This window comes from Symphalangus syndactylus, chromosome 2 (assembly GCF_028878055.3).
Source record: "Symphalangus syndactylus isolate Jambi chromosome 2, NHGRI_mSymSyn1-v2.1_pri, whole genome shotgun sequence".
NCBI lineage: Eukaryota > Metazoa > Chordata > Mammalia > Primates > Hylobatidae > Symphalangus > Symphalangus syndactylus.
In genome coordinates this window covers 88,267,691-88,339,779 of record NC_072424.2, presented here as the reverse complement: position 1 = coordinate 88,339,779, position 72,089 = coordinate 88,267,691, and the positions used below count along the sequence as shown (strand labels likewise).

Below are 72,089 nucleotides of genomic sequence, written 5' to 3'. Positions count from 1 at the left end.
TTTGTTGGTTTCAGAGACCTGCAGCAAAATTTGTAACTGACCAGTTTGCTGGACCATCTTGAACAGTGGGTTTACAGGGGTCCCAGGCTTGCATTCTATCCTAGGGTACCCATCTTTATGACAGAACAATACAGAAAGACACACAAAGCACATCAGATTTGCTACAGCATAAGATTACCCTCACAAATCCTTTTTCTCATTAATCGAAACTTTACAGAAGATAAACAGAGATTTTTACCATTCATTCAATCAGTTTGCACAGCAAGAGAGAGAGGCCAGAAGTCTGACTGATAAGAAATTCTTACCCTTTTGCCAGCATGCCAGGCTTCTGGGTTCCCTTTCCCTGAGTGGCCCTAGTGACCTGGCTTGCTGCACCATAGCCCTGGGGGCCAACCCTCAACACAAAGGAAAATTACCTTTTTCCATTCTGGCTGGAGCAAAATACGTGTGACAAAACACAGACATCAGTCACTTTGCTTAGCACCCAATATCAAACTGGCAAGGCTCAAACTTGCCCCCGGTTGGCCCCATAATTGTTAATCCAACCTCCAACCAGGAGTTTCAATTTGTGGTCTCTGGGCAAGATGGTAGCCCTGGGTAATAGAAAAGATAAGAAAGAGAAAGGAGAGAAAAGGAGTAAAGTGTTGTCTGCAGTAGGGTAGGGAAGGTGAAGAGCTCAGAGAGGCCAGAGAAAAACTCACCCATCCCATCAATGCTGAATCAAAAGTTCAGGTGGCTGCTTGTCAGTCACGAAGGGATCTTTTCCAGCAGTTTCACCAGCTCTCAAGTTTCCCCCTTTAGGGAGGAAAAAGTCCCCCATGTCCCATGATCCTGTACATAACTAATTCTGTCACCCACAGCCATCAGCAAAGAGTACAAGGCAGACTTATCCAAAGAAACAGCAGTTAACATCCTGTAGTGCCAAACCTGTTCTTAGCTGGGAGGGACTTTACCAAGACAGGCCTCCAACCCCCTAAATTTTAGGAAGGACTCTAATCTTCCTAAGTTGGGCCGTGAACCCAGGTTTGGTCAAGCATCCTTGCCTTTTCTTAAGAGGGGTCTTTAACCCTCTCTGTCTTAGGAGAGACTCTAACTCCCCCTAAGTTGGACCCCTAACCCAATCCCATCCTTTACCTGGGTACTCCACCATGTACCCAAAGTCAGCCAGACAGTGCTAGTCTATTTCCTTTGGGTCGAGGGTCTCCTCAGTATAGTGTCTTCATGGCTCTCCAGAAAGATGTTACTGGAAAGGGATCCTGATCCAGACCCCAAGAGGGGGTTATTGGATCTTGTGCAAGAAAGAATTCAGGGTGAGTCTATAAAGTGAAAATAAGTACATAAAGAAAGTAAAGGAATAAAAGAATGGCTACTCCATTGGCAGAGCAGCCCCAAGGACTGCCGGTTACACTTTTTAATGGTTATTTCTTAATTATACACTAACCAAGGGGTGGATTATTCCTGCCTTCCCCTTTTTAGACCATATAGGGTAACTTCCTGACACCGTCATAGCATTTGCAAACTGTCATGGCGCTGGTGGGAGTGTAGCAGTGAGGATAACCAGAGGTCACGCTCATGGCCATCTTGGTTTTGGTGGGTTTTAGCTGGCTTCTTTATTCAATCTGTTTTATCAGCAAGGTCTTTATGACCTGTATCTTGTGCCAACCTCCTATCTCATCCTGTAAATTAGAATGCCTAACCAGCTGGGAATGCAGCTCAGCAGGTCTCAGCCTTATTTTGCCCAGCTCCTATTCAACATGGAGTTGCTCTGGTTCAAACACCTCTGAAAATTTTGTTTATTTTTTGTAGAGATGAGGTCTCACTATGCTGCCCAGGCTGCTCTCAAACTCCTGGGCTCAAGTGATCCTCCTGCCTTGGTCTCCCAAAGTGCTGAGATTACAGGTGTGAGCCACCATGCCCAGCTAATTAAACTGTTTATTTGCTGCAATACCTCATGTTCTTAGTGCATTAGCTTTTCTGGACAGTGGGCAAGACGAACCCATTAGGTTGTTACAGTTTGGGTGGTATTTTCTGGGATCTGGACCTGGAGAATCTGCTCAATCAGAAGAGGGAGCCAGCCATGGTGGCATGACCACCTGTAGTTCCAGCTACTTAGAAGACTGAGGTAGGAGGATCACTTGAGCCCACGAGTTTGAGTCCAGCTTGGGCAACATAGTGAGACTCTGTCTCTAATTTTACGAAAAGAGTGAGAGAGGAAATAGGGGAGGAAGAGCCAGGGATAAGAAATGCAGGGGACTGCCAGGTGTGGTGGCTCACGCCTGTAATCCCAGCACTTTGGGAGGCTGAGGTGGGCAGATCACGAGGTCAGGAGTTCGAGACCAGCCTGGCCAGCATGATTAAATCCCATCTCTACTAAAGACACACAAAATATTAGCTGGGTGTGGTGGCGTGTGCCTGTAATCCCAGCTACTTGGGAGGCTGAGGCAGGAGAATTGCTTGAACCCAGGAGGCAGAGGTTGCAGTGAGCCAAGATTGCGCCATTGTACTGCAGCCTGGGTGACAGGGTGAGACCCCATCTCAAAATAAAAAAAAAAAAAAAGAAAAGAAAAAAAGAAATGCAGGGGACATCAACATTCAAAGGCAGTGGGGGAGCCAAGGTAATTTTTCGACAGAGAATCCAGTGTTAGACTAAATTCCATCTAGATTCACAGGCCCCGGAAAGCAGGACTTTGAGAGATGGAGAGGAGGTAATTTGGAACCAGGAGCCTTCAGATGGGTAGAACACAGTGAGTGCTAGGTACGGGTGACGGTGGCAATTAGAAACCAGCCCCAGCCTGGTGCATCGTGGGACAGAGGTGGTGGGGTGTCTGGAATTGGAGAGAAGTGTGGGAAGTGAAGTGAGAGGGTACTGAGACAAACTTGACTCTGGAATTTCCCCAGGCAGGCTCTGACTGGGCTCTCCTGAGGAAGGACTTCGGCTTGGTAGCTGGAGCAGGCTGCCTGGGCCGAAGGGAGGACAGGGTGGGGCAGAGCCTATGAGAGTGGCTGCAAGACTCATTGCAAGAACTCAGTGAGCTGCCGTCCTCCCCTTCCCCCACCACACAAACTCCCTTCCTGCTTTGTTGATGATTTCTTAGCTCTGGACACTTCCAGTGCATTTATAGCTAAGCTTATAATCGGATGCATACTTGTCATTTTATAAGTATAGCTCTGGGTCACTCTTTGCCCATCAATTAACTCAATTATGGTGTTTGCTGTCTGTCCTCTTTCTACTTTCTGGATACCTTGTATGGACCTAGATGTGGTTCCAGGGACACTTTGAATAGAAAGGCCAGGCTGAGATGAGAGTTGGGCCTCTTGGACCACAGGACATCAGAACATTTACTCACATGCCAGGTACTCTAAGTCACCCAACTGAACAACGACTCCTTCTAGATTTAGAAGAATGCACATACATAGTTTCCTCTCAGGCCCCTGCTTTCTCCCCTCCCTCTCTTCCCACCTCCCTTCCACTCACTGGCAGAAATATATCCACCCCGTATTGTGTTACGATGACTTTATTGTATTTCTAAAGGGCAAGCGTGTTGTTGATAGGCTCCCTTTTAGGAAGCCGAAAGGCTTGCCTGAGTGGTGGGTGGGGTTAGAGCCAGGCCCCCAGTCTTCTTCCATTCATGTGTGGAGAAACTGCTTTTAGGAAATTGCTTACATTTTGTTTTATTATTCCCTATGCTTGGACTATGTCCATTCATTCATTTATTCAACATGTATTTATTGAGCACCTACTATATGTCAAAATGCTTGCACTCATGGAGCTTGTATTTGACAGTAATGATATCAGAATGCATATATTATATATGTATTATATATGTATTATACATGAATGTATTACATATATATATATAATTAGGTTGAAGAAAAACAAAACAAGGTAGCATATTAAGGGGCTAGAAAGTGATGAGGACTGATGTTTTAGGAGGAGCAGAGAATGGTGACCTGACTGAAGTGAGGAAATGAGCCATGTGGCTCTCCAGGACCAGAAGTTTCAGGCAGAGGAATAGCACGTGTAAAATCCAGAGACTAGGGAGGTGAGTGTTTACTGTGTTTGCTGTCTTTGAGGATGAGCAAGGATGCCAGTGTGGCTGGGGTGGAGCAGGAGTTGAGAAAGAGTGGTAGGGAGGTGGGTCAGAGAAGCAGCCAGAGCCGTGGCCGGACTTTGCGTTTTGTTCTGAGCATGATAGGAAGCAGCTGAGCAAGGGAGGGACTCGATCTGGATTCTATTTCTAATGAGCACTTTCCTGCTATGTGGGGTGAGGGAGGAAGCAAGGAGAGCAGCTGGGAGAGACAGAGTATAACAGAATCAGGGTCTATTATAAAGGAAGAGCAACCAGAATTTTCTAATGGAAAAGGATATGGAGTGTGAAAGCAAAAGAGGAGTAGTAAAAGACACCAAGGGTTTTGGCCTGAGCAACTCAGGGACAGGGGTGTCATTTACTGAGATGGGAAGTGCTGGAGAGGAACAGGAGTGAGGATGGCCACAGTGAAATGTGGCTTTGGGATGTATGTTGGAGATGTGGAGAAGGTGGAGGTGTTAACAAGTTTAGAGTGCTGGGATGAGGTCACGATGGACATGTAAATCTGGGGATTATCAATGTGTGTTTTGAAAGCCATTAAGATTGTCTGTAAAGAACCAGATGGTAAGTGTTTTAGGCATTGTCCCAGCCACTCAACTCTGCCATTATAAAATGAAAGCAGCCATAGATAATATGTGAATGAATGATCATGACCATGTTCCAATAAAACTTTATTTTAGAAAGCAGATAGTGGGTCAGATTTGGCCCATAGGCTATAGTTTGCCAAATCTTAGACAAGGTGGTATGACGTAGGTAGACTGTAAAAACAAAAGAGAAGAACTCAGAGCCTTGGGGCACCCAACACTTAGAAATTGGGAAGAGGAGAGGGATCTAAGAGAATGAGATATAGCAAGCAGCAAGGGAACAGGCAAATTAAGAGACTGGAGTGGCATGGGAGATGGAAGATGTTTCAAGAAGGACAAACCAATATTATGGTGCCAATATACGTTGTGCAATACATTGAAATGGACAAAAAAATTGAGTGTTCTGTCTAGTATATCCTTCAGGGTTATATTTATTTTTCATTGCTTTTGAGCTATTTTACAACTTTTTAAGTTGTAGAAAACTGACAATAATGCAAATGATTCTTGTCTATGAAAACAGATTATGTCTGGTTCAATGCAGTTAATTGCACTGGTGGAATTGGTATAAACCAGTTTTGCATCTATAATCACGTGATGCTTAACCACAAGGATGTGTTCTAAGAAATGCAGTATTGTTAGGCAATTTTGTGCAAACATCATACAGTGTGCTTACACAAACCTAGATGGTATAGCCCACTACACACCAGGCTGTAGGGTAGAGCCTATTGCTTCGAGGCTACAAACCTGAACAGCATGTTACTGAACTGAATACTGTAGGCAATTGGAACACAGCGGTGGATATTTCTGCATCTAAACACATCTAAATATTAAAAAGGCGCAGTAGAAATACAGTAAAAAAGATTTGAAATGCTACATGTATGTAGTGCACTTACTATGAATGGAACTTACAGGACTGGAAGTTGCCCTAGGGGAGCCAGTGAGTAAGAGATAGTAAATGTGAAGGCTTAGGACATTATTGTACCTGATGGTAGATTTTATAAACACTGTACACCTAGGCTACACTAAATATATTTAACATGTTTTTCTTTCTTCAATAATAAATTAACCTTAGATTACTGTAACTTTTTATTCTATGAACTTTTAAATTTTAACAATCTTGTTGACTCTTTTCTAATAATATTTAGCTTAATACACAAACACATTGTACAGCTGTACAAAAATATTTTTTCTTTATATCCTTATTCTATAAACTTTTTTAATTTAAATTTTTTTTTGTTTTTTACTTTTTAAATTTTTGGTTAAAATGAAGACAGAAACACATACATTAGCCTAGGCCACACAGGGTAAGGATTATCAATATCACTGCCTTCCACCTCTACTCCTTGTCCCACTGGAAGGTCTTCAAGGGCAATAATATCCATGGGGCTGTCATCTCCTATGACAACAATGCCATCTTCTGGAGCACCTCCTGAAGGACTTGTCTTAGGCTGTTTTACAGCTAACTTTTTTTTTTCTTTTGAGACGCAGTTTCACTTTTGTTGCCCAGCCTGGAGTGCAATGCGTGATCTTGGCTCACCGCAACCTCTGCCTCCCGGGTTCAAGCGATTCTCCTGCCTCAGCCTCCCGAGTAGCTGGGATTACAGGCATGTGCCACCACACCTGGCTAATTTTGTATTTTTGTAGAGACGGGGTTTCTCCATGTTGGACAGGTTGGTCTCAAACTCCCAACCTCAGGTGATCTGCCTGCCTCAGCCTCCCAAAGTATTGGGATTACAGGTGTGAGCCACCAAGCCTGGCCTACAGCTAACTTTTTTTATAAGTACGATGAGTACACTCTAAAATAATGATGAAGGTACAGTATAGTAAATACGTAAACTAGTAATACAGTTGCTTATGATCATTATCAAGTTCTATGCACTGTACATAATTGTATGTGCTATGCGTTTATACAACTGGCAGTACGGTAGATTTGTTTACACCAGCATCACCACAAATACATTGTGTAATGCATTGCGCTATGATTTTAGGACAGCTATGATGTTTCAAGGCAACAGGAATTTTTCAGCTCCATTATACCCTATGGGAATACCAACATATATGGGGTCCATTGTTGACCAAAATGATGTTTTGCAATGCGTGACTGTATTTGTAAATTTAGAATAGCATTCCTTATTGCTTTTGTATGTGAGATTCATTAACTTCTTTAAACTGGTTGTAACAAATTACCGGTTCCCTCATTAGTGAGTAAAATAAAATCATTTACATGTGTTCATTTTATATTTGTATGTGAGCCATGATTTCACTTTTTGAAATAATTATTATTTGACAGTGGAGATTGAGTAAAATAAATATTAAGAATTAACAATTAAAATTGGCAACATACAGATCATGGTGACTTTGATAAGAACTATTTTGGAGTAGGAAGGGTGAAAGACTGATTGGAGCAAATTGTATAAAGCTATAATAATAAAGACACATGGGCACAGGGGTAAATAAATAGACCAATGGAACAGAGTTAGAGATCCCAGAATAAACCCACACATAAATAGAAACTTTATGGATGGCAGAGGTGGTAATGCAGGAAAAGGATGGAGTACTCAGTAAATGGGGCTGGTACAATTTGTCATCTATATGAGAAAAAAACAACTGGATCTCTACCTCAAACAAATCAGTCTGTTCCAGTGGATTTAAAATGATATGGTTTGGATCTGTGTCCTCGCCCAAATCTCACGTCGAATTGTAATCCCCAATGTTGGAGGTGAGGGCTGTTGGGAGATGACTGATCGTGGAGGAGGATTTCTCATGAATAGTTTAGCACCAACCTCTTGGTGCTGTTCTCCATGATAGTGAGTGAGTTACTGTGAGATCTGGGCGTGTAAAAGTGTGTAGCACCTCTTTACCTCTCTTGCTTCACTCTGGCCATGTGACGTGCCTGCTCCCCCTTTGCCCTCTGCCATGATTATAAGTTTCCTGAGGCCTCCCCAGAAACTGAGCAGATGCCAGCACCATGCTTCCTGTACAGCCTACAGAACGGTGAGCCAACTAAAATTCTTTTCTTTGTAAATTACCCCATCTCAGGTATTTCTTTAAAGCAACGTGAAAAGGGACTAATACAGACTTTTAGAAGAAAATAGAAGGGAATATTTTTGTGGCCTCATGGTAATGAAAAAATTTTAAAATAAGACACAAAATCACAAACCTTAAAGGAAAACATTTATGAATTTGACACCATTAAAATTTTAAAAACTTTTGATTGTCAAAAGACACATTAAATAGATTGAAAATACAATTACTCATAACACTTAACTGACAAAAGATAGGTATCCAGATTCTGCAAAGAACACTTACAAATCAATATAAATAAAAATAACTTAATAGGTGCAAAAATATGAATAAACAATTATCAAAAGAGAAAACTCAAATGATCAATGAACATATGAAAAGCTGTAAAACCTCACTACTAATTAGGGAAATACAAATTAAAACCCCAATATAATACTATTTTACATCTCTTTAATGGACTAATCTTTAAGAGTCTGATGATCCAAGTATTGGCAAAGATGTGGGGACAGTAGAACTTTTATACTCTTTTGATTGGAAAGTAAATTGGTATACTCACTTTAGAAAGCAAGTTGGCAATATTTAATATTTTAAGTTTTTCTAAGGAGTTTTCCAGGAGTTGTTGTGTTATAGGGTATGCATATAACAAAGCAACTCCTGGAGATATACCTTAGAAAAACTCACAAATATGTACAGAGGGACAGTTTATAGCAATGTTGCTGTAGTAAAATTTTGGCTATAACCTGCCTGTCCATCAATAAGAAAATGGTTAAGTAAATTGTGGTTTATTAGGACAATGGAATGCTATGTAGCAATGAAAAAGAATGGATTAGAGCTGCATGTATCAATATGGATGAATTTCACAAACAGATGTTCAAGGGAAAGAGCAAGTTGCACAATACATGTTTATACCTAGTTTTCAGTGTACAGATCTTGCACATTTTTGTCAGATTTATCCCTAAGTATATATACATATGTATATATGTATATATATGTATATATACACATATATGTATATATATACATATATGTGTATATATACATAAATGTATATATACGTATATGTGTATATATACGTATATGTGTATATATACGTATATGTATATATACATATATACATATACGTATATATACACATATACGTATATATACATATATACATATATGTGTATATATACATGTATATGCATATATACGTATATATACATATATACATATATGTGTATATATATACATATATATGTATATATATGTATATACATGTATATATATACATAGATGTGTATATATATACATATATATGTATATATATGTATATACATGTATATATATACATAGATGTGTATATATATATATTTTTTTGAGATGGAGTCTTGCTCTGTCCCCCAGGCTGGAGTGCAGTGGCGCAATCTCGGCTCACTGCAAGCTCCGCCTCCTGGGTTCACACCATTCTCCTGCCTCAGCCTCCCAAGCAGCTGGGACTATAGGCGCCCGCCACCACGTCCGGCTAATTTTTTGTATTTTTAGTAGAGACGGGGTTTCACCATGTTAGCCAGGATGGTCTTGATCTCCTGACCTCATGATCCGCCTGCCTCGGCCTCCCAAAGTGTTGGGATTACAGGCTTGAGCCACTGCGCCCGGCCCCTAAGTATATTTTTAGTGTTACTGAAAATGGTCTTTTAGTCTGGGCCTGGTGGCTCATGCCTGTAATCCCAGCATGGCTTTGGGAGGCTGAGATAGGACGATTGCTTGAGCCTAGGAGTTCAAGATCAGCCTAGGCAACATAGTGAGACCTCCACTCTACAAAAGAAATAAAAATATCCAGGCACAGTGGATCATGCCTGTAATCCTATCATTTAGGGAGGCAAAGGTAGGGGTATAGCTTAAGCCCAGGAGTTTGGGACCTGCCTGGGCAATATAGCGAGACCATGTTCTCTACAAAAGGGGGGAAAAAAGGAAAATGAAATAAAAATTTAAAAAATTAGCTGGGCATGGTGGTGCATGCCTGAAGTCACAAATAGGAGGCTGAGGTGGGAGGATCACCTGAGCCTGGGAGGTTGAGGCTGCAGTGGGCTATGATCATTCCACTGCAATCCAGCCTGGACAACACAGTAAGACCCTATATCAAAAAAAAAAAGAAGAAAACAGTATTTAAAAAATTCCAATTTCTAATTGTTCCTTACTAGTATATAGAAATACATTAGACTGTTGTATATTAATCTTATATCCTGTAACTTTGCTAAAGTCACTTATTCTAGAAGTTATTAAAAATAGATTCCATCAGATTTTCTCTATATTTGACCATGTCATCTGTGAATAAGTACAGTTTTATTTCTTCCTTTTCAATCTGAATGCTTTTTTTGCCACCTAATGCTCTGGTTAGAACTGCCCATACAAAGCTGAATAGAAGCAGTGAGAACAGACATCTTTGTCTAGTTCCCAATCTTAGGGAGAAAACATACAGTCTTTCACATGAAGTATACTGTTAGCTATGGGTTGTTTTTTGGAGATGCCCTTTATGAGATGGATATAATTCCCTTCTGTTCTTAGTTTGTTCAGTGTTTTTATTATGAAAAGGTGTTGGCTTCTCCCAGATGTGTTTTTTGCATTGACTGGGATAGTCATGTTTTTTCATATGGTCTGTTAGTATGGTAAATTATGTTGCTTGATTTTCAGATGTTAAATCACTCTTGCATTCTTGTGATAAATCTCATGTGTTCATGATGCACTGTCCTTTTAAATATAAAGAGACATCCAATTTGCTAAAGTTTTGTTGAGAATTATTGCATCTGTGTTCATATAGGCATATTGGTGTATAGTTTTCTTGCCTTGTAAGGTCTTTACCTGGTTTTGATATCAGAGTAATACTGAACCATTCAGTGATTTGGGAGGTATTCACTCCTCTTCAACTTCCTTCAACAGTTTGTGCAGAATCAATATTATTTCTACCTTAAATGTCTGACTCTGGGGCTTTCTTTCTTTTCTTTTTCTTTTTTCTTTTTTTTTGAGGCAGGGTCTTTCTCTGTCACCCAGGCTGGAGTGCAGTGGCCCAATCACGGCTCACTGCAGCCTCAACCTTCCAGGCTCAAGTAATCCTCCCACCTCAGCCTCCCAAGTAGCTAGGATAACAGGCATGCACCATGATGCCTGGCCAAATGTTTTCCATTTTTTATAGAGATGAGGTTTCACCATGTTGCCCAGGCTGGTCTCAAACTCCTTGGCTCAGGCGATCCTCCTGCCTCAGCCTCCTAAAGTGTTAGGACTACAGGTATGAGCCACTGCACGTGGCCAACCCTGGGGTTTTCTTTGTGGAAACATGTGTTAGTCTGTTTGCATTGCTATAAAGGAATACCTGAGACTGCATAATTTATAAAGAAAGGAGGTTTATTTGGCTGTATATGAAGCATAGTGCCAGCATCTGCTTCTGTTGAGGGCCTCAGGAAGATTCCAGTTATGGCAGAAGATGAAGCGGTGCCTGAGTCACATGGTGAGAGAAGGAACAAGAGAGAAGGAGGAGGAAGTTCCAGACTCTTTCAAACAACCAGATCTTGTGTGAACTCATAACTGAGAATTCACTCATTACTGGGGAGAATGGCACCAAGACATTCATAAAGGATCCATAATCCAAACCCCTCCCACCAGGCCCCACCTCCAACATTGGGGACTACATTTCAACACGAGATTTGGAGAGGACAAACATCCAAACTATATCAGAAGGTTTTTAATTGCATATTCAATTTCTTTAATAGATGTAGGCCTATTTCAGTTATCTATTTCTTCTTGAGTGTTGTTAGATTGTATTTTTCAAGTAATTTGTCCATTTTATCCATATTGTGACATTTCAATCTGGTGTAATAAGAATAGTGTTCATATCAAAGTTCAGTTTCTCCACATCTTTTCCAGGTAACTCTCCCTTTGGTGCTTTGAAGCAATATGGCGTCTTGACTGGCTGCCATGGCCCCCACCTTTCCTCCTAGGCTCAGCCCTTGACATAGCCACTCCTCACTACCCTCTCATCTTCCCCCCACCTTGTATCCCTCCAGCATTCTTCACCTGAAGAACTTAGGCTTTCTTGTCTCTTTAGTTAGCAGGAAACTATCTAATTTTAAAACCCTCTCCAAGTTGTTTATTACTTAAGGGATTAGTCCTTCCAAGAGTATTTATGTTTCAAAAGAGAATGTCTAGATAGGATTGTGCGTAACAAAAATAAGTCAATTTTTAATGGTGTTATTGTAGGCTCTGTGACAAGTCGGGGAGGGAAGCACTTTGGGAAATGGACTCTCCTCTCTTTCAAATACTATTCAAATACAAGTTTGCTCCTGTTACTCTTCTGATTTAAGACTGTCTACAGGGAGTTCCCTTTGTCCTTTGGTCAAAGTAAAATGTTTGACACAGCCTTGCAAGATCCTGCCGCCTCTCAGAGCCATCAGACTCACTCTTGATGCTCTGCTCTGGTGGAGCTCTGTCCTGGCCCTCAAACTGTTGGATTTCTCTGAGAAAGCGATATGTGTGCTCAGATTTTAAGGATGAGGTGGCGAAGTTCAAAGAGAGGGCATTTGCTATGGAACTGAGGCTACCAAAGTGAGGAAGAGAACACATCCCTGTTCTCTAGGAGCTCAAGGTTTAGTGGCCTTATAGAGTAGAATAGCACACTGACAGTGGGGCCAGGGACTGCCAGGCTGACTAGAGAAGGCAACTCTCACCGTGGATATAGTCAGAAACTGGCTTTTCTGCTTCAGCGCTGTGGACCAGCCATTGACCTTTCTTCCCTAAAGTTCATTCACCTGATACCTTCCAGAAGGAAGGTCACCCCCTGCCTGAGTTGGCTATGGGACAAACCCCTGCCCACTCCAAAGTGTGGCTTGGAATGACGTGGTCTGCTTATTGAAAATCAGATTTCGGGAGGCCAAGGCGGTCGGATCACGAGGTCAGGAGATTGAGACCATCCTGGCTAACATGGTGAAAACCCGTCTCTACTAAAAATACAAAATATTAGCTGGGCATGGTGGCGGGCACCTCCCAGCTACTTGGGAGGCTGAGGCAGGAGAATGATGTGAACCCGGGAGGTGGAGCTTGCAGTGAGCCGAGATTGCACCACTGCACTCCAGCCTGGGCATCAAAAAAAAAAAAAAAAAAAAAATCAGATTCCTGTTCCCAAGGCATCCTGAATCATCAGGGATGGAGTCTAGAAATAAATGTACATTTATTTATTTTTTATTTTTGTATAGACGAGGTGTTGCTGTATGTTGCCCAGGCTGGTCTCAAACTCCTTGGCTCCAGCAATCCTCCCGCCTTGGCCTCCCAAAGCACTGGGATAACAGGCCTGAGCCACCGCACCGGCCTAATTGTACCTTTTTTTTTTTTTGAGACGGAGTTTCACTTTTGTTGCTCAGGCTGGAGTGCAATGGCACGACCTTGGCTCACTGCAACCTCCACCTCCAGGGTTCAAGCGATTCTTCTGCCTCAGCCTCCCGAGTAGCTGGGATTACAGGCATGTGCCACCACGCCTGGCTTATTTTGTATTTTTAGTAGAGACGGGGTTTCTCCATGTTGGTGAGGCTAGTCTTGAACTCCCGGCCTCAGGTGATCCGCCCGCCTCGGCCTCCCAAAGTGCTGGGATTACAGGCGTGAGCCAGTACTGCCGGCCTTAAATGTACCTTTTAAACCAAGTTCTGCAGCAGATTCTCAGGCATGAAAGTTTGAGAGCCATGTTTGTGAGGGGCGTCATGCTGAAGGCCATATATTCTTGCGGCCCCCGGATGGAGCCTGGCCCTTGCATTTCCTCCCTGGGCTCTCTCTCAGTGACAACTTTTCCCAGGCGTCGGGGCTGCCCTCGAGCTTGGCGACCCCGCGGACACGTTGCCAAGAGCCAGGCTGGGCGGCGGGGCGGGCGGGAGAGCGGCGGGGCTGGGGGCGCGGGCACCATGCGACCGCGGGCTCCGGGACCACAGCGCGCCGGGGAGGAGGCTGAGGCGGCGGGAAAAAGCCGAAGATACTTGGGGGGACGGAGGGGCCAAGCGACGGAGGGAGGAACAGAATACAGCCTCGCGCTGATCCCAAGCACTGGGACGCGCGGGGAGCGCAGGAGGCTGGGTGGGGAGGTTCGGGGCGGGGCGGGGCGGGGCGCGCTACCCGCAGCCCCAAGAGCTCGGCTAACTCGGCGCCCAGTGCACGGCCGCACCATGGGGTCCCGCCACTTCGAGCGGATTTATGACCACGTGGGGCACTTCGGCAGGTATGGGGGTGGGGTGCGCCACGCGGGAGGCAGCGCCGAGGAGTCTGTTTCTTTCAGTTGCCGCGGGGTTCTCGCGCGGCGCTCGCGATCCGAAAACATCTCTACTCCCTCCTTCCCCCGCGCAGTCCGGACACAGGAGTCCAGACGCCAGCCCCGAGCTGGGCTTGTGCCCTAGGACTCTGGCAGCGGGACCTGGCATGGTGAGCAGAGGCGCTGGGCTCCCTCGGGGCGCGCCTGTTGCCGGGCAGGTGGGACCTGGCGCGTGCTCTCCGCGGCAGCAGATGCTGGAGGCACCCCCCCGCCGTGAGGGGCCAGATCGCACGCGTAGCGGGTGCCTGTGCCTGGGCGCCCGTTTCTCTAATCCGCCGCCACTTCCCTAGACGGCTGCTGCCGCGTTCTGCCCGGCGCCGCCGTAGGGCCTCCCTCTGTGCCTGGCGGGTATTCCCCAGGGACAACGTTAGTCAGAGTTGGTTGCCGTTTATTAAAACCTAATATGTGCCAGGTACACTGTAGCTGGCGCTTACACATAGTTCTTCATTTGATGTTCACCGGGACCCTGTAAAGGAAGTGTTCAAATCCTTATTTTAGTGATTGGGAAACTGAAGCTGGCGGGGTCAAGGACTCATAGCCAACTCATGGTGGAACCACGTTTAACCTCTGTACACCCTCTTTTCATTTGTTAAATTGATTTAAAAATTTTTAAATTATTCATTCGTTCGTTCATTCATGGACAGAGCTCCTCTATCTGATTCAGTGTTTTGAGAGGAGAGGTAGCCAGGCGAGGGGCCATGCAGCGTGATGGCCGGAGATTTGGAGCTGCGTCTCAATCCTGGCCTGCTACTTACCTCTGATGTGATTCTGGAGATACTTTGTGTCTCAGTTTCCTATCCAGAAAATGGGAATCAGGCTTAGCGAAGATATGATGTGGTGCTGTTCTTCAAGGCGGAAGGTTGCATGCGTTTTGGTTTTGATTCCCAGTGTCTGCAAAAAGGAGCTGTTAGGACAGAGGAAAGGGGCAGGAAGCCCCAGCTGTTCCCTGCTTCCTTCTGCTTGCATCATTGAACTCTGCCTTGTGCCTGGCTCGGTCATAAGCCGTTGGTACATGTTACTTCCTTTAATCTTCACTACAGTCTTATAAGGTTGGTAGTATCACCCTCTTTTCACAGATGAGAAAACCAAGGTTTCTGCCTAAGCACAAATCTAATACTAGCAGGGCAGAATTGGATGCCATTGGATGCCCATCACCTCCACAGCCCACACTCTCAACCATGATGCACTCCTGAGCACGGTTAGGTGACGGCTCCTCGGCTGGGCCAAGCTCTTTATGTATGATCTCATTTCATCCTTCTGGAATCAGAATAGCACAGAGGTTAAAAGATCAGTTTTAAGGCTGGATGTCTAAGTTCCCATTCTGGCGCTACCACACATTAACTATATGGTCTTGAGCATTTTATTTACCACTTTCTTATCCGTAAAATGGGGCTAATAATAGCAGTACAAATGTTTTCAAATCGGAGTAGTGAAAATGTGTATATGAGGACTCTGCGTGCAGTTTCTGATCCTCACAGTAACTCAATGAGGTAGGTGGTACTAACACCTTAGTTCCCCTGTGTTTTTTAGGGATTAGCTGAGGTAATTATATTAGTTGGTGTTTGACTAAGGTGCCCTATCAAACAGATTCCTCAAATGGAAGTTTATACCTCTCCAGTAACTGCCCACAGCAGGATCTGTGCCACGAGGCCATTCAGGGACCCTAGCAGGTGGGGCAGCTCTGCCATCCACTGCATGGGGCTCCCTGTCTGTGCCTGGAGCAGCTGCTCACCCATGGTGACAGCTCACTATGGTGAAGAGGGGGCAAATGGGTTTGAGGAGACAGCTCTTAGCTGGCCACCATAATGTATGCAAAAGTCTTATTATTCAGTAAGTTCTCAATAAGTCATGGCTATTATCGTTACCTGAGTTCCCATATTGGTGGTCCGGGTTGACTCGTGAAAGCAGCTTACAGGAGGGAAAAGGGTAACAAAACACTGCTTATGTAGCAGAAGATGAAAACAGTGTGACTGTAACACAGTACCCCATTTTTCTCAGATATTTGTTCTAATTGGTCTCTATTCTTTATAAACAGAAAGGAAAGTTATTGTGATGATTATTTAGTCCTCTGTTTAAGGGAGCCTAGTGAAAGTGTTAAGTAGAGCAGTGGTCCCCAACCTTTTTAGCACCAGGGACTGGTTTTGTGGAAAACATTTTTTCCACAGACCTGGTCCCCAACCTTTTTAGCACCAGGGACTGGTTTCGTGGAAGATATTTTTTCCACAGACCTGTGGTGGGGTTGGGGGGATGGTTTCAGGATGAAACTGTTTCACCTCAGATCATCAGGCATTAGATTCTCACAAGGAGCATTCAACCTAAGTCCCTTGCATGTGCAGTTCACAATGGGGTTCACGTTCCTATGAGAATCTAATGCCACCGCTGATCTGACAGGAGGTGGAGCTTAGGAGGTAATGCTCGCTGGCCGCTGCTCGCCTCCTACTGTGTGGCCCAGTTTCTAACAGGCCATGGACCAGTACTGGTCAATGGCCCGGGGCTTGGGGACCCCTGAAGTAGAGAACCCTGATCACCTCTCATTTCTCATTGGTCATTTCTAGAATAAGGAAGCACTATTCTAGTGCTGTATTTATTTCCCCTTTAAAAGGGGAAATCAGACCACGTGTGGTGGTTCATGCCTGTAATCCCAGCACTTTGGGAGGCCAAGGCAGGCGGATCACGAGGTCAGGAGCTCGAGACCAGCCTGGCCAAGATGATGAAACCCCGTCTCTACTATAAATACAAAAATTAGCCATGCACAGTGGCGGGCGCTTGTAATCCCAGCTACTTGGGAGGCTGAGGCAGGAGAATCGCTTGAACCTAGGGGGTGGAGGTTGCAGTGAGCCAAGATCGCGCCACTGCACTCCAGCCTGGGTGGCAGAGTGAGACTTCGTCTCAAAAAAAAAAAAAAAAAAGCTGGGCACGGTGGCTCACGCCTGTAATTCCAGCACTCTGGGAGGCTGAGGTGGGCAGATCATGAGGTCAGGAGATCGAGACCATCCTGGCTAACGCAGTGAAACCCCGTCCCTACTAAAAATACAAAAAAATTAGCCGGGCGTGGTGGCGGGCACTTGTAGTCCAACTACTTGGGAGGCTGAGGCAGAAGAATGGCATGAACACGGGAGGCGGAGCTTGCAGTGAGCAGAGATTGTGCCACTGCACTCCAACCCAGGCGACAGAGCGAGACTCCATCTCAAAAAAAAAAAAGGGGGGGGGGGCGGGGGGGAAAACAGGATACCTGAAAAGGACTAAAATACCATTCCAGGATTTCTCCTGAAACCATATCGTAGTTCCATAAACTTCAAGCTTAAGCTCCACATGGAAAGAAATTGAGGAGACTGAGATTTAGGCACCTGTGTTGGGAGGATCTGAACCTGGATCCCTGAGTTAGTTGTCCTGGGATAAGAGGAGAGACAGTTTAAAAGTTTAGAGTTGGAATGTGGAGCCTGTGGCCATCCTCTATCATCGATGGATAGAGGTAGGGTTTTGTTTTTTGTTTTTGTTTTTTTCAATATATAGAGTTTTTCTGGCTCTTTTTTGACTTCAGCATATGAACATCATAACATCTACTACATAACCCTATGTGGTAGGGTACAGTGTGCCGTACAGTGCTTTCCGGGTGTTAACTCATTTCATTCCCACAAAGCCCATTGTTTAGATGAGGAAACTGAGGCACAGAAAGGCTAAGGATCTTGCTCATGGTCCCTGGTCATAAGTAACAGGGCCAAGATCAAACCTTGGCACTCTGGCTCCAGAGTCCATGCTCTTAGCTACGATGGGCTCCAACAGTTACGCTTTTATACGGAATGATATAATCTAGGACTGAAAGCAATTTTCTTCATCCGTCACCCAGATTGCATGGGTCCATTGCCTGGGGCTTCTGGCCGCCCTTGCTTTTCCTCTCCTCTGGATTTTCTGCCGATTGTGTTTGTGTGATTATTTTTCCATTAGTGTGTCACATCTATAAGCCTGTTGTCCTGGTGGACCCCTAGGTTGGGTACATGCATGACACCCCTGAGGGCCAAGAATCTTTGTAAAAGAGAGAGTGATGTGTTAGAATGCTAGACGCCTAAGGAAATGGGGTTTGGTTTTTTTCAAGAGGTTATTCTTGCAAAAGGGAAAGGGAAATTTGAATTGAAGAAGTGCTTAGGACCTTTCTAGCACATGGAAATCATGTTTATGAGAACTAGCATGGCTTGACTGGGGGCTACTTAGTGGTTTATTATTTTGGGGTTATAAAATATGAGAGTGAGAGAGGCAGGAGGTAAGCTTACAGTCATCTCCACGAGTGTTTTTGTAGGTCATGCTGCAGAGTTTGGGTATCAGAAGATTACTTTGCAGTGCAGAGGGTGGATTGGAGGGGCAGTGAGTAGGACATGGGGCCCAGTGAAGACCTAGATAAGAGCCCAGGTGAGACAGAAAGAAGGTCTGGACAGTGGGAGTGTGGGCAGGGAGAACCAGACAGTTTTAGCAGGTGGAGTTGATGGGACCTCTTGGCCCTAAGGCATGAAGGAGAAGTGAATGGGACCACATACCCCTCCTAGCCCACCCCATGTCCCATGCCCTGGATTTCTAGTTTGTGTTGGTGATGGTAGCCTAAACTCAGTAAGTTACCCTCCAGGTGGGGCAGGCCTAGATATCGAGCTCAGTTTGAGATTGGTTTACCTTGAGTTCCTTGTGGGAATTCCAGGTGGAGACATCCAGGGGGAAGTTGGGTAGATAATCTGTTGCTCAGGGAAAATGCCCCCTTGTCAGTATGGATCAGGTGGACACCCAGGGCTGCAGTCCAGCTGGCCAGTGCCTTGTGGACAGATTAGGCATGCCTTGGCACCTGTTCCAGTTGTGCCTCAGCAGGGGCGTTGCTGAATACTTTTCCCTCTCCCTGGGCCCTGTAGATAGAAAACTTTTAAATTGATATATTACATATATGCAGAAAAGTGTCCACCATAATCTACAACCTGATGAATTGTCATACAGTGAACACACCTGTGTTACCCCCACCCAAATCATCTCCTCTTATGCCTTCTCCCAAGCCCTGCTCCATCCCTGTCCCCCAAGCTCACTACTGTCCTTACATCAACCATACTAAATGTTACATAAGTGGGGTAAAAAGCACATGCCTTTGGCTTCTTTTGTTCCACACTGTGTTTGTGAGATCCACCCATATTGTGTGTCACAGTAGTTAGTCGATTTTCATAGCTACATAGTATTTAATGGCACGAATATTTCACGGTTCATTCATTTACTGTTAACAGACGTTTAGACTGTCTCTAGGTTGGGCTTATTATGAGCTGCCTTTCTTGCATTTGTCTTTCAGGGTAGGGTTATGTGTCGCTTAACGATAGAGATACTTCTGAGAAGTTCATCGTTAGATGATTTTGTTGCTCTGCAAACATCACAGACTATATTTACACAAACCTAGATGGTACAGCCTGCTACACACTTAGGCTCTATGGTATAGCCCCCTGCTCCTAGACTACAAACCTGCACAGCATGTTATTGTACTGAGTACTGTAGGCAATTGTAACACAATGGGAAGTATTTGTGTACCTAAACATGGAAAGGGTATAGTAAAAATACGGTATTAATATTATAATCTTATGGGACCACTGTTGTATATGTGGTTCATCACTGACTGAAACGTCGTTTTGTGGTATGTGGCTCTACTTGTGTATGCATTTCGCTGGGTAGATGCCTAGGAGATGCTGTCACAGGCGGTACATGTGGTCAGCTGCCAGAGAGTTTTGCAAAGTGGTTATAACAAATGTCACCCTCACAAGCTGTTTATTGGTTTTTGGTTGCTCCACAACAATTGTCCAATAGTTTGAATGTCAAACCTTGTATCAGTACATAGTTTAACCAGAAAACTAGATATCCTGGGGCAATGTTTTCATCCATATCGGCGTCTCCTAGGAAGCTTCTTAAGCTTATAGAGGCCTTGACCCCACCTTAGACCTCCTGAATCACAATTACTAAGAGGGGGGCAGAAAGACAAATCCTAGCTTCAGAGGCCTGCCAGGGTGGGTGTTGTGTTGGTGTGTGTGTGTGTGTGTGTGCACAAGAGAAAAAGAGACAAAGAAAGAAGGAGAGAGGAAGAGAGAGAGAATAGTTCTGGTGATGACTGTGGGGGTCACTGGCTGAGGAAGAAAAAAACTGAGGCCAGGAAGGTAGAAACAAACTGAAGAAGCTGGTAGGATCTGAAGACTGGACGTCTGAATGGTGCTGGAAATGGGTTCAGTGGGAAGGACGGGGGAAGTAAGAGGGTGGGGGGTCATGCTCAGAACGTGAGCTTTTCAGTGGTGGAGCTGTTCCAGGTAGAGACTAGTTAGGGAACAAACCCAAATGCCTCAGGTAAACTTTAGGCAAGTTAAACATGCCTGCTGTTTGCAGGGCTGTGTTGTCATTTGCTGAGTTGAAATTTCAGGGATGGGAGTCAAAGAATTATAAATATGTGCACCATACGTACATGATTTATGTTCTATTTCCAGTCATATTCATATGGGATTGTTATTGTAGGATGATCCTTAGGCTCTCAACAAAATTTAGTTTCGAGAGGACCTGATTGTGATGCCCCTTATTGCCACGGTGTCTAGCAGGTAGATGCTGGTCCACCGCAAGCCACACTAATGATCTGGATGGGGTGATTCTCAGAAGAGGAATGCTCCTTTAGTTAAAAACTACATGCTACCCTCTCCCTCTGGGATCTCCTAGGAGTGTCTATACTTTTATCATACTTTCACCATAATTTCTTTAACCAGTCTCCTGCCAATGGACATTTCAGTTTTCTATGTTTTGCAGTTACAGACAGTGCTGAAAATAAAATTTATAAATTAACTTTGGGAGAGTTGATATCTTTGTAATGTTGACTACTGGTTACGTTTAGGGAAGTCAAGTTTTATTATTGACAAGAGCAGACAGTAACACCCATTAGTGTAATGTCTTTTAGCAAAGCAGAGACACCTAAGTGCTTGATTTTACAAAAAATTAGTACATATGAACTGTTTTCTTAAGCAAGATTCGTTTTCCATTTTATTTACATCAGCGATTCACTAAGCAAAGCTTTTTTTGTCTGCACAGTTCAGCTAGCTCACAAACTCTGATGTATGTTGAGATGATTAAATGAGATAATGAGTGTGAACATGCTTTAAAGTATGATCCAATATAAGGTGTTAGTATTTACTTATTTATTTTTGAGACAGGATCTCTCTCTGTTGCCCAGGCTAGAGTGCAGTGGTGCAATCTTGGCTCACTGCAACGTATGCTTCCAGGTTCCAGCTATTCTCCTGCCTCAGCCTCCTGAGTAGCTGGGACTACAGTTGCCCGCCACCATGCCTGGCTAATTTTTGTATTTATAGTAGAGATGGGGTTTCACCATGTTGGCCAGGCTGGTCTTGAACTCCTGATCTCAAGTGATCCACCCGCCTCAGCATCCCAAAGTGCTGGGATTATAGGCGTGAGCCACTGCACCTGGCCTAAGATGTTAGTATTATAGAGTATGCACAGTGACCAAGACAATGCTGAATCAGCTGCTATGTACAGCACAGCCAGGAGTGAACAGAGTAGAGTGGAGAGGGGAGAATTGACTTCTGCTGTGTAAGATGAGGCCCATCTACAATCTGTGCAATAGAAGCAGACTGGATGGCACTGTAGGGTCAAAGAGTCTCTTAAGAGAGCCATTCTTATTGACTGGAAGATGCTTCTTGAGAAAATGCCAGGGAAGGAAGAAACACCTCCTGAATGGACAAGCCTGCTTCCCAAGGGCGGGTGACCCACCAGCCATGCCAGGTGCTCACCCCCATGAGGCCACAGGCAATATAGCAACCCCAAGGCTCTGTGGTGACATGGCAGCCAGTGCAGGGGCTGGGGACGAGGGATTCTGACCTGCAGGTGTGAGGGTCAGTACCACTCATCTTCACGCCAAGATGTTAGCCTGTGTGGTCTTTTCAGCAAGAGCAACACAGTTCCTGCCCAACCCCTCTGTCTAGGATGGACTGAGGCTGATTTCTTTTTTTCTTTTTCTTCTTTCTTTTTTTTTTTTTGAGACAGAGCCTCGCTCACTTACCCAGGCTAGAGTGCAGTGGTGCGATCTTGGCTCACTGAAACCTCTGCCTCCCAGATTCAAGCAATTCTCCTGTCTCAGCCTCCTGAGTAGCTGGGACTACAGGCATGTGCCACTATGCCTGGCTAATTTTTGGTATTTTTAGTAGAGACAGGGTTTCAGCATGTTGGCCAGGCTTGTCCCAAACTCCCAACCTCAGGTGATCCACCTGCCTTGGCCTCCCAAAGTGTTGGGATTACAGGCATGAGCCACTGTGCCTGGCCTGATTTCTGATCATTTTACTACCGGCAGGGACATATTAATATTTTCTGGAAAAAACAGAGCTAGCTCCCATTAGCCCGTCAAGCACTGGGGCTCCAAGCTCTTCTCTTGGCTGCTCATCCCAAAGAGACCCTAAGAATAGGAATTAGTGTGTTCTCTCTCATCTTGGAGCTAGAAGAACACTACTTACTTCCCGCCTGCATTTTGCTTTGTATTTTTCTTTCGTGGACTAGCTAGCTACAGGGGCCAGTGCCATAGATAGGGTTCAGTTTTGAAACTGTGGCCAACATTACCAGCCTGGGGTGTCCTGATAGCCACAAGACTTGAAATTCATTCCATTTAACCTATTATTTATCTACATGAGTTTCTATGAGAAGTGAGGAATGGTGGCTACATGCCAGCCTGGCAGTTATCTGTGAGGACTTGGAGAGGTCACTAGGTTGCGATAGTCTCCAAAGTGGGGTGTGTTCACCAGTGGTGGGTAGAGATGATCCCTTGGAGTGCCATCAAGAAGTACCCATTTTATATATGAATGTGTGCATAGAAGTCAATATGTGCAAATGGAAGTTTATATTTAATATACATAATATGTTAATTTAGCATTATATGAATATATGTATGTATATATGTTCACTTCATATGTCTACATGCACTTCTGTGCACACATACGCTTTTTAAAATTTAAATGATGGGGGACCCAGGCTAAATTTTTGGATACACTGGCCTATTGAACATCTCTCTTTAGCAGGGTACTGAGCATGAGTCAATTTCAGCACTGTTCATATTCAGTCCAAGGTATTCTCCAGCATTCTATAGCCACTGCACTACACACTGTGCTGGGTGCTACAGGAGATACTAAAGTGACTGAACCACAGTTTCTGCTCTGATGAGACTTTAACTCAACCTTTTGTAGGACTTCTGTTGTTGGTTTGGTAGAGAAATAGAAAACATTCACCTGGTGTTCTTTAAAAAAAATCAACATAAATAACAGAATGGTACTTCAGCTGCATATTGTGTTCATAGAAGAGACGGAAGAGAAGGAAAAATGGGGACTAGAAAATGCATAAATGAGTGAGAATGGGAAAGGCGGAAGCAAGTAAAAAGACAGGACTGAGAGAAGCTGGCAGTGAAGGATAAAGAGACTGAAAATCGGCATTTAGGTTGGAGGGAAAAAAAACGTGGAGAGAGAGGAGTATGAGAGGAACACGCTAGACCAGCAGGTCTCAAAATGTGAGAATTCTTGTAGGTCTTTGAAGCCTGCAAGGGCAAAACTTTTTCCTAGCAATACTATTAGCTGTCTTTTAAAAACTCTCATTCTCTCATGAATGTACAGTAGAGTTTTCCAGAGGCTAGATGATGTGCAATAACGCATCAGATTGAATGCAGACACAGACATGAGAAACCAGCTGTCTTCCATTAATGCAGGTATTAACTGTGGAACAGTGCCACTCTTCTTACTAATTTTGTTTCATTTTGTTTGGAACACTATAGTTATATGTTATTTAATGTTAATATGTGATGAGTTTGTTATATTTAATTGGATTACTAAGCATTTTAAAATTTCTCCATTTCCAGCCCTTTTTTTTTTGCCTTAGGAATTGCATTTATTTTTATTTTTGTTATTTTATTTTATTTTAGATTCAAGGGTACATGTGTGGGTTTGTTAAATGGGTATATTGTGTAAAGGTGTGGTCTAGGCTTCTAGTGAACCCATCATCCAAATAGTGAACATTGCACCCCATAGGTAATTTTTCAACCCTCACCCCTGTTCCCTCTCTTTCTTCATTTGTAGTCCCCAGGATCTATTATTTCCATCTTTATGTCTATATGTACCTATGGTTTAGCTCCCACTTATAAGTGAGAACATGTGGTATTTAGTTTTCTGTTTCTGAGTTATTTCACTTAGGATAATCGTTTCCAGCTCCATCCATGTCACTGCAAAGGACATGATTTCATTCTTTTTTATGGCTGCATAGTATTCCATGTTGCATATATATGCCATATTTTCTTTACCTAGTTTACTGTCGATGGACTTTTAGGTTGATGCTTTGACCTTGCAATTGTGAATAGTGCTGTGATAAACAGACAAGTGCAGGTGACTTTTTGATCTAATGATTTCTTCAAGAAAAGAGAACATGAGGACATGTGGTATTTAGTTTTCTGTTTCTGAGTTATTTCACTTAGGATAATCATATCCAGCTCCACTCATGTTACTGCAAAGGATATGATTTCATTCTTTTTTATGGCTGCATAGTATTCCATGGTGTGTATATATACCACATTTTCTTTATCCTGTTAACCATTGATGGACACTTGGGTTGATTCTTTGGCTTTGCAATTGTGAACAGTGCTGTGATAGACAAGTGCAGGTGTCTTTTTGATATAATGATTTCTTTTCCTTTGGGTAAATACCCAGTAGTGGGATTGCTGGATCAAATGGTAGTTCTATGTTTAGTTCTTTGAGAAATCTTGATAATGTTTTCCATACAGGTTGTACTAATTTATATTCCTGCTAACAGTGTATAAGTGTTCCCTTTTCTCCACAGCCTCACCAATATCTGTTATTTTTGACTTTTTAATAATAGCTATCATGAATGGTGTGAGATGGTATCTCATTGTGGTTTTAATTTGCATTTCTCTGATGATTAGTGATATTGAGCATTTTTTCCTGTTTGTTGGCTGTTTGTATGTCTTCTTTTGGAAAATGTCTGTTTATGTCCTTTGCCTACTTTTTAATGGTTTTTTTTTGTAATGATTTGTTTGAGTTCCTTATGGATTCTGGATATTAGCTCTTTGTTGGATGCATAGTTTGGTTTGCAAATATTTTTCCCATTCTGTAGGTTATGTACTCTATCGATTGTTTCTTTTGCTGTGCAGAAGCTTTTTAGTTGAATTAATTCCCGTTTGTCTATTTTTGGTTTTGTTGCATTTGCCTTTGGAGACTTGGTCATAAATTCTTTGCCTAGGCTAATGTCCAGAAGAGTTTTTCCTAGGTTTTCTTCTAGGACTTTTAGAGTGTCAGGTCTTACATTTAGGCCTTTAATTTATCCTTAATTTTTGTGTATGGTGAGAGATAGGGATCCAGTTTCATTCTTCTGCATTTAGCTAGCCAGTTTTTCCCAGCACCATTTATTGAATAGAGAGTCCTTTTCCCATTGCTTATTTTTGTTGATTTTGTTGACAGTCAGTTGGTTGTAGGTGTGTGGCTCTATTTCTGGATTCTCTATTTTGTTCCATCGGACTGTGTGTCTGTTTGTGTACCAGTTCCATGCTGGTTTGGTTACTATAGCCTTGTAATATAGTTTGAAGTCAGGTAATGTGATGCCTCTGGCCTTGCTCTTTTTGCTTAGGATTGCTTTGGCTATTTTGGCTCTTTTGTGGTTCCATGTGAATTTTAGAATAGTTTTTTCTAATTCTGTGAAAAATCATGCTGATTCTATAGGAATTGCATTGAATTTGTAGATTGCCTTGGGCAGTATGGTCATTTAAATGATACTGATTCTTCTAATCCATAAGCATGGGATGTTTTTCCATTTTTTGTGTCACTTCTGATTTCTTTCGTTAGTGTTTTGTAGTTCTCCTTATAGAGGTCTTTCACCTCTTTGGTTAAGTGTATTCCTAGGTATTTTGTGTGTTTGTGTGGCTGTAATAAGTGGGATTGACTTTTTGATTTAGTTTGCAGCTTGAGTGCTGTATAGAAGTGCAACTGATTTTTGTACATTAATTTTGTTTCTTGAAATTTTACTGAAGTTGTTTATCAAGTCTAGGAGTCTTTTGGAGGAATCTTTAGGATTTTTCTAGGTATAAGATCATGTTATCAGGGAACCGAGATAATTTCACTCTTTTTTTCTGTTTGGATACCTTTTGTTTCTTTCTCTTACCTAATTGCTATGTTTAGGACTCCTAGTACTATGCTATTTAGGAGCTGTGAGAGTGAAATCCTTGTCTTGTTCTAGTTCTTAAGAGGAATGCATTTTACTTTTCCCCATTCAGTATGATGTTGGCTATGGGTTTGTTATACATGGCTCTTATTATTTTGAGGTATGTTCCTTTGATGCCTAACTTGTTGAGTTTTTTTTTTTTTATCGTGAAGGGATGTTGGATTTTATCAAATGCTTTCTCTGCGTCTATTGAGATGACCTTATGTCTTTTGTTTTTAATTTTGTTTATGTAGTGAATCACATTAATTGACTTGCATATGTTGAACCTTCTTGGCATCCCTAAAATAAAACCAACCTGATTGTGATGGATCATCTTTTTCAAGTGCTGTTGGATTCAGTTTGCTAGTATGTTGTTGAGGATTTTTGTATTTAGGTTCATCAGAGATATTGGCCTGTAGTTTTCTTTTTGATGTGTTCTTATGAGATTTTGGTATCATTATGATACTGGTTTCATAGAATTATTTATGGAGGAATTCCTCTTCCTTAATTTTCTGGAGTGGTTTCAGTAAGATTGGTTCCAGCTCTTCTTTGCACATCTGATAAAATTCAACTGTGAGTCCATCTGGTCCCGGGCTCCTCTTTTGTTGTAGTTGTTATATTTTTTTGTTACTGATTCAATTTCATTACTCGTTACTGGTCTGCTCAGAATTTCTATTTCTCTTGAGGGGTTGTATGCTTCCAGGAATTTATTCATGTACTCTGGGTTTTCTAGTGTGTGCACTTAGAGATGTTCATAGTAGTCTCTGATGATCCTTTGTGTTTCTGTGATATCAGTTGTAATGTTACTTTTATCATTTCTGATTGTGCTTGTCTGAATCTTCTCTTTTTCTTTGTTAATCTAGCTAGCCATCTAACAATTTTGTTTAGCTTTTCAGAGAACCAACTTTGTGTTTTGTTGATCCTTTGTATGAATTTTTTGGTTTCAATTTAATTGAGATCAAATCTGCTCTGATCTTTGTTATTATTCTTTTCTTCTGCTAGCTTTGTGTTTGGTTTGTTCTTGATTTTCTAGTTCCTTGAGGTGTTAGAGAGGTGTTAGAGAGGTTGTTAATTTGAGATCTGTCTTTTTGATTTAAGCAATTAATGCATAAGCTTTCCTCTTAGCACTGCTTTTGCTGTATCCCAGAGGTTTTGGTATGTTGTGTCTGTTTTCATTCATTTCAAAATATTTTTTGATTTCTGCCTTGATTTTATGGTTTACCCAAAAGTCGTTCAAGAGCAAGTTGTTTAGTTTCCATGTACTTCTCTGGTTTTGAGAGTTCCTCTTGGTATTGATTTCTAATTTTATTCCACTGTGGTCCAGGAAGATCCTAATATGATTTTGACTTTTTTTTTTTTTTTTGCATTTATTGAGACTTGCTTTATGGGCAAGCATATGGTGAATTTTAGATAATGTTTTATGCACAGATGAGAAAAATGTATATTCTGTGGTTGTTGGATGGAATGTTCTGTAGGTGTCTCTTAGTCCATTTGGTCAAGTTTGTATAATCAAATCAACAGATCAAGCTCAATGATCCGTCATCATTGACAGCTTATTGCTGTCTGTATGGTATTGAAGGTCCCTCATTCTTTTATATGACTATCTCTTTTTGTAAGTCTAGTAGTATTTGTTTTATAAATCTAGGTGCTCTGATGCTGGGTGCATATATATTTAGGATAGTTAAATCATTTCGTTGAATTAGACCCTGTATCATTAGATAATGCTATTCTTTGTCTTTTTTTTTTTTAACCGATGTTACTTTAGAGACTCTTTTATCTGATATAAGAAGAGCAACTCTTGCTCTTTTTTGTTTTCCATTTTCATGACATATCTTTTTACACCCCTTTACTTTAGGCTATAGGCATCTGAATGTCTACCTCTATAGCAAGATCAGGGAAATTTTCCTGAATTATTCTCCTAAATATAACTGCTTACTTTTTCTTCTCTTTCAGGATTACACATAAGTCATACATTTGGTCCTTTTACATAATTGCATATTTATCAAATACTTTATTTATTAAAAAATTCTTTTTTCTTTATTTTTTTACTTGTTTAAATAGAAAGATTGGCCTTCAAGCTCTGAAATTATCTTTTCTGCTTGGTCTAGACTTTTACTATAGTTAAAACTTAATATATCTACTTTGTCTTTCATGTCCTAAGTTTTTGGGGGTTGATTTTCAACTTTCTTTTGCATCTCAGTGAGCTTTCTTACAATCCATATTTTGAATTCTTTATCTGTCATTTCAGAATTTTCATTTTAGTTAGGATCCATTGCTAGAGAGCTAGTGTGATCCTTTGAAGGTGTCAAAACACTTTGTCTTTTTGTATAGCCAGAGTTTTTATGCTGATTCCTTCTCATCTGAAGGAGCTTGCTATAGTTTGGTTCTGTGTCCCACCCAAATCTCATCTTTTAACTCCCATAATTCCCATGTGTTGTGGGAGGGACGTGGTGGGAGATGACTGAAACATGGGGGCAGGTATTTCCCGTGCTGTTTTCATGATAGTAAATGGGTCTCACAAGATCTGATGGTTTTAAAAATGGGAGTTTCCCTGCACAAGCTCTCTCTTTGCCTGCTGCCATCCACGTAAGATGTGACTTGCTCCTCCTTGCCTTCTGCCATGATTGTGAGGCCTCCCCAGCCTCATGGAACTGTAAGTCCAATAAACCTCTTTCTTTTGTAAATTGCCCAGTCTTGGTATGTCTTTATCAGCAGCGTGAAAATGGACAAATACAGAGCTGTTGCTTCCTATTTTTGAATTTGCCAACATTTGAATGAGACTTTTAAGGTTTGTATTCTTTTTTCCGTTGAGGGTGTGGCTGTAGTATATATTGTGTATAATTGTTTGGCTTTGTTTCTGGGTGCTTTCAGGGGGCCAAGGGTCTCTATGGGTTCCTTGGTTATGGATATCATTTGTGTGGTGGCTTTCCCAGATGCTGCTTTTTGTAGTGATGTGTAGAGTGTATGAGCTGACACACTATCTTCTGTAGGGCTAGGAGTGTGGAGGTCTCAGGAAGCTTATCTCATACACTAGCACTGTGCTCTTCTGACAGCAGGTTTTTTGTTTGATGATGCAGTTCAGTCTCTATCTAGTCCAGTAAGTGACGCTTAAGGGTAAGAAGAGCTAGCTCACCCTCAGGTCATCTGATGGTGAGTGGAAGCCCCTTCCTTGATGGGGGTGCTGATGTCTCAGGGGTAGGGGCCAGCACGGGGCTGTACCAGCTCCTCATTCTGGGTAGGCAGGAACATGATCCACTACCTATTATGCCCCTTTTGCAGCACATAACCCTCAGTTCATATAAACACTGTCCTTTGGCTCCTGGCCACTCCTGAGGTCTGTGAGAATGCTTCGATTGTGGCTACCACCAAAATGGCCTCAGGTCAGAGCCTCTTTCCCCAGTCCAGAACAGTCAGCTCTGTGGCTTGTCTGTCCTCTGTTGCAGGGACATTGCTACTTTGTGTAGGGAGTAGGAGATGGGCCCTGCTTTTTCTGAAAGCCCAGGCAGTACCACCTCACTTTCAGTGGGGATGCAGCCACTGTGAAAAGTGCTAGAAAACCTTTCTTCAATTGCACGAGTGCCATCTCCCAGCAGGGAAAGCCTCTGCTGCATCTGCAACAGTGAATGGGTGGAGTGGGAAATAGTCTCCTCTCCATGTCCCTTCTCAGCTACTAGTACCGCCCCTTTCAGAGATTGGTGCTGTGCCTGCATTTCCTTTGTCCCAAGGAGCACTTTGGTGGGCTGTGCTCCCTCCTCCCCTAGAAGCAACCTGCACTGAGGGCTAGATTTCTGGGGTTCCTGTAGCTCCCCAGGGTCCTGCTGGTCCCCCACGGTTGCCAAAGTTGGAGTGATTGTGGGGTATGCTTCTGGGGGATCTGGTGATACAACATCACGAAGGCTGAGGTTGCTTGGGCAGGGCAGTGGCTCAGAACAGGTGCACAACCAGTATGGTGCCCACCATCTCAGTTCAGGCCTGAGGGGAGTGCCAGCACACCTGCATTTGTTGGTCACCTGGTAGTCTATTCTCAGGAAGTTCCCAAATCACCACTGACAACATTGTCCAGGGTCACGAAGGCAGAGGGGCTCTCCCACAATTTGGTAGTCAGCAGTTTGTTACAGGGGTGAGGTGAGAAGGGATACACCCCTAACTACACTTTCTGTAAGACTCCTGGCTCCTCAGGGGTCAGTCTCTGCCAGATTCTTGCTGTTTTCCTTTTCTCTGCCCCAGCTTCTTCCTGTGGGCTCCCTGGCAGACCCTGGCTCTCTTTCCTCCTCTCTTTCTCCATTTTATTTTTTAATACATAAATGGTGATAAATATGATCCACATAAAGAAAGGCCTGTTGGAATCCTCAAAATTTGTAAAAATATAGAGGCTCCTGAGACCAAAAAGTGTGAGAACTGCTGAGCTGAGGGATGGTCAGAAGCATCTTCCAGTGAGAGGGAGCATCAGGATGCAGTGGGGTGGGCCCGTCTGCAAAGGAAGGAGGGCAATGGAGATTGCATGTGTCAATGGTGCAATTTGACCTCAGTTTGATCTGACAGGCCCTATATCCTACCTCCTATTTTAATGGTTTTATAGGAATGTTGGTGATTGCCTGAACTGATTCTGTTTTCAATATAAATAATTAAGTACCTGTTCAAAGGTCTGCTATGACTCTTAATTTCAGGGGTTGGAATTTTGTGGGATAATCCAAATTTCATCTGTTCTATCCTGCTGTCCTGTGGGCATAATTGTCCTTATGAGGCAATTTTTTATTTCAGAAAATATGTCACTGTTGGTTTGAGTCTATAAATCTGGAGACTGTATTTTTTAAAATTTTAAATAAACTTTTAATTTTTTGATAATTTTAGATTTATGGAAAAGTTACATAGATAGTACAGAGTCCCCATATGACCCTCACCCAGTTTCCCCTATTGTTAACATCTTACATTACCATAACATGTTTGTCAAAACTAAGAAACTGATATTAATACGTTACTATTAACTAGCTATATGCTTCATTTGAATTTCACCAGTTTTTCTAAGTGTCCTCTTCCTGTTCCAGGATCCAGTCCCAGAGTACCACACTGCATTTAATTGTCTATAGCAGTTTCTCAATCTTTCTTTATTTTTTATGACCTTGGCAGTCTTTAGGTATATTGGCCAGGTAACCCGTAGATGACCCCCAATCTGGGGTCTTTTTTAAATTATTAAACTAGGGTTATGGTTTTTGGAAAGAAAACGACAGAGATGAAGTGCCCTTCTCATCAGATCATAGATCTCATCAGATTACAGCATATCCACATGACCTCACTGGGGATGTTAACCTTCATCACTTGGTGACATTAGTGTTTGCCAAGTTTCTAGGTTTCCCCACTGTAAAGTTACTGTTTTTCCTCTTTTCCTGCTTTGTTCTTTAGAAGCAAGTCACTAAGCCTAGCCCACCCTTTAGGAGTAAATTGTGGGAATTAAACTCTACTTCCTGGAGAGAGGGAATGTCTACAGATAGTAATTGAATTCTAATGTAAGAAAGATTGGTCTCTTCTCACCCTTTTATTTTTTCATTCATTTATTTATGTGGGTATAGTGTATTGTATTTGTCAGGCTTCTCCAGAGAAAGAGAACAAATAGGATACACACACACACACACACACACACACACACACAAGATTTATTATAGGAATTGGCTTACATGGTTATAAAGGCTGAGAAGTCTCATGACCTACTATCTGCAAGCTGGAGAACTAGGAAAGCTAGTGGTGTAATTCAGTCCCAGACTGAAGGCCTGGTGTAAGTCTTCGTCTAATTCCAAAAGCTGAAGAACCAGGAGCTCTGATATTTGAGAGCTGGAGAATATGGATGTCCCAGCTCATGCAGAGAACAAATTTACTCTTCCTTCACCTTTTTGTTTTATTCAAGCCCTCAAGTGATTGGATGATGCCCACCTCAACTGGTGAGGGTGATCTCCACTTAGTCTACTGATTCATATGCTAATCTCCTCCAGAGACACTCTCACAGACGCACCCAGAAATAATGTTTTGCCAGCTATCTGGGCTTCCCTTAACCTAGTCAAGTTAACACATAAAATTAACCACACAGTATGGATTCATGTATATTTATTTTATGCTTTGGGATATACTATGCCATTTATTTTGTTGCTGAAATTGTTTGAGCTTCCAACTGGCTGTAGGGGCCAGCCCTACAGGGTCTATGTGTTTTTATCCCCATGTGTGGAGACGAGAGATCATAGAAATAAAGACACTAGACAAAGAGATAAAAGAAAAGACAGCTGGGCCTGGGGGACCACTACCACCAAGACACAGAGACTGGTAGTGGTCCTGAATGTCAGGCTGTGCTGTTATTTATTGGATACAAGACAAGGGGGCAGGGTAAGGAGTGCAAGCCATCTCCAATGATAGGTAAGGTCACGTGGGTCATGTGTCCACTGGACAGGGGGCCCTTCCCTGTTTGGCAGCCGAGGTGGAGAGAGAGAGAGGAGACAGCTTATACCATTATTTCTGCATATCAGAGACATTTAATATTTTCACTAATTCTGCTACTGCTATCTAGAAGGCAGAGCCAGGTGTATAGGATGGAACATGAAAGCAGACCAGGAGTGTGACCACTGAAGCACAGCATCACAGGGAGACGGTTAGGCCTCCAGATAACTGTGGGCGGGCCTGACTCATGTCAGGCCCTCCACAAGAGGTGGTGGGGTAGAGTCTTCTCTAAACTCCCCCGGGGAAAGGGAGACTCTCTTTCCCAGTCTGCTAGGGTGGGTGCTTTTCCTTGGCACTGATGCTACTGCTAGACCACAGTCTGCTTGGTAATGGGCATCTTCCCAGACACTGGCATTACCGCTAGGCCAAGGAGCCCTCTGGTGGCCCTGTCTGGGCATAACAGAAGGCTTGCACTCTTGTCTTCTGGTCACTTCTCACCATGTCCCTTCAGCTCCTATTTCTGTATGGCCTGGTTTTTCTTAGGTTATGGTTGTAGAGCGAGGATTATTATAATATTGGAATAAAGAGTAATTACTACGAACTAATGATTAGTGATACTTATATATAATCATATCTATGATCTATATCTAGTTATAACTCTTGTTATTTTATATATTTTATTATACTGGAACAGCTTGTGCTCTCCATCTCTTGCCTTGGCACCTGGGTGGCTTGCTGCCCGCAACTGGTCATTGGGAACTTTTTCAGGTTGCTACCTAGGCCCCTTTCATATGACCTTATCCTTTTGTTTTTTGAATATTTCCTTACTTTCTGGCATTATAAGATATTCCAGGCTTATTTTATATTCTTCTTGTCCTGGCTTTAGAATCAGCCACTTTTTCTGGCTCCTCTCATTGGAGAATGGTATTTAGAAACTAAGATCTAGGCAATGAGTGTGCTTGTTGCTATTGGGATGTCATTGCTTCTAGGCCTTCTCAGTAGATGGAGCTAGGTAATATATGTGTATATACTAACCCATAGATATAAATATGTCTATAATGATTTCTATATTTATCCATTTGTGTATATGTTAAGATAAACATGATGGAGACCCTTCAAATTTGCTTATGTTCTTTTTCAGCCTATAGACCAGATATGATAATTAGCTTTTCTTCTCTTGCAGATTCCAGAGAGTCCTTTATTTCATATGTGCCTTCCAGAACATCTCTTGTGGTATTCACTACTTGGCTTCTGTGTTCATGGGAGTCACCCCTCGTCATGTCTGCAGGCCCCCAGGCAATGTGAGTCAGGTTGTTTTCCACAATCACTCTAACTGGAGTTTGGAGGACACCGGGGCTCTGTTGTCTTCAGGCCAGAAAGATTATGTTATGGTGCAGTTGCAGAATGGTGAGATCTGGGAGCTCTCAAGGTGTAGCAGGAACAAGAGGGAGAACACATCGAGTTTGAACTATGAATACACTGGCAGTAAGAAAGAGTTTCCTTGTGTGGATGGCTACATATATGACTAGAACACATGGAAAAGCACTGCAGTGACCCAGTGGAACCTGGTCTGTGACCGAAAATGGCTTGCAATGCTGATCCAGCCCCTATTTATGTTTGGAGTCCTACTGGGATCGGTGACTTTTGGCTACTTTTCTGACAGGTAAAATCAAATATTTAGGATTGTTGTATCAGTGTAGGGTTTATTTTCCTATCTGGTTTTCTTGGGACACAAGGAATTAGGTTTAAAACTTGTCATTTTTATACTTCCTATCTAAATACCTACCTCTTTGCTGATCCATTATTTAGGGATGTATAATGATAAGGATAGGCTCTGAAGACAGTAAAGCTGGGTCCAAATCCTGGTTCTACCACTTATTAACTGTGGACCCCAGGCAAATTGCCTACCTTATCTGTGTTTCAGAATCTTTGTCTATAGGCTGGTGATAAAAAATAATATCACTTACTTCAAAGGATTATTGCAAAATTAATACAGAAAAAGAGTACCCTGGACACATAATCACTCAATAGATATTGTTTATTACTTTAAATATTTTCTTCTCTTTAAATAGACTTGCTTTTTAATAGGAGTAGCCTGATCCTAAGCAGTATATCTGTAAAATTATGGGCTTGATATAACAGCCCCTTTTAGTCTTTATGTGCTGCTGTAACAAAATACCACAGACTGGGTAATTCACAAACAATAGAAATTTATTTCTCATAGTTCTGGCGGCTGGGAAGCCCAAGATAAGGTGCCAGCAGGATTGCTGTCTGGGAAAGCTGTTGTTTGCTTTCAAGATGGTGCCTTATTGCTGCATCCTTTGGAGGGAATAAATGCAGTGTCCTCACATGGAAGAAGGGATGGAAGGGCAGAAGAGTGCTCCCTTCAACCTTGAGCCCTTTTCTAAGGGTGCTAAGGGCTCTGCTGTCATGACTTTATCACCTCCCAAGGCCACCCCTCTTAATACTGTTGCACTGGAGATTAAATTTCAACATGAATTTTTGAGGGAATACTATTATTCAAAGAATAACCTGGCCATATATTTTTAAAAATTTGCATTAAAATGAATATGTAATTCTTAAAATAAAGCAAAGTTTATCTCTGTATGAACATGGACCATACCAAAGCACAGAGATGAACTTATTTGGTTTCTATAGTTGTAGATTTTACAGGCATGTGGTGGGCACTGAGGACCTAAAGACAATAGCTTAGATCGGAAATCCCTGCCCTTGAGGTATACCAGTCTAATGGGGCTGATAAACATGTCAAAAGAAAAATTATAGGGCTTTGTTATGGGCAGGGCCATACCTCTCATAGTATGTCAAAGGTGCTAGGTATTAGTGTTTTCATTCAGCAAGCTGTTACACAAATTATCACTTGAGGCTTTTCTGTTGAAATGTGTTCACTGCTTGACTCTTGAAACTCAAAATATTTGCGACTACATGTATGAAATGTACTAAAATATATTTGCTGTATGACAAAAATGGGATATAAATAATGCTTATAACAAGGTAAGAGTTATAAATATGTTAACTGAAAATAAATTTAGTTCCTTTGCCTGAACTTGGTATAGTTATATAGACATATATTGAACACTTACTTACAGTCACTTTGATAGATGCAGTGATGTGTGTATATATATATATATAATATATATAAATAAAAATATATTAGTGAAATTATATATATATATATGTTAGTGAAAGCAAGTTTATTAAGAAAGTAAAGGAATAAAGAAGGGCCACTCCATAGGCAGAGCAGCCATGATGTATATTTTTTAAAGTCCTTGAGAAGTTGCAGACCATTAACTGGTATTCATTTGGATGTGTAGCTTGAATTAAAATTACCTGGGAGCTCCAGAAAAACCTTAAGCTAAAAAATTGGTTTGACATGGTCCATGACTCCCAGTGTCTGTATTCTCTCAGCGGAACTTGTTGAAAGAGACAGCCTCCTTGCACCTCTTGTGGTCTTCTACACTTCTTGCTGTATGTGCCAAGATAGCAATCCCTGACCACTTTTTTATGTGGGCTGTTTCTCAGAGTTGCCTATGCAGCCAGTACCTTAAAAGATGAGTGCTATGGCTTAGATATGATTTGTCTGTTCTCACCAAGGCTCATGTTGAAATTTGCTCCCCACTGTGGCAGTGTTGGGAGGTGAGGCCTAGAGGGAGGTGTTTGGGCTATGGGGGCAAATCCCTCATGAATGAATTGGTGCTGTTCTCATGGCAGTGGGTGAATGAGTTCTGGCTGTCACAAGACTGGATTAATTCTCACAGGAATTGATTAGTTCCTGCAAGAGTGGATTGTTTTAAAGTGAGGACGCCCCTCAGGTTTCTCTCTACATGTTTCTCTCTCTTTACATACATATATATGTTATATATATATATATGTAATATATATGTAATATATATGTTATACATGTAATATATATGTTATATATATGTTATATGTGTAATATATATGTAATATATATGTAATATATATGTAATATATATGTAATATATATGTAATATATATGTAATATATATGTAATATATATGTAATATATGTTATATATATAATATATATGTTATATATGTAATATATGTTATATATGTTATATATAATATATATGTTATATATGTAATATATATGTTATATATGTTATATATGTTATATGTGTAATATATATGTTATATATGTAATATATATGTTATATATGTTATATATATGTAATATATATATACACCTTTGACCTTTTCTGCCATGTTGTAATGTAGCATGAAAGCCCTTGCAAGAAGCCAGTACCCTTGATCTTCCCAGCCTGCAGAACTGTGAGCTAAATAAACCTCTTTTCTTTATAAATTATCCAATCTTAGGTGTTCTTTTATAGCAACATAAAATTAACTAATATGATGAGGTAATGTCCCCTCTCTGCCACAAAGAGTAGGCTTCCTAACTGCTTGCTACAAAACCAGTGGATTCCCCACATCCAGTGCTCCTCCTCTCTAATTCAACCCACTATCTGTGAAGTGTCATCTGGGCTCATTGTGGGACTTGGGGATTAGAGGACCTGAGACAAAGATGCTGCTGCCCTACTGCTTGCTAATGAAGTAAGTAATGAAGTTCTTTGTCTCTGACCCAAACATCTTGTGTTTTTGCCAGCATCCCTTAAACAGTACAGATTAACATATTAACTTAGGGTAAAATAAAATTTAATACTCTTTGTATACTCTCATCTTGGGCCTGAGAGGATTCTCATAAATTATTTTTCAAGGTGAATAAGTAGCTCAGTGAAAACCAAAAGACATAATTAAAAGGGACCATGAGTGAGAATCAACAGAAACAATTGGCAGCAGAAGCAGACTTCTGCACAAAGACTTCAAATACTAGAATTATCAGGCACAAATAATAAAATAACCACACTTACTATTTTTAAAGAAATAGAAGACAAGCTTAAAAATATTGATAAAAACTGGACATTGTATTAAAACTGACATAAAATCGAAGAATACCCAGGACATCTAGAAATACAAAGTGAAATAAATGAATAACAAATCACCTGGATAGTTTCAACAACCTGTCGTACATGGCTACAAAAAATTCATGAAATGGATGATAACTCAGAAAAATTATCAATATTAAAGCTCAGAGAGACAAAGAGGTGGGAAAGATGAGAGATTAAAATTCATGGAGGCTGAAAAGGGAAAAGGTCTGAAGTCTATTTAATATTAGAAACTAATCAATGGTATTTACCACATTAACGTATTAGAGGACAAAATTCATATGATCAACTCAATACATACAGGAAAAGCATTTGATGAATTTCAAAATCCATTCGTGATAAAAACTAAAAATAGAAGAATGCCTTTAACCTGATAAAAGGTTTCTACAATAAGATTTACCATGAATATCCTAATTGTGAATTTAAAATATTAATTTTTTTTTCTTTCTTTCTTTTTTTTGTTTAGAGACAGGGTTTTGCTGTGTTGCCCAGGCTGTTCTCAAACTCCTGGGCTCAAGCAATTCTCCTGCCTCAGCCCTCCCAAGTAGGTGGGATTACAGGCATGCACCACTGCAGCCAGCTCTTAATTGTGAAATGTTAAAAGCTTTTCCTTTGAGATTAGGAACAGATGAGCATGTATGAAACATGTCTTCTACTTAGCATTGTACTGGATAGTCTAGCCAGTGCTGTAAGGAAAAAGAGAAAGAGGGAGAAGGAAAGGAAGCAAGGAAGGAATAATGATTGGAAAGGAGAAATAAAAAGTCATTACTTGTAGTTATTACAATTTTGTATGAAAAAAGTCCTACATATGAGTTATTAGAATTAATGAGCATTTAAAATTAATTATATTTCTATATATGAGTAGCAAATATAAAAATTTTAAAAATGTCATTGCAGAAGCCTAAATATATGAAATATAAATGGTTAAATACAACAAAAAGTGAAGAAGGCCCTCTGTGGAGAAAATTATAAACTTTAAGAATCAAATCATTAAAGTAAATAGATATATCACTAGACAAACAGATTGAGGCTCCCTTAGAGGTTCCTGGAATAGACTTGTGCATTCATAAACATAAGTATAGACACATAAGGCATTTTATATTAGCAGGAAAAGGATCAATCAGTAAGTGGTGCTGGGACAGATGTCTAGCCATATAGAAGGAAATACAACTGGATTAATTTTCTAACATTTTACAGTACAACAGCAGTTCCAGGACTAAACGTGCATATGTGAAAAGCAAAACTATACAATTTTAGGCAGATAATTTAGGAGAATATTTTCAGAACCTAATGGAAGAAAGGGTGATTTTTCTAAAACACGTAAAGCGTTGACCATGAAAGAAAAAATGGATAAATTTGACTTCATTAAAAGAATTTATGTCCACCAAAAGACACCATTAAAAGAGGAAAGACATGAATGTGTGCACACAAGAGAGAGAAAATATTTGCTTTACATATAACTAAATTATTAGTGTCCAGAATAATCAAAGGATTTTTACTTACATCAATGGGAAAAAGACAACCGAATAGAAAAATGGGAAAAAGATTTGAAGTCACTTCATAGAAAAGAAAATCCAAAAGGCTAATGAAAAGATGAACTGGCAGTGATATATAATCACACCATTTACTTTTGACCACTTGTCAAAAGTCAAAAGTCTCGTAACACTAAGTGTTGGTGAGGATATGGAGTAATAGGATCTCTCATCCTGCTGGTGTGAATGCAAATTGAGGATCCAAATTGGGTTAACCTTGAAGACTGATTTGGTATCATATAGAACTGGTGATGTGCACAGCCACATGTTCTGGGGCATATACCCTGAGCATGCTCTTGCACACGTCCACAGAGGTACATGCATAAAAGTGCTCTCACAGCATTGTTCCTAACAGCCCTGCACTCTAAACAACCCAGATGTCCTTCAATCATCTCATGGACACATGTATTATCATATACTCTTACAATAGGATATGTGGGCATGAAAATGAATGAGCCACAGCTACATGAAACAACATAGATGAGTCTCCTATACATAATGTTTGATAAAGGAAGCAAGTCATAAAATAATACATGTGGTATTATCCTGTTTTAAAAAATTTAAAATCATAATAGCAAAACTAACCTATACTGTTTATAAGCAGTAACCTGTATTGTTTAGCATTGCTTATAAAAGTAGTAAAATGCAACAAAAAATAAGAGATTATCACCAAAATTAGAAAAATGTTTCCTCCTAGAAAGGGCAAGGGATTTGTAGTCACAAAGAGAGGTGCAAGAAGCTATCAGGAGGCCGGCAATCATCTTTTTCTTGCCTTGGGTTGTGATTTCCAAGCATTTGATTTTTTATTATTCTTGAAACTGTACATATTTTATGCATGGTTATATATGTATAAAATATTATAATGAAAAAAGCAAACAAATAAGATCTGATCCCACCCTTAAGGAGCTAACAGTGGAGAATATAGACTTTTAAACAGACAATTTCAATGAAATGTAGTAAATGCTTTTTCTTTTTTTTTTTTTTTGAGAAGGAGTCTAGCTCTGTTGCCCAGGCTGGAGTGCAGTGGTGCAATCTTGGATCACTGCAACCTCTGCCTTCCAGGTTCAAGTGATTCTCCTGCCTCAGCCTCCCGAGTAGCTGGGACTACAGGCATGTGCCACCATGCCTGGCTAATTTTTGTATTTTTAGCAGCCTAGGGGTTTCACCATGTTGGCTAGGCTGGTCTTGAACTCCTGACCTCCAGTGATCTGCCTGCCTTGGCCTCCCAAAGTGCTGGGATTACAGGCATGAGCCACCATGCCCAGCCGGTAAATGCTTTTAAAATAATAAAAACTCAAATTTATGGACAATTTATTATACACTAGGTACTTTTCTAAATTTCTTGTATATCATCTCATTTAATTATTTGAAGATGTCTGTGAGATAGACACTATTGTGCCCCCCCCTTCTTTTTTAACCAATAGGGAAAAGGAAGCATAGAAAGTTCACATGGAAAATAAGGGATGGAGCTGGGATTTGAGCCCAGGCCAGCATCCCCAACTACTGCATCACACTGTTTCTGAATTTTTGCTATGAGACCCCAAGGAATGATCGATGGAAGTTGTCAGATGGAGAAGGCCCCCAAGGGAAAGGAATAGCTTTGTGTCATGAAACAACCTGGCATGTTCAGAGAATTGTGGGAAAGTCAGTGTGGCAGAAGTAGAGAAGGGCAGATTGTTAAAGGAAATGACAAGAGGCAAAACCACAATGGGGATTATTTGATTTCTGGGAAGTGTGGGAGGTGTACTGATGTGAGGTTAGGAAGACCAGCTGGGAAGCTAGTGGGATGAATGATGTAAGAAATGGTGAAGACTTGAGTGAAAGCGGGAAAAGCAGGGAGGAAAAGATGAAGACATATTTGGAAGGCATTTCTAAACTCACATAATTTGATGACCAATATGCAGGAGGGAGCAGAGGAATGTATTAAGGTTTAGAAGCCTAATGGAAGGGGATTTTGCTAACCAGTTCAGGAAATACTAGAGAGAGAGCAGTTTTAGAAGAGAAGGGAACACGTTTGGATATATTCCAATGAGCTTGTCCTATCCCTATATTAAGAAAAACAAAGTGAAGATGTATTCAAAGTTAATACCAATTACAACAGCAATAAGAGATTGCAGCTCTGCAGGACATTAAAGCAGAGAAGGGCAACTGGGGCCAGATGGTGGGTGGGGAGTTAATAGCCCATACTTAGGAATCAGAGCCAGGAAAGTGGATGAAATCACAAGGGCAGAGTGTGCAGCTGAGGACTTTAGGGAGTGCCAGCATTGAGGCAGGGGGGTCATCAGGGAGGTGCAAGCAGAACCAGGTGAGAGGGATGTTTTACAAGCCAAGGGACAGCAGGGGTCTGACAAGTAGGCATGGTCAGTGGCACTAGAGAGGACAGGCAGAAAGGACCAGGAGAGGCAATGTGCAGGTCCCTGGTGACTGCAAAGTGAGCTCAGAAAAGTTGGTTGCACCTGGTCATCACTGGCTGAGGAAACAAGTAGGAGTTGAGGAAGGAAATACTCCCTTTTGATATATCTGTCAAGGGAGGAAATGCAAGGTGGCTAAAGGAGCAATGGGGTCAAGAGAAGGTTCTTGTCTTTGGTTGGAGGAGACTAAACTGAAAGGAAGAAGTCAAAGGAGAGGGAAAAACAAAGGAAAAAGAAGTGATGGGTTTCAGAGGAAGTGGGAAGAGGCACAATCCGATACAAAGATTGCAAAATGATATTTGGAGAGAAAGGGGCATGTGTCTTCAGAGAGGCAGGAAGAGAAGGCTGAATGGCTGAATGCAGATGCAGGTCGTGTTGGTAAGTGGACAGAGCAGGCAGTTGTGAGCCTTCCTCTTTGATGGTCTCTTTTCTCTGCAGGAGATGGCTGTTCATCTACTGAGACAGAAGATGTTTGAGGTGGGAGAGAGGGTCAAGCAGTGATAGGTAAAAATAGTTTTAGGTGGCATTCAGGGCTAAAATTAGATTGGGGAACATTCCTATATAGGGCCAACAATCTCCACTAATGTGCAAAGGAGCAAAGACGGCTGAAGTGTGAAGATGATGGTTTCTTATTTATTTGCATATCCTCTGCTGCACCAAGCAAACCTGTTGGTTGGACTCTCCAGACAATATTCTTTTGCCTTAAATTATTTGTCAGAGACAACCCATAGGGAGAAAATATTTGCATTTGCATGTTATATATCTGATAAGAGTTTAGTATCCAGAATATATAAAGAGCTCTTACAACTCAATATTAAAAAAGCAATAGACTAATTCAAAAATGGGCAAAGAATTTGGATAAACATTTCTCTAAAGAATATATGCAAATAGCCAATACGCATTTGAAAAGAAGCTCAACATCATTAATCGTTAGGAAATTGTAAATAAAAACCACAATCAGGTACTACTTCACATCCATTGGGCTGGCTATAATAAAAAAGGCAGGCAGTAACAAGTGGTAGGGAGAATGTGGAGAATCAAAACCCTCATACACGGCTGGTGAGAATGGAAAAATGAGGTGGCCATCTTGGAAGCCAGTTTGGCAGTTCCTCAAAATGTTACACATAGAGTTACCATATGACCCAGGGATTTCACTACTAGCTATATACCCAAGAGACTTGAAAACATAAGTTCACACAAAATCTTGTTCATGAATGTTCACAGCAGCATTATTCACAATAGCCAAGAAGAGGAAAATGAGCCATCAACTGATGAATAGATAAAATGTGGTTTATCTGTATAATGGTGCTACTCAGAGAGAAAAAAGGAATGAAGTACTGATACATGCTACAACACAGATGAAGCTGGAAAACCTAATGCTAGGGAAAAGAAGTCAGACACAAAAGGCCACATATTGTTTGACTCTATTTATGGGAAATGTCGAGAACAGGCAAATCTATGGAGACACAAGGCAGATGAGTGGTTGTCAGGGACTGGAGGGAGCCGGGAATAGGGAGTGGCAGCTCCTGGGCACAGAGTTTCTTTTGGGAGTGATGAATGTGTCCTGGAATTAAAGAATGATGATGGTTTCACAACCTTGCAAATACACTAGAAACCACCAAATCGTCTACTTTAAAAGGTTGAATTTTATGGAATTTGAATTATATCACAATTTTAAAATCTGTCAGAAATATTATTTGTTTTTTAAACAAAGAGATGCCTCTTTCAATTATGAAAAGATAGGGCAAGTAAGCACATTATTCTAGAAGCAGAAGGTAGCAAGGCCTCTGTTTTTAGAGGGGCTTGGCAAGAGCTGTCATAGCCTTGGTGGACAGAGCCAGCCTGGCAGGGAAGATGATCCCAGAGAGCCAAAGTCCCGGAAGTGAGAGGACAAATTCTCCCCTCTCTTCCCCCAATCCCAGGTTAAGGGGTCCTGCGGGGATGACTCAGAGTGATCAGGTATGTATATTAGCAGCTCAGGTAGAGGCCTCTCCACTGAACAGCTGGTCTTTTAAAGAAGCCATGGAACTTATGGTTTGCTCAAAATAAATAAAAGAAAAACAATCAATACATAAGCTATTCAAGGTATATAGATAACGCCTATCTTTTATGAATTGGAGTAAATGTTTAAACTGTTACAACTCTACCTTGCTCTTCCACTGTGTGACTCTTATTTTTCAGGCTAGGACGCCGGGTGGTCTTATGGGCCACAAGCAGTAGCATGTTTTTGTTTGGAATAGCAGCGGCGTTTGCAGTTGATTATTACACCTTCATGGCTGCACGCTTTTTTCTTGCCATGGTGAGTTGTGTTTTCTACCTCTTTAATTCTGCTGCAGTATTTTCATAGGAAACCTTAACTCTCTTCATTTTGCTTATTTAAGATCTAGTGAGCGAGATCAAGGACTAATCTTTGTCCACTCCACTGCAGAAGTCTGTCTACAGAATACCAATGCCTCGTGTTTAGAATGGAATTCATTACAGTGAAAAATTGTTGCTGGCTGGGCAGAAGTGTGTTTGCCTCTGTGTCGGGCATGTGGGCCACATGTCACAATTACTGAGGCATTATTTTATTTCTGAGTAATTATATTGGTCTAGTCAGGGCCTGTTCACATGAGCAAACAGACAGTTAAGGTGTGTGGTTAAAGTCACCTGTATAATGTACAGAAAGAATGAAACAAGAAGGCGTTATAGGTCCTTATGTTACCAGGAACAGGAGTTTAGTGGAAAGGGCATGAGTTTGAATACTAGCTTTGTCATATATTGGCTTGTTAGTTGTATGATCTTGAGCACGCTCACCATCTTCTTTGAACCTTAGGTTGTAGTCTGTAAACTGTAGAAAAGAATCCATGTTTATTATTATTATTATTAGGATTCAGTGAGATTAAGTATAAACAACCGCAGTACAGCACCTGGTTACAATGGTAACTGTTACTAGAAATGGACTAGCGAGCAAGGAAGCTATTTCCATGCTCAGTGAGGCTTCCAGATAGATTTCCAACTATCAAACAACAGCAGCAGTGATTTCCAGTTGGAAATAACTGATCAAGGATAATAGAGGGAAGTTTCCATCTGGAGGAGGAGCTTGTGATCTTGCTAAACACAGAGCAGTAGGTTGGATGGTCTGAGGGTCCAGAGAGAAGCAAAGGACTTCAATCTCTCTGCACCCCCTTAGAGAACAAGATGGGGTGTCAGTTTTGGAGTCTTTTTTGATGGACAGAAAGGGTTTCTAGCAAACCATACAGATGGCCAAGGATAAGGAAGATGCATAAAAATAAATCTAGGAGACTAGAAGGTGTTGTACCTCATTAAAAAGTAAATACATATATTTAGGAATGTAAAGAGTTTTAAATGTAAGATAGCAACCAGAAGTTCTGTTTCCACTGAGGACATAACTCTGTGACTGTAGAGTGAGATTTCACGAAAGAAAGCTTCTGGTGGGACTGAAGGTTCCACAAAGGCACGGGTACTGAGAAAGTATAAACATCATTTTTTGGAAGACTTAAGAGGATATTTCTGAAAATATCTGTTTCAGTCTTGCAAAATACCATGTGTTGGCTTCTAGATCCAAGGAAACAAGGCCACACCCATAGAGTACATCTGTGAAATGTGGCCTTAATTTTCTGTGACTATTTCCTTTGATGTTCGTGGGGAATGGATTTGTGGTGGAATTCTGTGGATGGGAGATGCAGGCAGATTCATTTACTCAACACATTTATTGATCTGTCTACAGAGTGTAATGCTAAGTAAACCAGACCCAGCCGTCTCAACAAGTCAAGTAGGAAAGGCAAGACGTTGATCAGCCATCTTCAAAAATAAATAAAATGTTGACAGTGAGGGCATAACAGCAGTGGGTCTGGAGGGTTCACCAGGGTCTGGAGGGTCAAGGGCTTTCTCATTGTGAGGGATGGGTGAGAGAAGAACATTCCAGCAAAGATAGAAGCAGATGAAAGGGCCCTGAGATGAGAAAGAAAAGCCGGAATGTCTGGAGAATAGAGAGGAGGAGAGATGCATTGATGAGGCTGAAGGGATCAAGGCGGTTAGGTGGGGCTTTGTAGGATTGTCAGGATTTTGCTCTATCTCCTAAAGGCAATGGCAATCCACAAAAGGGATTCCGGAAATTCTGGCTGCTATGAGGGGGTGGATTCCGAGAAGATATGAGGAGTATTATCAGTGGAAGGGCTGGGTGTGTGGATTTACGGAGTGTTTTGGAGTTAGTTGTATATGGATTTTCTGAATCCAATGACAGAGAAAGTTGTAGCTGACTCATGAGAAATAATTAGCGTTGAAAAACCTGATGGGGACAAATATTACAGCTTAATTTAACTGGGAAATTTATAGTATTTAAAAGTTATCACAATCTTTGTTTAGTGTAACAGCAGCGCTTACCAAAAGCGACTTCTAGATTCTTGGATATAGGGTCCCGATGATCTGAGTCTTGCCATTACAAAGTTGCACAGAGAAATAAAAGCTGTTGTCACAAAAATGTTAACTGATTATGAATACAGTAGTCCTCATCGAGCACCTCCCTGCCTCCTGCTAGGGTCAACCCTTTCTGACAGCAGGAATATCCTTGTAGGCCGGCCTCTTTGTGACTGTCCGATGCAAGGAGAAATTGCAGTTATTACAAGGGACACGTGTTTACAAAAAGTCTTTAAAAGCAATGAGGGAACACGGGAACACTGCCTGAATCCTGCCCACAACCTTTGGCCAGTTGGTATCTGGCAGAGAGACCTGTTAACTTTTGAAGAAATTAACATCTGCAAGGATAATCACATAATGAGCCTTTGAAAGAGTATGATTCAAATATCTAATGATTAAGAGAGGCCTTTGGGGAGTGGTGCTCTCGAATAATTTTACAAAAATTAATTTTATGATTTGTGTTGTAGAAGTAAAATATGAAATAATTTTGTAGAAAATTTCTTCTCCTCCTCCTCCCAAAAAACCCATCATTGGACTCATTCTTTGTTTATTCCAAGAATGGTCACATGTTATATTCTAATCACATATTGTAATCTAATTTTTATTAAAGGTAGGCATATTTCCCATATAAAGTTTTTCCCCAGTTTTCCTTCTTGTGGTAAAGTACACATAACACAAAATTTACCATCGTAACCATTTTTAAGAGTACAGTTCAGTGATATTAAGTGCATTCATACTGTGGTGCAATTATCACCACTGTGCATCTTCAGAACTTGTTTTCATCTTGCAAAACTGAAACTCCATCCATTGAATAATAACTCTCTGTTCCCTGTCTCCCTAGCCCCTGACAACCACCATTCCACATCCTGTCGCTATGAGTTTGGCCACTCTAGGTACCTCATGAAAGTGGAATCATACGATATTTGTCTTTTTGTGACTGGCTTATTTCCCTTAGCATAATATTCATTGTATGCATAGACTACATTTTTCCTATGTATTCGTCTGTGGACAGACACTTGGGGGGTTGCTTCCATGCTTTAGCTGTTGTGAATAATGCTATGAGCAGGCATGTACAAACATCTCTTCCAGACCCCACTTTCAATTCCTTTGGGTATATACTCAAAGGTGGAATTGCTGGATCATGCTGTAATTGTTTTTTAAGGAATCGTCATATTGTTTTTCCTAGAGGCTGTACCATTATACATTTCTCTCACACATTACACGTGGGTTCCAGTTTCTCTACATTCCCGCTAAAACTTGTTATTTTTTTGTTTTTGTTTTTGTTTTTAATTAGCCACCCTAATGTGTATGAGGGGGTATCTCTTTGTAGCTTTGATTTGCATTTCTCAATGATTGGTAAACATTTGTATTTCTTCTGTTTGAAATGTCTATTCAAAGCCTTTGCCCATTTTTGAATTGGATTGTTTGTGTTTTTGCTGTTGTTGGGTTTTAGGAGTTCTCCAAAAAATCCCTTATCAGATATTTGATTTGCAAATATTTTATCCAGTTCTGCAGGTTGCCTTTTCCCTCCATTGATAGTGTTCTTTGACGCACAGTTTTAATTTTCATGAAGTCTAATTTGTCTACTTTTCTTTGTTTGTCAAAATAAAATTTTAATTAAATCAGTTTTTCTTACCACTAGTTAGCGTAAATTTTTTGTCTCCATTTAGCAATTAGGATTTAACAATAAGAACCTCCTGGATACAGATAACTTGATGTATGCATTTACAAGGAATGGAGAAATACATCCACATTATAATGGAATATTTAGATGAAACAAAAGGCAATATCTAACATTTATATCATAAATAATCTCTCAAGTTTTGCCATTGGGGAGGGTGAGGGAAGATGAAAGGACCTATAAGAAAAAAAGACAGATTGGATTGAATGTCATTTTATACATCTGATAGGGGTTTCAGAAAGCAAGGCTTTGTCATTTTCTTTTTTGCCTATATGTGATTTGCAATGGGGTCAGACTCCTCAATAGTTATAAATGTGACCCTGAATATAGATCCCTATTATTTGTTTTTCAGGTTGCAAGTGGCTATCTCGTGGTGGGGTTTGTCTATGTGATGGAATTCATTGGCATGAAGTCTCGGACATGGGCATCTGTCCATTTGCATTCCTTTTTTGCAGTTGGAACCCTGCTGGTGGCTTTGACAGGATACTTGGTCAGGACCTGGTGGCTTTACCAGGTGATCCTCTCCACAGTGACTGTCCCCTTTATCCTGTGCTGTTGGGTGCTCCCAGAGACACCTTTCTGGCTTCTCTCAGAGGGACGATATGAAGAAGCACAAAAAATAGTTGACATCATGGCCAAGTGGAACAGGGCAAGCTCCTGTAAACTGTCAGAACTTTTATCACTGGACCTACAAGGTCCTGCTGGTAATAGCCCCACTGAAGTTCAGAAGCACAACCTATCATATCTGTTTTATAACTGGAGCATTGCGACAAGGACGCTTACCGTTTGGCTAATCTGGTTCACGGGAAGTTTGGGATTCTACTCCTTTTCCTTGAATTCTGTTAATTTAGGAGGCAATGAATACTTAAGCCTCTTCCTCCTGGGTAAGTAGTTACAGTATATTTAAATTTGGCAGTGAAGTGAGATTTCTACCATTTGTGTATGTGTGTGTGTTTCTGTGTGAATTTGAGAAAAAGAGTATGTTTTTAATAGGCTCTATAAAACCAGGAACAATACTGCCAACCATATTATTATGATATCTCTTAGCGTTATGTTGTAACACATGTACATATGAGAGGACTTCAACTGGTTCATGGAAAAATGGAATTAAAAGACAAAAATTTAAAACATAAACTTTCTCAACATGATTGCCATCAAGGTCAAGACACTTTTGTAAGACATCAGCCATTTATTCCATCCCTAAAGAACTGAGGGTCCTGAGAATGTACCGATGTCAATGCAGTCTTATTTACACTATTAACTGAAGAAAAATGGGTGCACGTACAGATTTTTTAAGATTAGGAAACAGAAGGAAGTCAGAATGAGCAACCATGAGAACCGTTAAAGTGGCTGCCTAGTGATTTCCCATCAAAACTCTTGCAAAATTGCCCTTGTTTGCTGAGAGGAATGAGCATGCCCATTGTCACGGAGGAGAAGGACTCTCTGGCATTTTTCTACAAAAGCTTTGGTTAACTCTCTCAAACACTCTCATCATAAGCAGATATTTTTATTCTTTGGCCCTCTAGAAAGCTAACAAGCAAAATGCCTTGAGATCTCCAACAAATGTTGCCATGACCTTTGTTCTCGACTGGTCCACTTTTGCTTTGACAGGACCATGGCCCCCCTTGGTAACCATTGCTTTGGTTGGGCTTTGCCTTCAGGATCACACTGGTAAAACCGTGTTTCATCTCCTGTTACAATTCTCCAAAGAAATCCTTCAGGACCTTGATCCCACTTGTTTAAAATTTCCATGGGAAGTTCTGCCCTTGTCTGCAGCTGATCTGGGCACAGCTGTTTTGTTACCCAGTGAGTGGAAAGTTTGCTCAACTTTAATTTTTCAGTCAGAATTCTGTAAGCCAGACTAATTGAGATATCTGTGGTATTGGCTATTGCTTCTGCTGTTAATCTCAGTCTTTGTCAATTAGGGCATAAACAAGATGTATTTTTTTCCTCGTTGTGGATGCTTGCCACTGTGGTCTTCATCTTCAATATCGTCTCGTCCTTTCTTAAAATGAGTTATCCATTTGTAAACTGCTGATTTATTTGGGGCATTGTGCCCATAAACTTTTCATAAAGCATCAGTGATTTCACCATTCTTCCACCCAAACTTCACCATAAATTTGATGTTTGTTCTTGCTTCAGTTTTAGCAGAATTCATGTTGCTGTAGTGGGAGCTCTTTTCAAACTGGTATCTTATTCTTCTTAGTGCCTCAAACTAGCTCCTCTTCAGACACGTTCTAAGAAGTTAGTACAAATTTCTTTTAGTGCAGAAAAAATCTGAAAACACATGCATAGTTTTTTCATAATATGCACTTTCCATTAACTTTTTTTTTTTTTGAAACGGAGTCTTGCTCTGTTGCCCAGGCTGGAGTGCAGTGGTGTGATCTCAGCTCACTGCAATATCCACCTCCTGGGTTCAAGCGATTCTCCTGTTTCAGCCTCCTGAATAAGTGGTATTACAGGCACCTGCCACCATGCCCAGCTAATTTTTGTATTTTAGTAGAGATGGGGTTTCACCATGTTGGCCAGGCTGGTCTCAAACTTCTGACCTCAGGTGATCCACCCGCCTTGGCCTCCCAAAATGCTGGGATTACAGGCATGAGCCACAGCACCCCGCCGTCCATGACCTTTTTGAAAACTGCTTGTATTCTCCATTTGAAAAAAAGGCATCAGAAGAATTTAGTCTCTCCCTTTCTGCCTTCTCTCCTTGCTCACCTTCTTCACACCTGTCCCCAGCCCAGAGCTCTTCCCAGGGGTAACTTCTATAATGTTTGGGTTGTGCCCTTTCAGATCTATTCCTATGCATTTGTGCCGGGCATGGTGGCAAGTGCATGTAGTCCCAGCTACTCGGGAGGCTGAGGAGGGAGGATTGCTTGAGCCCAGGAGTTCTGGGCTGTAGTACTCTATGCTGATCAGGTGTCCACACTAAGTTCGGTATCAGTATGGTGACCCCCTGAGAGCAGGGAACCACCAGGTTGCCTAAGGAAGGGTTAACCGGCCCTGGTCGAAAATGGAGCAGGTCAAAATTCCTGTGCTGATCAGATCTGTTTCTATGCATTTCCATATATTTGTGCATATAAATGTTTTATATTTTAACATAAATGAGATCACTCGCTATATATTGTTCTTTGTAAGTTGCTTCCCTTTTAAAATTTAATATGCCTTGGCTATCTGGCATCTCTCAACCTTCAGGTGTCCTTAATTTGTAAATTTTAGTTGGTAAAATAACTTTTTTAAATACATGCAACTATAATTTATGTTGTCATACTTCTTTCATTTTAATGGCAGGTTAAATCACTTTAGATAGCTTGAGATGTGACTCCTAGTGTAAACCAAATTTAAACTAAAACGTGAGAGAAATATTAGAAACCTCTTTTTATCCATCTAGTCTTAACTCCTGCTTATTTCTATGTAGGCTGCCTGTATTTTATATTATCCTCAAAACATCTTGCTTCTAAATTTTTATACGTAGACATCGTGCCATCTCATTAAATAGTGCTCTGATGGCACATCTGGTTATTTTTTCTGATTTTCTCAGCAGAGACATCTGTTTTTGTTTATTATAGCTCAGCAGGAATTATGAGAGAAGTCATTTTAAGAAAAAAAGATTTACTCTTTTTTTTTGAAGCAAACTAACAAGTTTATAGAAAAAGCCTGTCTTGACTTCAAACTCATTCTCTATGACAATTTGAGGTGGTGCAGTATCCCTAGAACAGAGTGGCCAGTGTAGGTGGGGTGGAGTGTGGATGCAGAAGCTTAGGAAGGCTAGAAGTTTAGATCTTCATGACATAGTTTTTTACTTTTGCCAAAGACATAAATTGTCAAAAAACTGGGCAATCTCATAAATACAAAAATGTTTCCAAAGACAAACACACATGGTTTTATATTATCTACCGTTTTGGATTTTTCACTAGTACTCTTGCAGACGGGTGCTTCTGCTCAATAGTTCTCTGCTGTGAAATTTTTGAACAAGTTTTTATCTCCTGAGACGGTTTGGGGCTGGTGGGAATTTGGGCTCTGGCTTTGTGCCATTTGCAGGTGCCAGGCGGATTATGAGCATTAGAGCATTTCACAGGAAACGCTCATCTTCACTGTAGTGAGTTTAAAAGTGGCGGGGCTGGCTGCCTCGCAGCAATTCTTAGAGAGTTTCTAAAGGCCCCGGAAGTGAGGAGAGGGCTGCTCATGCCTTTTGGGTAGTGGGTTAGAAGGCGGGGTCCCCTTTTGCAGTCGGGTGCCTAGCCTTATAGAGCGCTGCTTGCTCAATGACAGGTGTAGTGGAAATTCCCGCCTACACCTTCGTGTGCATCGCCATGGACAAGGTTGGGAGGAGAACAGTCCTGGCCTACTCTCTTTTCTGCAGTGCACTGGCCTGTGGTGTCATTATGGTGATCCCCCAGGTGAGTTATCTTATGTTTTATTTAGGGAATTGTTAGTTATACTGTGACAGTTTGATGGGAAGAATTTAGCTTATTACAGTTAAATATGATGGTCAATTCAGAGTATGATTTGGACAGAGTATATAATATTTAAAAATATGTTTTCTTTAAAACATTCTTTTTCTGTTATATAAGTAATATATGTTCATTTCAGAAAATTTAAGGAGAAAAACGTAAAAAAAAAATGCCTAAGCTGGGTGCAATGACTTGCACTTAAAATCCCAGCAACTCAAGAGGCTGAGGGTAGGAGGATGGCTTGAGTTCAGGGGTTCAAGGCTGCAGTGAGCTCTGATCACTGCCACCGTACTCCAGCCTGGATGACAGAGTGAGACCTCATTTCAAAAAATAAAAAATAAAAAGTTCATAATCCTAATTCCCAGAGATGACCAGTATTGTGTTTTGTGAACGCAATAATCTTGTGTGAGGAAAGTCGATCACACCTTCCAGCATCATCATACTGAACATTCACTCATTTATTCATTCAACAAACATTTATCCACCATCTTTTATGTGCCAGGTGCTGGGAACACACAGTGCATCAAGTTTCTGTAAATGTTAACGAGAGGGCATATGGCACCCGTGTGTACTCTTTTGTCTAGGGTGGTCGAGGATGGTGTGCCTCTCAGAGGAGGTGACATGTAATCAGAAACCTGAATGAGGGAGGCAGCTGTGGAGATATCTGAAGGATATGAGTTAGATATTCAAGACTGTTAGAGTTTCAGTACACTGTTTCTCATTGCAGGAGATTAGTAGTTTCCAATGTCTGGTATACATCAACACCCCGAGGAGCTTGTTTTTAAAAACAGTTTCTTAGTGAGAAACACTACCCAGAAATTCCTGAAATGACTTTCACATTCCCATATTTTGGCAACTGCATCCCTGTAAAATCCAGAAGTGCTTCCCCTCTTCCCAAAAAAGATGTTTTCAGACCTGTATTTTAATTCTTGATTTGCAAAATGTCACTATAACAGTACTTAAAATATATTAATGCTCTCCTGTGATTATATAATCATTGAGCAATAGTATATCAACATTTAGAGCAAAGGATTTTAAGTTTTGCGTATCGTTTGAAATTTAATTTAAGCTAACGAGTGTCTTCCTTTTATAGTAGCACTTTACTTAATGATTAGGATCAGTGAGCTAAATATTTTATGTAACGAAATTTCCAGGTGATTGATACACAACTAATTGAATGCAATAAAACTACTCAGGACAAGGAGGTCTCTGCCAGTTTGAGAGACCTTCATCCACACCTTTAAAAAAGTAGTTTGCAGTGATGGTAGTTGAGTAGATGGCAGCTGCCTTTAAGTTGGTGAAGAGTTGGGGAACACCAGAACCTTGGAGTTCTACACTAATAGGGAAGATGAGAAAGAGGCTGATGGAGATTTCTAGAAATAGAGCATTAATCCACAACCACAAATCTCTCCCCTCCAATAAATTTTTCCCCAAGTGATAATGTCAACACAATACAAATACTAATTTAATTAACAATTGTTAATTAATTTAATTTACAATTGTAATTAAGGTGACATTAGCTCTTTAATAGAGGCATCCCAGAATCTCAGTGACTTAACATAAAGGATGTTTGTTACCTGCTCGTAGAAAGTTCCATATATTTGTACCTAGTTGGCCAAAGTGGGAGTGGTGAGTGGGTGTTTGGGTCCATGGAGTCATTCAGGGATGCAGGCTGACAGAGGCACTGCCATCCTAAACACATCAGCCCCAAGGCCACCCTGGGTCTCAGCATCCAGCTGAGGGATGGGGGAGGAGGGAGATTTCGGAATATAGGGTGTCTTTGTTAGTTACCTTTGGAAGTGGAACACATTAGGGAGAATAAAAACTGAGGTGGAGATAAAGGTTTTGCCATTGAGGAATGTATCAGCTGCAAACAAATAAACAAATGAACAAAAAGTCTGTACTAATAGTTCAGTTACCACTTTCAAATTATTTTCTGAAGATAATTTATAAGCCAGGGATTACTGCCACAAAGGGCGCAATTTGTTTTATTTGTTTCTTTTTAAGAAAAGTAAATAGATTAAATAGAGACAAGATCTCACTCTGTCACCCAAGCTGAAGTGCAGTGGTGTGATTATAGCTCTCCGTAATCTTGAACTCCTGGGCTCAAATGATCCTCCTGCCTTGGCTTCTCCAGTAGCTGGGACCACAGGCATGTACCATCACACACAGCTAATTTTTTTTGTTTTTCTGTAGAAATGGGGTCTTGCTATGTTGCCCTGGCTGGTCTAAAACTCTTGGCCTCAAGTGATTCTCCTGCCTCAGCCTCCTAAAGTGCTGGGATTACAGGTGTGAGCCATTGGGCCCGGCCCACAATTTGTTTGTGGGGTTCCTTGATTCATTCGGCTAGATCAGTCCCAGAAGGAGTGGGGAAATTCTTGGTGCCACCAGCACTACCTGGGCATGTCTCCTTCCAAAACAGTCTTCCCAACTGGCTTTTATCACAGTTCAAACCCTCCAAAGTGGATGGGGAGGAGAGACACACTGAAACTTTCCTCTACATTTCGTAAAGATGGAAAGCTTTCTCAGACTGTGAGTAGAGTTCAATACATTTAAACAGAAAAATAAGGCTCTTCATTGTTCTGAAAAAATACTGAAGGAATTAGAATGTTTAAGTAATTATTTTAAAGATTTTATATTTTCCTTTAAAAATACTACTTGTGATGATCTATTCTGCTAAATTTTTTTCAGAAACATTATATTTTGGGTGTGGTGACAGCTATGGTTGGAAAATTTGCCATCGGGGCAGCGTTTGGCCTCATTTATCTTTATACAGCTGAACTGTATCCAACCATTGTAAGGTAAGGATGAATTAGTTTCTGGTTGTTTTCCTGTTACCTTTCACTTGTGTGTCGTTTCATTGTATTTGGCCTTTACACGTAAATGCTTCTTTTTCATAGAAGTTACCTGGATCTCTGAGATGGGAAAATGACATGCTGATACTCATTTTGAGTCCGAGGCTTTGTACCATATTAGTGAGGATATTAAACAAATTATTTTGAAATAACACTCTATTATTCCAAAAACATTTTAAGTTTCAAGTACCATAGACTTCCACTGAGTCTTTGTATTGACTCAAAGCTAATTTCTCAGGATGTGTCTCTCAATGTTCTGATGCCAATTGTGTTAGTCTGCATGGGCTGCTGTAACAATATACCACAGGCTGGGTGGCTTAAACAATAAAAATTTATTTTCTCACAGTACTGGAGGCTGGAGGTCCAAGAACAAGGTGTTGGCAGGTTTAGATTCTCCTGGGGCCTCTCTCCGTGGCCTTCAGGTGGCGCCCTCTTGCTACGTCCTCAAGGGGTCTTAACTCTGTGTGCACTGCTGATGTCCCTCCCTCTTCGTATAAGACACCAGCCATATTGGATAGGGCCCCACCCTAACAGCCTCATTTTAACTTAATCACCTCTTTAAAGAACTTATCTACAAATATCATTGCATCATAAAGTACTAGGGGTTGAATCTTCAACACTTGAACTTTGGGAGGCACAACTCAGCCCATAACATCAGTAATCATTGGCTCCCTGAGATTACCTCATCTGGAGGTTCTCAAAGCTGGCAGGTCGTCAGAGTCATTGAGGCATTTCATAAAAAATACCGGTCTTGGGTCCTTACACCAGACCTGCTGGATCAATCCAAGAATGACACTGGGGATTTTTTTTTCTTTTTTCGAGATGGAGTCTCATTCTGTCACCTAGGCTGGACTGCAGTGGTGTGATCTCGGCTCACTGCAAGCTCCGCCTCCCAGATTCAAGCAATTCTCTTGCCTCAGCCTCTGGAGTAGCTGGGATTACACGTGCACGCCACTACACCTGGCTAATTTTTGTATTTTTAGTAGAGATGGGGTTTCACCATGTTGGTCAGGCTGGTCTTGAACTCCTGACCTCGCGATCTGCCAGCCTTGGCCTCCCAAAGTGTTGGGATTACAGGCATGAGCCACCGCGCCCAGTCGAGACTCAGGATTTTTAACAAGCTGCAGGTGACTCTTAGTTGCCACCCCCCACCTCTTTGGGAATGTCTGATGTGATTCCCACTGATCTGGGAACCTCAGGGACTTTCAAGCTTTTAAAAAGCTTTTCCAAACACATTTTACTTGGAAACTCTTTATGTAGTGAAGAGGACAGAGGTCCTTTGTGGAAGCTCTGTTGGGTACCTGGAATCCCCCCAGTGCTCCTGCATTCTTGCTCCAGGGGGCTGCAGCAGAACTTCCAGGCCTTAACAGTACATCCTTTGTAAACCACAGTTCTTGTTGCAGGCCTCATGTCCAGATAAGACAGCTGAGACCAGGGAGATCAAGTACCTGGTGCAAGACACACAGCTGGGACCTCAGCTATAAAGGGAAGGGATCCTTTCTCTGATTCTCCATTGGATTTTTTTTTTTTTTTTTTTTTTTTTTTTTTTTTGAGACAGAGTCTCACTCTGTTTCCCAGGCTGGAGTGCGATGGTGTGATCTTGGCTTACTGCAACCTCTCCCTCCCAGGTTCAAGCGATTCTCCTGCCTCAGCCTCCTGAGTAGCTGGGATTACAGGTGTGCACCACCATGCCCGGCTAATTTTTGTACTTTTAGTAGAGACAGGGTTTCACCATGTTGGCCAGGCTGGTCTTGAACTCCTGACCTCAAGTGATCCACCCTCCTTGGCCTCCCAAAGCTCTAGGATTACAGGTGTGAGCCACTGCACCTGGCCCATCAGACTTTTTGACTCTTTTTTTTTTTGCAAAATGATCCTGTATTCTGAAGTGTAAATAGTGATTAGGGTCACACTGCTGCCAAGAGACACTTGTCCCACAGATCTCCCCCTGTGAAATTCCGTAATAGTTGCCTATCTGCAGTCCTCCCTTAAATCCTCCAAGTGGCATTTTCCTAACACCTGCTTTATCAATAGAAGTTTTCATTTTCTAAGGGAAAAAATTTGTTAGTGAGCTTGGATAATTTCTTAGCCTATTAAAGACCCAATCTTAATGGCAACAAATAAACAAACAAGATATTAAGGTTTGTCACAGGAAACTTTTAAAAAAATCTAACTGCTTAGCTAGTGGGTTCATCCCTTTTAGGAGTATATTATTTGTCATGTGTTTCAAGTGTGAAAGGCAAGCGACTTTCTGTAGAGATAAGTCCATATAACACCAGCCCAGAGATGCCTCCTCCTTGTCTCCACAAACAGGAAGGATGTAGGACCTAGACAATCCATTAATCAAGAGATAGCATAAATCCTTCCCTAGGAATTTTCCATGCCCACACACCTGCCTGCTGAAATGCTAGGGCAGGCAGCCCTGTGGACCAGGATGGGTAAGTACACTTGTGTTGGCTGTAGATAGATTAATGGATATCTAGATGGATGGACAGATGGATGGACGGACGGACGGACGGATGGATGGATGGATGGATGGATGGAAGAATGGATAGGTAGAGTATGTACACACATATATCTAAGAAAAAAGTTTATCAGACTAATATGTGACCAGGGGTATAGAATAGCAGAGGAATAACTCCCTGTGTAATTGTCTATTAGCACAGTTGTCTGAGAGTAGAGTTTTTCTTCTTCCTCCATACTTCCCCTCTAGGTCACCCAGAGTGCTATTATTAGACCACTCTTGCAGTCTAATAATAAATACATCTGTCCATTTTACAGGTTGTGGAACTGGAATTCACACAAGATTAGGATCATGGCCAAAGGCACCTGGCTAGTCAGTGACCCATGAGAACTCAGATCCACATCTTTTGGCCCTTTCTGTCACCCAGTGAAATACATGAGAATTTTTATGGGAGACAGGGCTCAACATTAGCGAGGGATGAGTTGCTAGCAGTAGAGCTTTAGTAGCAGAGGGGAAGAAGGTATTTTGGGGTAAGGGCTTAGTGGACTCTTCTCAGATCATATTGTGAAAGTGGCAGCCCTGTGCAGATGTACAGTAGCAGACAGGCAGAATAACAGATTACATTCTAGCACTTACAGGCTGACAATGATGGAGACTAGTTGAATGCAATAGAGAGTGACATTGCGTAATTGCCAACTTACGTTGTGGCTTTGGCTCCCTTGTGGCTGACCCAGGGAAGAAGCCACTCTACATCAGGGAGAATATCTTTGGCATGTCCTGTGGGACCCTTCTGGCCTCTCAGATGGATTTCTGCTCAGCCAGGAAAAGCTTCGGATTTTCTCAGTTCAGAATTCAGATTGGACCAGATCCATGCAATGCCTGGCACGTGTTAGACTCTTGACACACATGTGCTGAGTGAATGTATGTTATACGCTAAGAAAGTGACAATCCAATCAAATAATGTGAATGTGCATTGCGATTATGAATATTATAGTATTTTTTAAGATCTTTTCTTTGTTGGCTTGGTTGTTGGTTTACAACCACAGGTACATGACCTCAAAAAAATCCAATATGTAAATATTTAATACAGGAAATCTTTAACCTACTCTATGAGCTCCCTAAACACCCTAACACTGCATGCAAAACTTTACTTACGTACGATTTCTTTCTCAGAAGAATGCCATACCTTTTATCAGTTCACTATAAATATGTGTGACCCAGAAAAGATGAGGCACCATTAATTTATAGAGGTACTTACTCACATAAAAGGACAGTCTTTCCTTACTAACTAACATTCTGTATATTTTCTCTAAGTAACCTTTAAAGAAAAGCACATTAGGATATTCCTTGACTCTAAAAAGTTGAAATAGAATAGTCCACAGGTATACAGATACTTTGTTCTCTCAAATTCCCACTCCCTACCTGAAACAAATTCGTGCTCTAGAAGACCTTATTATTCTTAATGGTGGGCTGGATCAATACACATAAGGGCCTCACCTGCACAGCAGATGAAGAATGGCTTACCTCCACAATCCTACCTTTTTTTGTCTTGAATTATATGCGTGCTTCTATACCCTACTGTTTCACACAATGTAGGTATTGTGATTCTTGAAAAATTTAAGTAAAATTATTTTCAAGCTTACATTTTTTTTTACGGTCATGTGTTGCTTAATGATGGGCACACGTTCTGGGAAATGCATCCTTTGGTGATTTTGTGGTTGTCAGAACATCATAGAGTGAACTTACACAAACCTAGATGGCCCAGCCTACTACACATCCAGGCTGTGTGGCACAGCTTATTCCTCCTTGGCTGTGACCTTCCACAGCATGTTACTGCACTGAATACTGCAGGCAGTCGTAACACAATGGTATTTGTGTATCTAAACATATTGAAAGATAGAACAAAGGAAGTAAAAATGTACTATTACAATCTTGCGGGGCCGCCGCGGTTGACGGAAACGTTGTAATGCGCTTCTTGACAGCCCTTATCCTCGTTGGGCAGGGTGGGAAAGGAGCTGCAGGAAGCAGGTCCCTCAATCCCTGGGTCACTTGTGCCTTACTTGTCTCGGCCTCTCTCCTCTGTTTCCAGGTCACTGGCTGTGGGAAGCGGCAGCATGGTGTGTCGCCTGGCCAGCATCCTGGCGCCGTTCTCCGTGGACCTCAGCAACGTTTGGATCTTCATACCACAGGTGTGCTTCAGTTTGCAGACCCTTCCCAAGGGGGCACGGAGGCAGTTTCTAATTGTCTATTAGCGACTTCTCTATTGTTATTTATTGAAAGCCAGTACATCATTTCCTAATGGGGTTTGTAGAAACAACCCCATTACCAACAGCTCGCCAATCAGTGAGTAGGGTGGTGGCTGCTGTGCGATTGGCCATTGGTGGCCTTACACCACCGCTGAGCTGTTCATTACAACTCTGCCTGCCACAAAAGGGCATGTCCTCACCCTTCCCTGGAAGCCAGGCCTGGGGAAGGGAGAGCTCTGGTCTCTGTCCTCCTCAGGGCATCTGCCCCCACCCGCTGGCCCGGCTTTGCCTCTGTGTTCCCACTGAGTGCCTGCTGGACAAGGCGAATTCTGGGGGCTGCCTGCTCCAAAAAGATTCTGTGGTGCCTAATGGAGAGCGTTAGGAACCCATGGTTCTCAGTTGATCCGAACCTGAGGGGCTCCAGCAGTGTGAGCCATTTGCCTGGCTTCAAAGAGTGAGAGCAGGGACGCTTAGTTTGCAGATCCTCAGGTAGGGGCTGAGAGGCCGGGAAGGCACGTGAGCACCGCTGCACCTGGCTTTAGTGGACTCTTCTGCTCAGGAAGAAGATGCGGGATGGGGGGAGGGCAGGTTTGACTTGTTGGCCCACAGCCCCTCCCTCTCCCTCCCCTCCAGTGCCTCCTTTCTCTTTTCTGATTGCCCCTTAGACTCAGGCTGCAGGATTCCCTCCCGGCCTCCTCCCCGCCCCCTGCATGCGTCACCTCTCCTCCCGGCTGCAGGCGCGGGTTTCTTCCAGCCTCATGGACATTCTCCCTGGATGTCTCACCACAAACTCAATGTCTCCCAAGTAGAACTGGCTGGTGACACCTGTCTCCCGCCTTTGGTTAAGGATAGGTCAGTGGCCTCAAGCATGACACTGTGGCATCGGCTTCTTATTTATCCTGTTCTTTCATCACCAAATCCTCACATTCTCCTTCAAAACCACCCCTGCATGCCTGGCTCCAGTGCCTCCCAGTCTTCTCCTTGCGCTTCATCCCACACCCTGTCTGGGTAGCATAGAAGGCACCATGGCCATGATGCAGTGCCCCTGTCAGCTTCAGAATAAAAGTCCAAACTCAGCTGATATCCAGGGCCTTTTCCGATTGACCCCCTGCCCACCTCCCCTGTTCTGTTCCTCATGCAGCTTCCCCTCTTCTCCACACTCAGCCCCACTGCAAGCCTTCCCCTCTCCTCCCTGTCCTCACCCCACCTCCTCCCCTTCCATGCCACTGCCCAAACGGCGCCTCCAAAGACAGCGCTCCTCTCATGTATCTGTTAAGTAGCCTTCCAGGTAGCCACTTTCCAGGAGGCCAGCCAGATCTAGTGACCCCGCCTCTCCTTTTCTCAAGCATGTCTGTACAGCATTTAGCGGGTGCCTCTTTCAGTTGCTGTCACAGTGTGGCTTTATGATTTGCGTGTGTGTCTTCGTCGCCCCAGTCAGGCTGTTGTGCTTTGCAGAGCAGGACATTTTGCATCCCCACAGCTGGGCCTAGCCAAGAGTTTCCCTCAGCTTATGTGCCATCCATGCTGTCATTCACCTACTATTTTAAATCAAATAGATCGACTTTTGGAAATTAGCTCTGTCCTAAACAATATCAGTGAGGTCATGGGTGTTATACTAATTATGTGTTTTTCTAAAAGACACTAACATAATCTCACAAGTAATAAAACAGTGCTTGGTATCCCCCGGAGTTGCCTTGTACACACAGCAGGTACACATACAGCTCTTTGGGAATCGCTGGCTTGGCATGAGTGTCTCCTGCGTCCCCGGGGCAGGCGCTCAGTAAAGCGCTTGGATGGGCCATTGGGGTGTTAGATCCCAGCCACTTTCTCAGGCTGACTCTGAGGTTAAGAAACCATATGGGCTGTGTGGGAGGTGTTTTGGGGGAGTCTACCACCCTTTTTAGGTCAGGAACTTTTCTAGAAGAATCTCCTTTGTGCTAGCACTTGTTTTCCTTATTTTTGTTTTTTCAAAAAAGATAAAATGAAAAAGTGTTTATTAAAATAAGAAGTTGAAACATGCAAATATAAAATAGATAAATTTATAAAAGGTAATTACCAGAAATAAAACCAAATAAATATATTTTTAATGGATATCTGTAAGGCTCAATTAAGGACTATGGACTCAGAAGGGCTCTCTAATTTTATTTAACAGATATTTAAACAAGCTCCTTTTATTTTTATTATTCTTCTGAGACAGAGTCTTGCTCTGTTGACCAGGCGGGAGTGCAGTGGTCTGATCCCGGCTCACTGCAACCTCCACCTCCCAGGTTCAAGCGATTCTCCTGCCTCAGCCTCCCAAGAAGCTGGGACTACAGGCATGTGCCACCAAGGCTGGCTAATTTTTAAAATATTTTTTAGTAGAGACAGGGTTTCACTATGTTGGCCAAGCTGGTCTCGAACTCCTGACCTCAGGTGATCTGCCCATCTCGGCCTCCCAAAGTGCTGGGATTACAGGCATAAACTACCATGCCCTGCCTAAACAAGCTCTTTTTGAAAATGCTTTACAAAAATTAGTCTTCATATAATGCAGATACTGTTGTTCTCTCCATTTTACAGATGAGGAGACTGAGGGACAGAAAGTAATTATTAGCCCAGGGTCACACACCTTAAAGGTGACAGCTGGGATTTGAACCCAAATACCATGCTCTCTTGCCTTTTACACAAGGTCCAACAAACAATCTGTACAAAAGCGAGCACAGAGCAGTCACCTCCTTGTCCAGCCTGGCCATGAGTGGCCCGTCCCTTCTCTAAGACAGGCTCTGGCCACAGGGTGTGGTGTATATTTGTGGAAGTAGTCTGTGAATGTGCTTCCTTTGGATCTAAGGAGTATTACCTATTGTTTGTAATGAGTCAAAAAAATAATCAAATTTCCCATTAAACTTGTTTATGGATGTCAAACTGCCTGGGGAGCCAGTGTTTTCATTTTGAGAAATGAAAACTCTGATCTGGAAGATGTTTATATTTTCTCTTTTGAAAACAGGCACATGAAAAATCACTCGTTCTGATGCTTTTATTATTAGCCATTATTTTCTAGTAATCTAAAAAAGGACACGTAATTAGCTTTTTGTGTGCTCATTAACTCATTTGGCAATCGTTGACTGAGTGTTGGTTTTCAACTAGCCACCCTGCTAGGTGCTAAGGAGCAGATGAAAGAAATAGCCTGTCTTGACAGACATCCAGTCTAGTGGGAAGGGCAGGAGAGCAAACCATCACCAGCCCTGAAGAGAAGGGCTGGAGTGGGGAAATGCCAGGTACGGTGATTTAAGAGATACAACAGCAGTAATGATGGAACATTAAGAAACATCTTGTTTTTCAATATATAATAGCAGTAGGGCAGGCGCGGTGGCTCACACTTGTAATCCCACACTTTGGGAGGCCAGGGGTTCAGGACCAGCCTGGCCAATATGGCGACACCCCGTCTCTACTAAAAATACAAATATCAGCCGGGCGTGGTGGTGCGTGCCTGTAGTCCCAGCTACTCGGGAGGCTGAGGCAGAATTGCTTGAACCCGACTGCCTGACTAGTCTTACTACCAAGCTAAGAATATATATATATGCAATAATGAGAGCTTACATGTATTGGCTACTTACTGCAGCCAGGCACTGTTCTAAGCGCCTTTTGCGTAATATTTAATTTCATCCTCTCAACAGTTGTTTGCAACAGATACTATCCTTTCATCCATTTTACAGAAAAGGACTCTGAGGAGCAGAGAGGTTAAGTAACTTGCCCAAAGCCACACAGGTAGCAGGTGGCAAGTACCCAGGCAATGTGGATATGGAGATTATAAAAGGGTCAAGAACATTTCTTTTTCTTTCTTTCTTTTTCTTTTCTTTTCTTTTTTTTTTTTTTGAGACTGGGTCTCACTTTGTCACTGAGGTTGGAGTGCAGTGGTGGAATCTTGGCTCAATGCAACCTCTGCCTCCTGGGCTCAAGCGATTCTCCCACTTCAGCCTCCCAAGTAGCTGGGACCACAGGCATGTGCCACCACACCCTGCTAATTTTTATATTTTTCATAGAGAGTTTCACCATATTGCCCAGGCTGGTCTCGAACTCCTGACCTCAGGTGATCCACCCACCTCAAGCCTCCCGAAATACTGGGGTTATAGGCGTGAGCCACCATACCTGGCCCTTTGAGAGCTTTTCTTTTTGCCAAGGGAAAATAGCCAGCAGAACGGAAAAGATCAAAAATATGTGAGGAGGTTGGACGATGGATGGAGGGAGATCTCTGAGGAGTAGGTGAGAGGCGATGGGGTCTGGAGAGCGTGAAAGGATCCGCCTGGCCAGGAGGAGGGAGGGGTGGCAAAGGGGGGACTTATTTCGAAGTTTGGTTTGGGGTTTGGGGGGTTGTGGGGAGCTGGTCAGGGGAGCAGGAGTGAGGAGGAGGTGGAGAGGTATGATTTGTTTCCTGCCAGACTAGTCTTACTACCAAGCTAAGAAGAAAAATTCCATTCTGTTCTGGATCTTCCATTTGATTCTATTTTGCTTTTAGACTTACTCAGTGTTTTTCAGACCCTGACTTAGGGCTCTTTTGGGTTTCTAGATCATTGGATATACTTGCCGTGTCTTGAGAGACCAGAAAACGTCTTTAAAATTCCTTTGGAATGTCACTTGAAATTCTGCTACTGCGTCTGGGTTAAGCTTACTCATATATTTCTAAGAATTAGGTTATCAGTGCTCTGCAAAACAAAATAAAAAACTGCCTTCCCAGGTCTCGTCTGTTATGGATGTGATCTGGCATCACTTCACACTTGCTCTATGTATTTTATGATTCTCATTCTCAGAGGCTATAAACATACCAAGTGCGTAGATTTGTCAGAAAACCCATACCTTAATTTATTTTTATAGGGTCTTTCCAGCAAATATATTTTGCTAAAGGAGTTTAAATTAAGTAAGGACAGATTGTGTTTTTACGGATTGTATAGAGATTTAGCTCTGTTAATAAAAACCACCCAGCATCTTCATGACAATAAACAGATAATAGATATGCAGACTTTAATTTTTAATGTGACCTGCATTTTTAAAAGCAAACGCCTTGGCGCTAGTCTAAAAGGCTGCCTTTTATGTGTCAAAATCCGGAAAATAAAGAAATCACACCGAACTGTATAGGAAATTATATGGATCCCTGCCCCATAAAGTAGCAATTTGTTTTCACTGCCTTTGTTTAGCTTCCCCCAAATTCCGTAGATTCTGGTTGATTGAAACCTGTTTTCATTCATTCATTCGCTATCATTTACTGAACTCTGATAGTGTACTGATTATTGGGGCAGGGACAGGGTTGACTAAGACAGTCACTGCTTGGCATGTCCTGACCCAGGGCTCAGTTGCTTGTCACCTCCACCAGACTCTGGGGTCTGGAAAGATGGGGCAAGCAAGGGTCTTTTTTCTTTCTGACCACAGTTCCTAGGACAGCACCTTCAGGAGTAATAATGCAGGCAGTAGCTGGCAATTGAGGAGGCACTCCACAGTGGGTCATGAAGGAATGAATGAGTGAGTGATGAGATTAAGCCTCGTTGATGAGGAAAAGAACTCGAAGTCCAGCACAAGTAACCAAAGGTCTCACCGAGTAATCACAGTGACAACTGTTATGTCAAATTCAATTCCATTACCCTCTGAAAACACTTAGGAAATTCTATTCTCCGAAGGGTGCGTTCCTTTCTTGATGTGTCACTTATCATTATTTTTAATTCCTTCTAGTTGTTTGTTGGGACTATGGCCCTCCTGAGTGGAGTGTTAACACTAAAGCTTCCAGAAACCCTTGGGAAACGGCTAGCAACTACTTGGGAGGAGGCTGCAAAACTGGAGGCAGAGAATGAAAGCAATTCAAGCAATTCAAGCAAATTACTTCCCACAACTAATAATAGTGGGCTGGAAAAAACAGAAGCGATTACCCCCAGGGATTCTGGTCTTGGTGAATAAATGTGCCATGCATGCTGTCTAGCACCTGAAATATTATTTACCCTGATGCCTTTGTATTAGAGGAATCTTATTCTCATCTCCCATATGTTGTTTGTATGTCTTTTTAATAAATTTTGTAAGAAAATTTTAAAGCAAATGTGTTATAAAAGAAATAAAAACTAAGAAGAAAATTCTCAGCTTTAAAAATTGCTTTCTTATTGCTGCAAAATATTTTTCAACATTTGTTTTTCTATGTAGTTGATTCTCAGCCTTTCCCCACCACCCCCCTACCATGCATGCCAGAGGGAGTTCACCTATTTCTTTTCTTTTCTTTTCTTTTTTTTTTTTTTTTTTTTTTTTTGAGATGGAGTCTCTCTCTGTCACCCAGGCTGGTGTGCAGTGGCGCGATCTCGGCTCACTGCAAGCTCTGCCTCCCGGGTTCATACCATTCTCCTGCCTCAGGCTCCCGGAGTTCACCTATTTCTATCCGCGCCAGTGCCACCCCTCCACGGCTTCCCAAAAGAAGGGGCATGTGAGAATGCATTTCTTTTGACAAAGCTCCTTGCAGATTCTATTTCTGATATTATTTTCCCCTCTTATGAGAATCGTAGCTCTGAAAACAAGTCTTATTCAGAAATGCCCTCCAAAAAATGCTTGCCTTCACAATTAAACCATAAAAAATCAGAGCTACAAAAATGATGTCTTGCTTCCCAGAACCTTGAGCCAAGAAGGCTTGAATGTGCAGACGGTTGTGCTTGTATTTGGTTCAGATAAGGGACACACACCTGCCAGGGTCCAAGAGTGAGCTTTCTAGTCTGGTATTCTTATTTTTCCCAAATTTACCAAATTCTCCCTGTAAGTCTTCTTTACAGCCCAGAGAGGCTGTGACTTTTTAACCCACTGCAAACTTTTTCAGTTGGCAGATCATCCAGGAAACTGACTTTAAGTACCATCTGGATTTGTTGCCATTGTAAAAATGTCTGTAAGTATTCTTGCCTTTAAAAAATAATTTACATGAAGATTTTACTCTTTTTTTTACTATACATTTTTTCCCAACTCTACTTAAAACCATAGTCTTTCAAAAACATTAATATCCTGGACACTTCAACTGCAAATTATGTCATCATCTTATCTGTGGAAGAATGCATTTCAGATTTATAGTCAGTTTCCCATAGGTTTTGGGTTTTTCCTTACTGTGGTTTCATCATAAGTTCATTATATTTTTTGTTGCTCTGGAGATTTTGCTGTTAGGTATGTCTTATATCCTGCATTTGAATTGGTGAAACATTAGCATTATCTGCAGAAGAAAGTAAAAGAAGGCAGTTATATAGATGTTGTGAGTTTAAAAAGCATTGCCAAGGGGAAAAAAAAAGGAGGGATTTAACCTGAATTATTGATTATTCATATGAGTTTAGTTTCCTGGGTAATTGCTTAGTTCTTCACTTGGTCTTTCCATTAACAAAGAAAAAATAAAGCCAAAAACTTTTCTTCCTTTACAAAAGAAAATAACATATATAGGAGTTTATGGAGAAAAAGGAGGAAGACATTTCTTGAACCTTTCCCTTATTTCTTATTTTGTCTCTTTTTTCTTTTCCCTCAGCCTATTTTTCTACTGCCATTAAAATTTTTCCTCTTAGTTAACATTTGATACTTTCTTTCTTTCCTTTTTTGAGACAAGGTCTGGCTCTATCCCCCAGGCTGGAATGCAGTGGGCTCACTGCAACTTCCGCCTCCTTGGCTCAAGCAATCCTCCCACCTCAACCTCCCGAATAGCTAGGACTGCAGGCACCTGCCATCATGTCCAGCTAATTTTTGTATTTTTTGTAGGATTCGTATTTTTTGACAGGATTTCACCATGTTGCTCAGGCTAGTCTCAAACTCCTCAGCTCATGCAATCCACCAGTCTTAGCCTCTTAAACTGCTGGGATTACACAGGTGGGAGACACCACGCCTGGCAACACTTTCTTGACTTTACTTTTATATTCTGTTAGTTTGCTAAGGTGATCATAGCAAAATACCACAGACTGAGTGGCTTAAACAAGAGAAATTATTTCTTCACAGTTCTGAAGGCTGGAAGCTCCAGATCATGCTGCCGGCACAGTTGGTTTCCTCTGACACTTCTCAGGCTAACAGCTGGTTGCCCTCCTGCTGTCTTTTAACATGGTCATCTATTTGTGTATACACACCGCTGGCTGGTATCTTTCCCTCTTCTTTTAAGGCCATCAGTCATATTGGACTAGGGCTCCACTCCAATGACCTCATTTTAACTTAATCACCATTTGAAGATCTCATCTCCATATATGGTTGCATTCTGAGGGTTGAGATTTCAACATATGAATCTTGAGGCATTTCTTTACATTTTTATTGCCCACTGTCTTTGTCAGTATGTGCAACCTTCTGATTTTATACTTGGAAAATGGTGATGGTCTATAATAGTTGGAACCTAGTCATAACACGTCCGATCTGTCTCTGATTGCAAATATTTCAAGGAGTACTTTACCATAGCATTACAATGAACAGAGAACAAACCACACACAAGTAGGTAAACTTCAGATAGGTGACCTTGTTTCTCAGTTCTGTGTCACTGAGGTTAATGCACTAACTTGACTTTGACAGGCTGCGAAGTGTGAGAGGCAATGGAAGCCTGGAAATAAAAAAGCCCTGATTATAAGCATTCCTGCTTAAGCAAACCAATCTCTCTTTACCTCCGTCTTCTCATTTGGAAATTCGGGATTATCATACAATGTCCCTCTGGGAATGGGAATATTGAATGAAATAATATATCAACACCATTTAACGCCACTGTGCACAGCCCCGATATTTTACAAGGCTATTTGTCCATTCACTGTATGCGACTCCACCCTCATTAGGTGTCCTGCCCAGTCTTGGTCTTGGCCAGTGGGCATGGGGGCCCCGTCTATCAGTGCTCCACATGTGTCGCTGTCCTGACTGTGCCCTACCACACACCATTGTCCTCCCTCGTGGACTCTGCAGTTTAGCTACTTGGAGATACTTCTGCAGTTTCCCTTGTGCTCCAGTGGTTAGTTTCGGTCCATGATAGCTGCAGGGAAGACTCACTGAAGCTAATGATGCATAAACTTCAGACTCCTTCAGTTGGACAGGCTCCTGTGATGGAGCTTAGTAATGGGCCCACTTGGACATAAGCTTTCACAGAATTTTGTACATTTTGCAAAAGTAAGATCTAGTCACTACAATCAGCTGAGACCACCATCTTCTTCCACTTGGTTTTCCCTTCTATCACATTCCTCCTCTGTCAGATGTTATCAAAGTGGTCACAGGCATTCTTTTCTTTTGTGATCTTGTAATTTTTTTCCTCTAAAGAGGGCTCTTGAAACTGTACAAACTTCAGACCCCACAAAGGCTGAATCTGTCCCCTGAATCACTGTTAAAAGGTATGTTGTTAGGGAGGTTTATACTCAAAATATGCTCTGAATGTACTCAATTAAATGCTGTGTTCTGAGGGACGCACCTGTGCCCTTTCTCTCACTCCTATCAAACATGTAATGAAAACATACTAAGTGCAAAATGGTGTAGGCAAAGGGGGTACTTAATAAATTCTTGTATATGGTGAAGAGGAGTATTTTCTTATCGAAGATGGTAAAGCTGACTATGGCAGCCAATGTCTTTGGCAACTTCCCCCAACAGAATATCTGGAAGTTTCGATGTTTGTTGTTTTACCTGAATTTGCCAGAAGTCAGTGATGGCTGCTGTTTTTATGTCTGAAGTCTACAGTGCACCAACATTTCACTGGCAACTGCTTGTTCTCTAAGTGAACTTTTTTTTAATTCCTGGCCTCTCTCTGGGCTCACCCATGCCAGTTGGTGTCAGCCATTCTGCTGGAGTTGAGGATCTGAAGAACATCTTAAGCAATTCTTGGGTAAAAGAGCCACTGTCAGAGATTTTATCTGTAGGAACAAGTTGGGGGAGCAGGTGGTCAGCATGCTACCTGATTCTTGATTAGTTAGCAGTTTCAGGGGAGCAGGTCAAAAGTACACCAATCCACCCTGGTCAATGTCTAACTAGAAGTCTCCCTAAAGCCTGGCTTATAATCTCATTAACCCCATGAGGACAATTGCACTGTCCTACTTCCCTGCCCCAAACTGCTGTACACATGGGAATCCCTGGCCCCTGAGCCTGGTAATTTCAATAGTCTTCTGAAGAATGCAGGCTTAGGTTCTGCATTTACTGGCCATGGACACACCAGCAAGGCTAACACCCTGCAAGCCAGGAACACCCACGGAGAGCAGAGCAGGAGGGGAGGGTGGCTACAGAGACCCCAAATGTGCTTCAGAGGTGAGTCCCTGGGGACCTCTGCAGCCCAAGCTTAAAAGCCTCCGAAAAGCATTGGGAAGATGATGAAGCCCAGCCCCCCTGCAGTCTCAGGGAGATGAGGTCAACTTTTTGGACCCCAACCACTCACCTGGAAAACAACACTGGATTCTCCCCAGGTGGTTCCTGAGGTCCCTTTTAGAAATCACCCTCAATGATACCTAAATCAGTTTTCCCATCCATTTTCTGAAGGACCCTTCACTTAAGTCATAGTGCTACAGCTCTGCGTTTAAAAAAAAAAAAAGGATTTATTAGTCCTATCTGTATAGACTCTGCACTACTACAGAGAAGGTTTCTTTCTGGGTTTCATTTCTGAGTATGTCCTCCTCTTCTTGGTTTTCAGGAAAACATAGAGTCCTAACCTGGGCGGGGGGGGAGAAAGCCTTCTCAGATCTCTTCCGTGGCTCCCATTACTTTTTGAACACAGTCTTGCATCCTAGCCAGATTTCCAGCACTTTCACACCCTGGTCTTGCACAAACCTCCCCATGAACCCCCTACTCTTTCCTCAGCTCACTTTGAACTTCCTGCCTCTGCGGCTTTGTCTCTCCAGAGATTTTTCTCCCTTCTCTTCTTTGTCCATCAAAATCCCACTGATTGTTCGGGGCCTTCCTCACTTCCCATTTATGCTCCTGGACTGGCCACTTGGGTCCACTGTACTCTCTCTCCTGATCCTTCACAACACCTGCAGTATGTGCTGTTAGTTAGAGGACAGTCTTACTCTGCCTTGTTTCCTTTCTTGAGGGAGCAAACATCTCAGAAGTTCTTAAATCTTTTATAGCTCTTGCAGTATGTCTTGGACAAAGTGACTGCTCCATAAATGTTTGTTGATTGATTTTCATAGTAGGAGCTCAATAAAATACGTATACCACCTGTGATACTGGGAGCTATGTATTTGGTCTTCATTCACATTTCCTCACATATAGCTCCTAAAACCCTTGGAATCTCCAGAGTGATAACAGTGTCTTTTGTATGCTAATGAGATATCTGGTGGCTGGAGCCCTGTAGTAAGCTTCAGGATAGGAGCTGGTCATCTGGAAATGACAAGACATGATTAGAGAGTGGGGACTTTCAGCCCTATCCCCAACCTCTAGGGAAAAGGGGTTGAAGGTTAAGTTGGCCACTAGTGGCCAATGTTTTAACCATCATGTCTACATAATAAAGCTTTCATTAAAAAAAAAAAAAAGAAAAACACAAGACAGTGTTTAGGGAGCTTCCAGATGGCTGAATATGTGGAGGTTCCTGGAGGTTGTGCCCCCAGAGAGGGCATGGGAGCTCCTTGCCCCTTCCCACATGCCTAGCCCTGGCCCTCTCTTCCACATGGCTCTTCATCTGTATCCTTTGTAATATCCACATTAATAAATGGGTAAAGGTAAGCAAAGTGTTCTTTTGAGTTCTGGAGCCACTCTAGCAAATTGAACCATTATTAATTGAACCCGAAAAGGGGCTTGTAGGGACCCCGATTTATAGCCCATCAGTCAGAAACCCACAACCTGGGGCTTGTGATTGGCATCCAAAGTAGGGTAAGTCTTGTGGGGCTGAGCCCTCAACCTGTGGGATCTGACACTGTCTCTAGGTAGCTGGTGTCAGAATTGAATTGAATTAGACGACATGCAGCTAAAGTGTCTGCTAGGGAATCTGCAGAATGGGATGCTTGGTGTGTAGGGAGACAACCCCCACACACCTGGTCACAGAAAGTGTTCTGTATTCAGTGACTGTGACAGTATTGAGCATAGCCAGAGAAAAAGCTGCTTTTCCCCACCACCCCCGCACCGGCCCTCAGACCACCTTACAAAGAATTGTACATATCTCAACTTATCAGAGACCTACGACAACTTGCAAGGGATTCTTAGTTCATTCCCGGTTTTCAGATGGGCAATCCAACTCAGAAGTCAGGTGATTTGCTCAAGGTAAAAATGCAGGTCTCTTGACACCAAAAGTTTGTGCTTTGGTTAACAGCTTGAGCTTTGGCCGGGCGCAGTGGCTCAAGCCTGTAGTCCCAGCACTTTGGGAGGCCGAGGCAGGCAGATCACGAGATCAGGAGATCGAGACCATCCTGGCTAACATGGTGAAACCCCGTCTCTACTAAAAATACAAAAAAATTAGCCAGGCGTGGTGGCGGGCGCCTGTAGTC

General features: G+C 41.9%; 1 protein-coding gene across 1 annotated transcript; it reads left to right on the top strand.

Moving 5' to 3' along the window:
- The first annotated feature begins 13,807 nt into the window (after positions 1–13,807).
- On the top strand, positions 13,808–65,804 carry SLC22A16 (solute carrier family 22 member 16). Its single transcript, XM_055243573.2, is given in 8 exon segments — positions 13,808–13,928; positions 33,856–34,335; positions 43,781–43,898; positions 48,052–48,583; positions 51,969–52,096; positions 54,842–54,951; positions 59,556–59,655; positions 65,407–65,804. Coding segments are annotated over 8 exon segments (1,743 nt in total). The 5' UTR covers positions 13,808–13,875; the 3' UTR covers positions 65,629–65,804.
- The last annotated feature ends 6,285 nt before the right edge of the window (positions 65,805–72,089 follow it).